Here is a 71,471-nt window from a genome sequence, read left to right as displayed (position 1 = left end):
CTTTTTATCGTCAAACTTACCAGATAACCAAGTAGTAGCCAAAAAAAGATTTATGTTTATGTCTGTAAGATAAATTGTGACCCTTTCAAATATTTGACCATATGCCTTTACTTCCTAGCAAACCTTATGTCAAATTGTGTCTCCATTTTCAGTCTGTAATGGCATTTTGTAACATTTCATATCATATTTGAAACATGGGCTATTTCAACAACTGAAAGGGCTTCATAAACTGCCCTCTTGGCTCCACCTCTTAAATGTATTCTTGTTGTGTGTTCTTGTTATGTCTATAATGGCATTTTGTAACATTCCTTGTTTATGAAATAGGGCTTCCTTTCCACAGTTGAAGATTCTGCATTAATTTCCCCTCTTCTCCACATGTGGGTCCTATATGCATAGAAAATGATTTGTGTGAATGAGGGACTGGGGATGGTGCCTTTTTGGTTGTAATTATTTTCTCCCTAGTCAATAAAGTACTCTTTCTTTTAGAGAGCTTGTGGATAAGTTTTTTTATAAACTATGTATAAGCAAAATATGAAACCAACTCATTGCCATAACAAAAAAACAAAATTTAGATTTTAAAAAAAAAATTTGATTCACAGTAGAAGCCATCGAAACCATCACATACTGTCAAAGACACACACTCACACACAACATCACATAACATCACAGATTCTTGGGCAAACACACACACACATATCTACTATTGTCAAATTTTAGTTCCAAAACTGAATCTAAATTCATCGGGCAGACTGCGACCTTTTACCTCATGTATTTCGAACCTTCTTGCCGGCGACAGCGGGGTAGGGCATCGGCGGGGCGGTTCAACGATGCCCTCTTCTTTCTTTCTTCTCACTGAATCGAAGAAGGTATGGGTCTATTGCAAAACAAAGGCCTAAAATGGGAAAAGGGGGATGAAGGAGCGGGAGATGAAGGGAGGAAGACAGGAATAGAGGGTTCGGGTTTGGGTCTTCGGTGAGGGAGATGAGAGGTGGTCGGTGGTCATCACAAGAGAAGAGAGAGTAGCGTATGAAAAAGATAGGAAGGAGGAAGAAAGAAAAGTTTTGAGGAGAGAGAGATGTATCTGTGAAAGAAAGATGTATTCAAGAAGAAGAACAGAGAGAGAGAGAGAGAGAGATAGAGAGGGAAGGTGGGGAGATAGGCGTGGGTAGGTGGGAAAGCGACAACGATGCTTAGGGAGAGAAGTCTTTGGGCGGGAGATCTATTGATCTGAACCATTGATATAAACTTGGGATTAATCTCAGCTATTAAATTAAAATGTATCTCTCATACATTTTATACATTTTTAAAAACCCTCATCCCTTATTATATAGATATATGTATATTTGTTTATAATTTATAAAGGATATTATGGAAAATGAAGAGAACTATAGTAAAGGGATGCGTGAGTGCATGTTACCCTGATGATGGGAGTAGGGAAATAATAAGCCGAGAGCCGCTTGATCTGCGAGGCTCGTGAAGATGTCCTATTGCTGAGGTTCAACAGATTGCTGCCCATTTCAATACCTCCTCTTTGAATCCGAAATGATCGCCGGAGAGGTAAAGTTGTTAATGAAGACTCAAAAGAACATAACAGAACAAAGAGAATGCAGAAACAAAGGAAGACCACCTCTTCTTTCTATTATCCATTATGAACTGGAACTAGGACAATGTCATGACCCAAACCTGCCCCTATAGGTTTAGCATCGTAACCGACCAGTAATCCTTGGACTATCGATGGCCTCTGAACAGATTAACAAGATTAAGGGGCTAGCGGAAGCAAATACATAAATATAGTTGTCCAACGAGCTGTGCTGACTTATATGAAATAGAATATTTAAAACTTTATATATATAACTGGTAGTCAACCATACATTATACCCACACACGTTACAGTATTTTAAGTACAGCTAACGACATCAAATCAAGTCTTAAATAAATAGAAACCACAAAACTTAAACACAGGACGCTTCGGGAACCTCCACGTAAGGCACAATGGTTGGCTGACAACGGAACACAGATCCAGAGAAAAAGCCTTCAGGCTCGGGCTCCAAAATGCTTACCTATACATATATATACACACAATGAGCTAAAACCCAATGAATAACATTAAGGTAAAGGGGTTAGTGAACGAAATCCGAATATATCATAAGCAGAAAACAGACCAGAGCATAATCATTTTCGTATCAGAACATAATAATGGTACATCCCATAGAACACATCACAGAACATCTTCTGACTAGAGTAATCGGTTCTGCATACCGATTAAACACATATCACCACAATGAAGTGGCTAACGAGATCTCGTAATTACTTATATATCATGGACCCGCATTTTCATGTCGTCCTCCATGACTTGGGACTATCTATGGATGCCATAATAGATTTCAAACTTGGAATATTCGTTCACGAAAACAGATATCATTTCAGAAAGCAGAACTTATCATATTTCATTTGGAACGTAATTCATATGAACGTATCTTTACAATAACGTTACTCACAGTGGTTCCAAGAAGCGGTCAATCAATCCTTGAGTTTTGACCTACAATCACAAAATACATAACACAAGCATATCTTATCATTACACATGTACACGGCCAACACGATTTAGCTTACATTATATTGATTCTTATTCTTCCTTAACACATGCCTAAAACACGCACACTTGCAGTCTCGGAACTTAGTATATTCTTTCCTTAGTGTGTTTCTAATCCATAACCTCATTACTATGGCTTAATTAAGGCTTAAGAATGCTTAAGATGCAATGAGGATGCTAAAACATGCCTTGGAATACTTAGGCAAAATTTCTGAAAATAAGGTCTCCGCTCGAGCGTAGATTTCTGCGCTCGAGCGGACATGCAAATATGAGAGGGGTCGCTCGAGCGTGACTCCTTTCGCTCGAGCGGCCTGCAAACTTGAAAAAGTACTAGTTGGTCACAATCTACGCTTGAGCTACAACTCCCACGCTCGAGCGGATCAACTACATGCAAAAGGGTTCGCTCGAGCGTCTAAGTGGTCGCTCGAGCGGGCTGTAATGGCCTGCAAAACTACTGGATGCACGAAATGTTCGCTCGAGCGGCAAATACCTCGCTCGAGCAACCTTCAAAATCTGGGTTTTCCAGAACAGGGTTCTTGAGCTTCCAATTGCAATTTGAATGGAAAAATCGTGCATGACTCGTTCAAAACACTTGGAAAACTTTTCTAAATCACAAATATATGATCATTTACAAACCCTTAGCTCCAAACTTGTGGATTTAGCCAAAATTGAGTTCAAACTTCTATGTATGTATGTTTCAAAAACTCTTTTTCTCAAACACCATAGTTTTAACAAAATCAAGCTCAAAGGCTCCATGCATGAGGGAAATCCTTTTCAAAACATGAATTTAAGCTTTAAAACATGATGAATTATACATACATGTGCCAAATAACTCATGGTAACAACATAGATGCCCAAAATCAAACTCAAATGACAAACCTCTATATATATATACATGCAAGTGAAATTATAATCAAATCCTCCATCTTCTTGACAAATATATGTGAAATACATGCAAATGATCATAACAACTCCATGAATGCATCTCTACAACACACAATTTTCATGAATTAATAGTTAAGGGCTTACCTAAAGTCTTCAAACACACAAGATCCTTGCCAAACTTGAGCTACTCTAGCAAAATCCCCAACTTCAACTTTAGATCAACACTTTCTCTCTCTAAAATGGAGTCTCTCTCACTCTAGGATGAAATCTCAGATTTTTGCACTAAGGGAAATGAAGAAGATGTGAGCTCACATGAGCTTAAGTCTCATATTTATAGCTATGATGCTCAAATACCTTAACTAGAACATAAGGCTTGCCAAACGCAACTTAACGAATCATACTGAATCAATTTTTAATAAAATTTGCCATATGGCTCTAAAAATTCCAAATAACACATCGGTGTAGTCAATTTCGGTTTCGGGTGCCGATAAGGCTTTCGATTTACATATTAAAGTGGAATTCCAAACAGATATTTCTATAAATAACAGATAGAAAGCCAAAATCATACAAGGTGCAGAATAAACACATAATTTATTTTAATCCTCTCGTTAACATCATTAAATACGGATTAGTGGCTAATTACGGATAGGGGTTATTACAGACAAATAGGTATGGTAACGAGGGTTTATAATTTTAGTACATGCGTCTTGTTATTTCAATGCCATGGCATTGTGACTTGCCGCCTCATCCTTATTTATGCACCAATTCTCCACTCTTTAAATTCATCATTCATCTTATATTTTGTGGTATGTTTTTCCAATCAATTATATCACATAAATCAAACATACGATGAGATATAGTTTTTTCAAAAAAAGTGAATCACACTCATACATGTGAGCCTTACTCATTGTAAGAAGATTGTGTCTCATTCTATTTGGTTTCTATTCACATAGATTTACTCATTTTCAATTATATAAAATATGTATGTATCTATTAGAATTGTGCTATTTAGGCACAAAAAAAAAAAATAGTAACTATTCAAACTTAATTATATCATAATTTATTAGGTCTTATTTGTTTACTGAATATAAAGACCGGATATGAGTGTGGGACCAGATAAAATATAAGGTAGGTCCTACATGTTTTTTGTCTCCCTATATTCCGTGTTTGGTTACTCCGGATATAGGGAGTCCGGATAGTATATGATGTAAGGGGATATGCAATATCACCTCCATGGTATTGTATATTTCCCACTGTCGGATATAGCTCATCTTTCATCGAAAGGTAAAAAATAATCACTGTCCTCTTATTCCATCCTATATCTTATCTTAACTAAACATAGTATAGGTGACCCCACAGTATATATAATCTATCTCATATCTTACGACATATTATATTTTATCTTTATCCTTATATATTACATATCCTCCTAAAACCTTTATACCCAATCCGAACAATCAAACGGGACCTTAGAATATTTAACTCAACTTTCTTTCTCATGTTTTCTTTAATTATTAAGCAATTATATCTTTTACCCATCATTAAATTTAGATAGTAGAAATCTAGAAAATAAATTAATGTATTATTTTCTTTTCTTTTATTTATTCTCTTCTATTTTATACATATAATAATTTCTCATCTTAATAAAAATTGGGCCACCAAGTGGTCCTTTTTATGTCCGTCATTCATAAATAAAATAAAATATAAAACAAATTAATCTGATAACTATATTTATAGAGCTTTTATATTTTTTGTAAAATATTTTTAAATAATATTTATTGTTTATTTTTTAAAAATAAATCAAGTACTTAAGATAATTAAATATTTTATTTATTTTTAAATGATTAATTCTCATAAACTTAAAAAATAAAATAAAATATTTTACCAAATATTTTACATGGATGTGAGGTCCACATGAGACCTACATGGTGTGGGTCTTACATTTATATGAGATATTTGGTAAAATATTTAAGATCTCTAATATGTTTTTAAAAAATAGCTAAAATAAAATATTAAGATAAAACATGTAATGGGCTAAGATTGGACCGTCCAGTTTATTATTATTATTTTTTGAACTCGACCGTCTAGTCTATTTGAGGGCCGAATTAAGATGTCTAGTCCCCTGATAAAAATGGGCCTTATATCGTGATCGTGACATGGGCATTATTAAGGAGTTTGGATCATCAGCCGTACTTTCCTGCGGCCCTTCCTGCCTTCCTTGCCAAAATGACGTTGTTTTGGTGACAACGACGTCGTTTTACTTAGTTTTTTTTTCCCATTCTCTTCAAAATCTGAGTTTCCCCTCTTTTTTCACATTCATCTCCTTCTGTATCATTTGTGTTTAACCTTAATAGATGATCTAGACGCGAGACAAAGAGAGACGGAGAGGCGAGAGACGACGACTCTGTAATGGTGAGGTCCTTTCAATCTTCATTTTCACCTAATCTCTACTAATTCAAACCCAAACTGTGACAAATATTTAGGTAGCTCGTGTTATTAAAGAACTTCAAACACAGAGTGTTGTTTATCGCTCTAGATAGTGATGCATAGAGAGAGTCAGAAAGCTATAACAAAGATGAGTGACATTAGTAATTGAAAATAAACAACAAATATACCACAATCAAGTTGCAAAAGTATTTGGACGAATATACCTTTTTTGCATTTTAAGAAATTTACTACTATTAAAAAAAATGTTCCAGAAGAAGCAGGAAAAACAGAGAAAGAAGTGGAGAGAGAGAGAAGGGGCTTATTGCCTCACTGCCTTCAACAAAACGATGCTATCTTTGTAATCCCAAGAGGAAAAGCAATTGTTGGAGTCTAATCCTCTTCTGGATTCATCTTCAATGCTTGAAATTCTAGAGAGGAGGATTTTGTTGACACTGTTGTTATTGTAGATACAATTATTGTTGTTGTTGTAGATGTAGATGCAATCGTTTCTCTCCGTCGTGTTCGCCTCTACGTCTCTTTCAGTTCGTGTCTCTTCGTCGCTCTCTCTCTGTCTGTCTCGTGTCTAGATCATCTGTTAGGGCTAAACACAATGATACAGAAAGAGATGAAAGTGAAAAACGAGAGGAAACTCAAATTTTGGTAAAAAAAAAAAAAAAAAAACCAAGTAAAACGACGTCGTTTTGGAGAGGACGGTAGGGAGGGCCGCAGGAAAGTGCGGCCGATGATCCGAATTCATTATGAAGGTGCTCGCTGGCTCACTGGTGTTCTCGATGAAAAATTATTGGTTAGTCTTTGATGTCCTATGGTGTTTCAATGTTACTGTGATTGATCAAAATCGACATGTGACATCTTAATATTATTGTAATTGATTAAAAAAAATGAAATTTATAAATTTGTATTAAGTGAGTAGTTTACGAATTTGTGTTGAGATTACGAAACATGAGCGATAGGATGAATTGTGATTAATGTAAGATAGGACACGTGACGGAACTAATGAAAAACTAATTTTTCATTGACCAACCCATATACCTTTATTCTCAGTTAGGGTTTATTGCGAGCTTCGTTCTCACTAACTTCAAAACCCTGGGAAACTACTCGCACTGTCTGAGCAGAGAGAAGAGAGCAATAATGGAGGCCAACGGAGGTGAGTCGTCTCGAATTCTCCGCGAAATTGAGAATTTGAAGTCTGCGAAGAGTGAAATCGAGCGCCGAATATCAGATCTCGAAGCTCAACTTCGTGATATCGATGAAAAGGACGAGACCAAGACGAATTCGACTCGATCGTGCCCTCCACTGTCAAACGGTGACTCAGGTTTTGGCCATGGATTGTCGCCCGATATGATCTACAGATATAGTCGTCAGCTCTTGCTTCCTTCCTTTGGTGTTCAAGGTTTGATTACTACTTACTTACTTATCCATATATATAGAGAGAGATGCATAGATCTGCAATTGCAAATGAACACACTCGAAAGATGTAGGTGCATCGAATCCATGTTTTGGTTTTGTTCTTATTATACTGTTTTACTTTTTGAACCTAAATAATTATAGTGAGTGGCCAGGAATTTACATTTCATGAAACGTAAAATTTAGGGGAGTAGTACATCAATTTTTCTATATATATTTTTTAAAATTTTTATCTGTTAGATTGGATATATGCAGCAATTGTTGTGAAAATTATAGTGTTGTTTTTCTTATAAATCAGTGGTGATAAACAAACTAAATTTATTGCAAAATGGTTTGGATTGCATATTATATAAGATAAAACCCAGGCTTTTTAGAAAACAACAATCTAGCTTCGTGGTTCATCTATAAGGTCATTGTAATATTGATTTGGTATCACCTTATCTTTTGTTTATCCTTCCTGGTTGATTACAGCACAGTCAAGTCTCTTGAAGGCTTCAATTTTAGTTGTTGGAGCTGGAGGGTTGGGATCACCTGCTCTTTTGTACCTTGCTGCCTGTGGTGTTGGTAAGATGTCTACTCTCAATTATGCCTGATGTAATACCATCAAGAAAAGAAAGCACAAAAGCTGATGCTCTTGTGCTACATCAAGTGTTTCCTATTCTAGGTTCTGTTAGTTGATAGAGATTTGTCGTTGATAGCTTGTCTTCATCTGTACCAGACCAAAAGACAAAAAGAAAAAAAAGGTTGCTTTGTAATAATCAAAAGTGGTTTGAACATCACTCTATAAATGGATGGGTGCTTCAATGGAATCATAATATATAATCTTACATTAGGACTTTTTGTTTTGGAAACTAACTATTTTGTTGTTTTTAAATCTTTCTAGGTCGCTTAGGTATTGTCGATCATGATGTAGTTGAGCTTAACAATCTGCACAGGCAGGTAGGATTCTCAATTGTATTCTGATATTTGTAAATCTTCTTTGATGGAGATGATGATGATGTTGCTATAAGTGCTTCCAGGGAGAGAATCAAATTTGTAATTCTTCATCAGCTAACTTGTATTACTATACTGCAGATTATCCATACTGAAGCATATATTGGTCAGTCAAAAGTGGAATCTGCTGCTGCTGCTTGTCACTCGTATGTAACGCTGAATTGACTGACTACTTTGAAAACCTGGTCATGAGTTCCAGTATTTGTGCAGTTATTTTGATACGATAGATCTTACATTGTCATGTCACAAATTATCCCTTTGAATATCTACAACCGTGATATTATCTTTTTGCCTGTATCTAACTCGACAATTTAAATTAGGATTAACTCTACTATTCAGATTGTGGAACACAAAGAAGCTTTACGTACATCCAATGCCTTGGAAATTTTGAGCAAGTATCCTTGATAAAATTAATTTGATATGCTATGATTTCCTCTTCATATTATAGTATATTTGGTATTTTGGGTCAATAAAGCTGGAATATGTTGATTTCCATGACTGTGATGCTTCCTAGATATGACATAGTAATAGATGCAACAGACAATGCTCCTAGCCGTTATCTAATCAGTGATTGTTGTGTGGTATTGGGTAAGGTAAGCTGGCTGCTATCCTCATTTTCTTTTTATAAAAAAGAAGAAAACTTGTGCAAAGACATTGTGAAGTTGACTTATAAATGTTGACTTGTATCTGATTCTGCTTAAAATGATTAAGGTGGCAGACCTTCAGTTCTTCTACTCCTAGTTATTCACTGAATTCTCTTTTAGCTCCATTGTCATATATGTTCGTTTATTTATTAGAATCCTAGATTTAAGGACATATTTGATCAAGCTTGTATGTATTATCCAATGAAATAGTTTAGTGTGCATATGTTAATCTTCTGATCATTAACCTCAATGCTTGTGCATGCAGCCTCTTGTATCAGGTGCTGCTATAGGATTGGAAGGGCAGGTAAAAAAACAGTAGTAGCAATTTTCTCACTGATTCCTATATGAACATGTGGAAAACTCTTTATATGGATTTGGGACTACAGAATGTAATTAGCTCTTTTTTATATTGTTCAAATTCTTACTGCAACTGCATCCTCAAATCATTTGTGTAGCTTACAGTTTACAATTACAATGGGGGTCCATGTTATCGGTGCCTATTTCCAACTCCACCTCCTACGACAGCATGTCAAAGATGCTCTGATAGTGGTGTTCTGGGAATCGGTAAGCCATTAATATGTTGTGTCTTAGTCCATTCAATTAGAAATATTGCCTACAATCTTGAATTTAGAGAGAGAAAAATCTGAGTTTGCTTGGGAGTTGTCCTTTAGCTGTCTGTCGTTGTATGCATTTCTCGAGCCCCTTGCATATTTCTAGTTTATCTCGTTACTAGAATTTTATATATTAGCAAGAAGAATGGGTAATCACAAAAGGGGAATGTAAGAGTGATGGACCTGATGGTCAATAACACCCAACTCTACATTTGAAGGCTTTGTCCCAATTGCGTAAGTTTTGAGACGTGAAGTTTAAAGTTTTATGTTGTTGTATTCCTGGCCATATTGCTAATTTATCTCATTGTGAAATTTTTGATATATTATAAATGGGTATCACAAAAGGGAATGTAAGTAAGAGTGATGGTCAAGAACTCTAATTCGACTCGATTTTTTTGATGCTATAATTGGTTAGGCAAGTTTTGTTTCCTTCTATTGGTTGTTTTGTTTTAGTTGCATCATCTTGATGCTTTCTCAATAAAATTTATTATTTATCAAAAAAAAGAACTCTAATTCAACTCTACTTTCAAAGCCATAATCTCAACCTCAAAAGTTCTTCCAGTGTTTGCAAGTCTTACCTAATCAATATATAAAAGTGCATCCTGGATGAGCCCAAACTTACGAAAGCTCACTGAAAGGTGAAGGCATAGCAAAGGATTGCGGGGTTCCTTTAGAGATTGGGACAAGATCTCAGAAAACCTCAGAGCACAGTGAATAACTGAGAAGATGATCTGCAGATTCTCAGTGCCTTGCAGGATTTGCTGACAACATTGCATATTGTGGTCATTTCATGATTTGTGTTCTTTTTCCTCAGCTATCAGTTTTTTAGTTGCCTAACACGGTACTTTGTCTTTATGTGGTGGACCTTGAACTTGCTATGGGAAGGACTAAGAAAGATGCTTTAATGTGCAAGCCATTGTGTACATATTTGGAGTCTCCAGTCCAGTCCTTATTTCCTTGCAAATTCACCTGGCTTGCAAGTGATGTAGTTCTTTTATTTATTAGCTCTACTTTTATATAATTTTACAGTTCCTGGTATTATCGGCTGCCACCAAGCCCTTGAAGCTATAAAGATTGCAAGTGATGTTGGTGAACCACTCTCAAGAAGGATGCTTCTTTTTGATGCATTGACTGCACGGATTCGTATTGTATGTTTTTAAAAATTTCAGTTTTCCATTAATAAATTCTCTACTCTCTATTTATTTTTTATTTTTTTTCCAGCATAAACATCCTCTATATTTGTTGAACTTAGTGGACATGCCCAGTCAATTCCCCCTTTTTTTCAATTAGCCTTGTACCATGATTTTGCTTAGGTCAAGATCAGAGGGAGGTCATCACAATGTGAAGTTTGTGGAGAAAATGCAACATTCACTGCAAAGCAATTTCAAGAGTTTGACTACGAGAAATTCACACAATCTCCCCTGTCCATGGTATGTTTATGTTCTTTTATTTCCATTTTAGGCAGCACATTGTGTTTTGATTAGCTTGCTTGAGATTTATTTGGTCTTAAAAAGTGAAATTTGTTATGTTTTCCTCTGCCACAAATTGTTGTTTCATAAATAGATCCAAAGATTATTGTCTGTGAACTATTGAACTGGCTTAAGATAAAATTCATCTCTTCGGTGTTACCCAAGTTGTCATACACTCTAAATATCAAAATGGAATTTACAATTTACAAGCGCAAGGCTCTCTCAATCTCTCTCTGAAGTGCTTCTTTTTATAAACCCAGGATCCGTATTTCATTGTGGAGTTCTATATTGATTCTCTTTCCTTGTTTTAACTTTTAATACTTGCTAGTGTAGAATTTATTCAAGTCTGAAGCCTAGAGAAACAACCAAATCTCATGAGAATGTGGACATAACAAATTACATATTGCAACATAATGCACCGTATTGTTCTGTGTGTGAGATACTAACCATATTTTATGACCTGAATGCATTTATTAGCATTTGTTGTAATACTAATGCCATCAAACTTGCTAGCTGTTAGATCAGTCTGTTGGGTGCATAAATTTCCTCTTATCTTCCTCACCCTCGTGTGACCATCTTCCGTTTGATTGCAGACTCCATTGAAGCTAGACCTGCTTCCTACAGAAGCTAGAATAAGCAGCAAGGAATACAAGGAGAGAGTTGTTAGAGGAGAACCACATGCATTAGTTGATGTACGACCAGCACACCACTTTAAAATCTCGTCTCTTCCCAACTCCATGAACGTCCCACTGTCAAGTTTGGAGGCGAGATTGCCTGAAATATCTTCAGCCTTGAAGAGAGAGGAGGAGCATGCTTCTCTATATGTAGTATGTAGAAGAGGTAATGATTCACAGAGGGCCGTTGATTACCTTCACAAGATGGGTTTCACTTCGGCAAAGGATATCATTGGAGGACTTGAGTCATGGGCCCATGACGTTGATCCGAATTTCCCCACCTACTAGTAAGCATTTGTAATCCATTTTTGGGGTTTTATATACTTTTTATTGTAATCCTTAAAAGGTTAATTATTTATTACATGCTTGTTGACTTTGATGTGTAATTTATTTCATAATCTACTTCCAAGAAGATCAAAGCTTCGTAACTTGGTTTGGCTGTCTTCCCTTCTTTTGTTCTTTTTTCCTTTCTATACGAGTAACAAAAATAAACTTTGACAAAAAAAAAATATTTTTTATTCATTAAATTCAACAAAAAATAATATTTTAAATATTTTATGCATATTTATATTAGCTTTAAGGAATTTTTTTTTAAGATCCCTCATATTAAGATTTTATAATATAAATGACATCTAATATTTTCATAATAAGGTTCTTCAAATTGGTCCAGAGAAAATTCACAGAGAAAATTGGTCCAGACAACGTAGTAACCCTTTCTTCAAGCAACCTTTGCTCTTGCTAGAAATCCAGAGAAAGTTGGAAAAGAAAAGGTTGCACTCGTTGGAGGAAGAGACGGTGGAGGAGTGGTTGATGGAGGACAGAAAGTGCATACAACATCGAGCTGATTACCAAAAAAAAAAAAAAGAAGCAATAACATCAATGGAATTTGCATATTAAGAAGCACAACCATTGAAGGATTGAAATTAAACGTACACACATGGATACAGGTATGTGAGTGAAATCTATGAAAAAATACATAATATATATAAACAATTCCCATGTTTGATAGTTCTTCTGTGAGTTTGTGATAGGTTTTCTTTGAACTTAATGCTATGAATTTCTCTGGTCCAAAATTTCTCTGGATAAAAATTTTTTCCAGAGAAAATGAATGAAGAATTTCTCTGGATCACTTTAAGCCAGAGAAATTCTCTCAAAATCAATGAAATTCCTAAAGAAACATTTCCAGAGAAATTCTCTTTAACTCAGAGAAAATTCAGGAATCCACATTTGGATCATCTGCAAAGAACGAATATATGTTGTCTTCACAATCTTCAGATTTCCTGATGTATTCAGAAACTAACTTGCAGAGAAATTCTCTGATTTTCAAAAATTAAATACAATCAAGCTGTTATACATCATAAAAGTTCATATCAAGTAAATTTACACAATTATAATAAAGAACAGATCTACGAAATTGGATTTAAAAAATAAACAAATGAGATGTGAAAAACAGAGAAGAATATAATTTATACCAAATTGCATAGACGCGTCGGCCTGAGCGACATTACGAGCCATGGAAGCAAACAGAGCAATGGCGTGCTCAGCAGCAACGATAGTATTCGCAGTCGACGCATTCACAACAAGGCATCCAAGCTTAGTAGCAACCTGGAGATAGACATTGTCGATCCTAACACTAGCCCTTCCCACCACCTTCAATTGGCCATTCACAAGCCTTGTTTGTCATCTACTATATAATCCATCTTTTTATCTTTTTATCTTTTTTCCATCACATCACCTCTCTACTTTTCTGCACATATTTTCGTAAAAAGACAAAAAGTGCACTTTTTTAGTACACCCCAAACCAAAATCTCAAAAACCTACCTCGTCATTTTCGTCTCACTCCTCACAATCAACGCATCGAACTGCGAGATCTTCGCGCACAAATCTTCGGGAGAGAGATCATAGAGACACTTTTAATGTTGCCAAAGCTTCGAAGGAGCTCGAGGCCGACCTCTTCAAAGAGATCAGATGTTTCATGCTTTTTAATTCAGCTCCACCACCATTGAAGCTATATATATATATATATATTTGTGTATGTATTCTAGAGAGAGAGAGAGAGAGAAAGAGAAGTGAGAAGTTGAGGTTCTAGGATTGAGAAAAGAGAGAGAGAGAGAGAGAGAGAGAGAGAAAGTGCTGCTCTGTAGTAGAGGAGGAGAGACAAAGAGTCAAATTTTTTTGATATATGTTTAGGGATCTTAGACATCAAAAAATAATTTTGTAGATCTCTTCCATTACGAAAAGTGGGACAGAGACCCTAGACTAATTTTTCCTAGCTTTAATGGTTAAAATGTCCCTTTTTTTTTTAATCGATTTAACTTGATGAAACTAAATAAATAATTTAACTTAAAATAAATTAAAAAATTAAGATTTAAATTAATGATTAAAAATTAAAAAATTATTTCATTATAAGGGTTAAATTTTGATTTTTTTACTTTTTCATCTATTTTTTGGTCCCAAGCAATGATTCTTTGTTTGGTAAAGTTTAGAAATTAGTTAATTTCCATGTCGGCCCTAAAAATTGAGAGAGCAGCAACAGGCATATTTTGGCAGGATCAGTAGGTTAAAAATTAATTTTTTTTTTGACTTTTTATAAAAAAAATATGTAAAAAATATAGAGATGATGTGATCAAAAATTAAAAAGTTAATTTTTAACCTAGTTATCAAAATAGGTCATAGTTTCTTCCCTGGTAGATTGAAGTGTGGAAATTTTTTTTGCAAAACACTAGAATGAGCTGTCATTTTTTTGTTGAGTAATAATATACAAACGAAAAATGAATAAAAAAAAAACCATTAAAATGTTTCTTAATATTAAAAATACTACTAATGGATGATTTTGCATAAAAATTTTGGAATGATAGCATTTTCTATAGAAGTTTCCGCTGAGGTCTCGAATCAAGAGACTTCTTATCACCAAATAAAATCAAACATGTACTACCAAAAACCAAATCATGTCGGTCAATTTTTGGAGGTCATCGATCAAGGCTTTCATATGACAGCAGAGTATATTTTCAGTCCAAGTTTTGCAATTCTTGTAATGACTTAAAAAAGTCAATCAATCGAAATCAGTCTTCAAAGAGAACCAGAAATAAAATTAGTCATTTGCAGTCCAAATACCCTTCAAAACCAGACTATTCCCGCTGTTTGCCCCCAACATCTCAAACATCCACAACTAATGTGAGTACTGAGAGCATTATGCATCAAAATCTGACGACAGAGATCATATATTATTCACCAACCAACAAGTAGAAGCTTCAAGAGAGCCATCCGAATGTAAAGACCATTCTTCGCTTGTCTAAAGTAGGCAGCCCTTGGATCCTCATCAACGTCCACAGTTATCTGCTTTAGCATCATGAATCATGAAAAATAACAAATGACTAGTCATTGCATTGGAAACATATTGTCCTTATAAAGCTCATCATGCCAGAATCAAGAGCAAAGCGGAAAAGCTAGCTAACCTCATCAAGCCTTGGGAGAGGATGCATCACCACAGCATGCTTTTGCATCGCAGCCAAGACAGCCCGATCTACAATGTACTTGCCTCGAGCTTCTTCATAAAGATCGATTCTCTCTCCAAACCTCTCTCTCTGAATGCGGGTTTGATACACCACATCACATTTAGAAGCAACTTCCATTAGATCATTGCTTTCTTCCCACTCTACTCCCTTTGATGTCAGATACTCTTTTATGTCATCCTGAAAAGAGAGGGCAAAAAAATATGCAACTTATAATATCGATGTTGCTATTAAAGGTTGACAGATTTTTAAGTTTGGATAGTTAATTCACACCCCACCCCCCCCCCCCCCCCCCCCCCCCCCCAAAAAAAAAAAAAGAGATTGGATTGTTAAAAAGAATGCTGGTTAGAGAAATAGAAACTTGTTTTCTTTTCATACCTTCATTTTTACCACTTCGGGTGACACAAAGTAGATCTTCACATCCTGATACTTAGAGAGCAAATATGCAAGCGATCGGCCTGTCCTTCCATTAGCTAGATCTCCAACAAGTCCAACTTTAATGCCATCTAGCTTTCCTATCTCTCTTTCAATTGTGTATACATCTAGGAGAGCCTGTCTCAAGGCCACAAACATAAGTAGTGCTTCAAAATTAGGGTCCTATGAAATTTATTATTATCAAATAAATAAACATAGGAGAGAAGATATTAGAAACAAAAACTAAGAAAATAAATTCACCACTCACATGGATCTTCACATAACTATTCCATACACATTTAAAAAACCTCATAACCAAGTAGGCTCTGGACATGGCAAGAAGAAGATATTACATTGAAGCTCAGCAGAAGTACCAATAAGTACACACAGCCCCACAGGCACACACTCACAGAGGGAGAAAATCAATGCTAAACGTAGCCTAAAAATAAAATTTTGGGAGGTACTATATTTTTTACTGTAATCATATTTATTGTAAGGGGCTTTTTACAATACAAAACCTGAATATATCAAATCAGATTCTCCAAATGAATTACAGAAAAATACAAAACACAGACATCATATAACTTGAAGAAAATATATGATGCAATAAGGTGTTTTATCTAACATTTTTTGATTTTTTTTTTTTAATGAAAAAGGTAGCTCTTCGATTACTAGCCATGCCTTTAGGACTTCACACACAAAATGAAACATCTACACTGTTTTAACTACATTAGCAGAACCCAAAAAAAAAAAAAAAAAAAAAAACGAAGAACTACAGTTGCGATTCAAATGCATCTGAATATACATAGTACCGATTTAGAAATTCAGGAAATGGAGATATATGATAATGCATGAAAGGAAAATCTGACTACAAAAACTGAAAATGCAGTCTGATCAAAAGAACAACAATGTGCTTCTCAAAAAAAGATTATAATGGGGTCTTTAGTTACTGTTTATCCCTTTTGCTAGGTCGTAAAATTATAGTGCAAGAATTTACATAGCAGGCTTGAAACCGCTGCCTGCCTGCTGCCCACACAGAAAACTACTAAAGTATTGATTCCATACACAATCAAGCCAGTCCGTAAAAGAGAGAATAGGTACACCTCAAAACAGAAAAGAACTTAATGTACTATATGCATCCCTTAACAAACAGTAAGAGGATAAATCATGATCAATCATGATTTGTGACAGGTGATTCAAGAAAATTTGTTATGGATGCTTGACGATGTAACACAAATATTGAACAGTGCTTAGATCAATTGAAAGTTAACTCAAGGTTTGGATGTTACATTTGTACAAACAGATACTGAACATACAGAAATGCACGCAAAACAGACATCAATTTTTTAAGCCCAAAACTCCTACATCAAGCAAACAACTTCAATATCATGTCAGTATTCAACTTCAATATGTAGAAGAATCTAACTAAAGATAGTCTGAAGGGTTTTCATGAACAAATTCAAGCAAACAACTTCAATTATTTACCAGAGGATTGCGTTTAAAACAAAAATCATGCTTACTTGAGTTGGATGCTGTCCTGGACCATCCCCTGCATTAATAACAGGAATACTGGCAGTGGCTGCTGCTCTTTGAGCAGCACCACTTTCAAAGTGCCTCATCACAATTATATCCGAGTACCCTTCAACTGTTCTTATACTATCTGCAAATCAAGCTTCAAAATTAGAACCACAAGGCAACAAAATTAAGCATTTGAAAAACTACCTTCAAGTGTCTCTCCTATTGCAGCGGACGAAAACTCCCTAGCATTTTCTGTTGTCAAAACTTCCCCGCCCAACCGTTTCATAGCAGACTCAAAAGAAAGCCTAGTTCTAGTTGAGGGCTCGTAAAAGAGGGTAGCCATTAAAAACCCCTTCAGAATTTGGCTGCCAGCTGAGTTCTTCTTGACCTTCTCCATCTCACGCGCCACTTCAAAAATAGCACTAAGAATATCTCTATCGAATTGCTGAGCTTCGATCACATCATTGAGTTGAAATTTATTCCCAACCGAAAATGAAATCTTATTTTCAACCTTCAGTGCTTGACATTGGACTCTATTTATTGGTAAGTGCCTCCCACTTTGTTCCCAATTTATTGATTTCACATTAGACAAAAACCTTGAATGTGTTAGGTCAGCACATAGAGCAATTAACCTAGGGTTAGACGATTGTTTGAAGAGACTCGAACAATTGAAAATGAACTCTCTGTAACACTTCATTGATTTAGGGCCGGACACGGAGCCGTGTAATGTACAAGTAGAAAATGAAGACGAAGAAGCCATTGCAAGAAAGAGAACAACAATCTATGTTCGTTCAAGAGATTTTCAGCCCCTAGAATATAAGAAAAACAATAATAATTAAGAAATGTACTACTGCATGATCAAACTAACCAAAAAACTTCCTATTTTAACCAATGAAACTTCTAGTTTAATTTTGGTGAATGACTAGAAGTTAGGGCTATGTTAATTGAAGCTGTACTGTTTGGTTGCTGAGAACATTTTAGAAAGGAGGTAAGAAAAAATATGTATTCAGATGTTGAATCGGTACAATTGCAGGACAGAAAAAACTAACCGCTATCAGGAAAATCGATTGAGATTTCTAATTTTTATTTTTATTTTTTTTTCCATTTCGTTTTCTCGACAACCAAACAGAAGGTTACGAAACGTCGAAATAGAGAAAATCGAATCCAGTTCTTATGTGAATACAAAATCGATGATAGAACCGGAAATAATAATCGAATTTCGGTATTTGTAAACTTTATTTCAATCGACTCACAAAGATAAGCAGATTGATAGAACTAGAATGAATGTATATAAGCATATACAGAGAGAGTGAGAGAAAGGAAGAAAGAAGAGAGCGGCACCATGAAAAAGATCTTCTTCCACGACTGCGCGCTGTGCTTGTTTGCCGCCGAAAGTATGAAGTGAAAAAAAAGGAAAAGGAAAAGAAAAAAAAAAAAAAAAAAAAAGAGGGACCGTGCTTGCTTGCAAAAAACGATAGATAAATGAAATCCAATGGAAGGAAATAATTAAAGAGGGAGAGCCGCGAAAATGCGAGAGGAAAAATCTTCCGGATTTAGTCAACAGTGTTTTTTTTTTCCCAAAAATTACACTTATATCAAGTCTCATTTTTATTTTTCTTATAAAAGATCCTACAAAATTAATTGTTTAGTCTTCGTTTGAGATGTGAGTTGAATTTTTGACTTTTTAATTATTTTAACTTGAGATTAAAAAATCTCATTTGTGATAGATTTTTTAAATTTTATGAGAAAAAAATAAATTAATTATGTGTTAGATGTGACAGTTTGTATTTGATTAAAATTGCTAGTTTTATCTTATATGATTATTTTAACCCAAAGTAATATTCCAAACAAACAAAATCCTAAATTGTTAAAACAAAACTTTTTATGAACCTTACATATGCGAACAACACTCTCTAGCATAATCATATATTAAAATTATAGTACACACTTTTCAAAGGTGTATTACATGCACTTTATAATTATAAAAGAAAATAATATAATTTTATACTTTTTAAGGCATAATTATATATATAAAAAAATTATAAATAAACACAAAAAAGTCATAACTAAATACCTCAAAATAATATTATAATTAAATAAAAAAAAATTGATCATAATTAAAAAAAATTGACCTAACTGAAAGTACGTATAGAGTGTGTACAATAAAATTCTCCAATAACAAATTGTGATAAACTATCTCAACCTAACCATCTGGTGTTGACATTACCAATAATGTAATTTTAAATGGTCATTTTACTTTCATACGCATTCACCGAAACCCCATTGACCCTTCTTCATTGCTTCACCAAGCCAAACCAAACCAAACCCAAACCCAAACCCAAACCCATATCCAAACCCAAACCCTCTCCTCCGCTAGTTCTCGCCACTCTCCGCCACCAACTCCCACCACCCTCAACTAGTCTCTCTCCACCCCATCACTCTCCTCAGCTACTCTCTACCTCTTCTACCCATACCATACTCTCCACCAACTCCCTATCACAAAAAAAAAATATAATAAAAAAAAATATGTAGACAACCGTGATACCAATAACATAATATCACCATCTAATAGTTGTTATATTACTATTATATTGAATTTTTATTTACGTATCACCCTTTAACCACCCTCACCATTCATGCATGTTACGAATACATAATGATACAAAAATATGAAAACAATTACTAAGCATTAAAATAACATATTTGTGAAAAATTCCAAGAAAATAAACTTTAAACCACAAGATGGTTACAAAAATACGGAATTACAACAACCCCAATTTTATGTCATCTCCGAATAAAAAAAAAAAAACAATATATAAATTTAAATTGACGCGTACATGTACTCACACTCCCACACATGCATGCAAAATTTAAAGAAAAATAATATATAATAATCATATCGGCCAGGATTTACATCTTTTTTTTGATACCATTATTATTGATAGATCGATTGATATATCAAATATCAAATGATATATAATTATATTGGAATACTGTTATTTAAAATCATGACTTCAACTTGACAGCTTTGGCCGGCCACTACCACCACCACCACCCTCCACAGTCTGACCGGGAGGAAGGTAAGGAGGGTGAGGTGGCTCTGGCTTCGGTGGAAAAGGGTGGTGAGGCGGTTCAGGCTTCGGCGGAAAAGGAAAAGGGTGTTGAGGCGGTTCAGGCTTCGGGGGGAAAGGAAAAGGGTGTTGAGGCGGTTCAGGCTTCGGCGGAAACGGGAAGGGAGGCAGCGGGGCCGCATACCCACACATGCCGTAGAAGCAGAGGCTGCGAAATGGGCATCGGTGGTCGCACCTACCGCAGTGAAAAGGGTTGATATTGGTGTTGATGCACAATCCTTGACAGCATTGCCAAGTGAATGGGCATCGAAGCCCACACAATCCACAGTTATTGATATCGGAGGTGACATTGATGCAGCGATTTTGACAACACCTCATTATGAATTTTGGTGGTGGGTGCTCTTCCTGGTCGCAAATCCATGGTCGTTTCCAACACCCTGGCGCTCTTGGATCGGTCACTCGATTGAGCCATGGAGAAGAAGGAGACATTGATGGTGGTTTGTTTGTGGCATTTTGTTGGAGACTGGTAGGTGGTGGTGGTGGTGATGGTTTGGCTTGCACTAATAATAGGAATGGAAGTAGAACGAGGAATGGGTGAGCTGGGGATTTTGGTAATGGCATGGTTTGAAATGAGATTAAACTTAGCTTTTGATAGATATATATAGGTGGTGAAGAAGTGCTTTACTTTTTAATTTTTCTTTTTTTAAGGGGTATTAGAGTGTGGAGGAGCTCAAGGGGATGATCATGTTTTTCTTACAATAGGGGGGTTACTTATAAGGACTCGTGTTGAGGAGGGTGGTGAAAGTGTGGAGTAATTGCAATCTACGTGATGTATGGGAGAGTTTTTTCATTGCTTTGTGCTTTGAGGGCCTCTTAGATGGGAAATTTTTGGGTGTAGAAAGAGTATATGTTCCATGATATTTTTTTTTTCTTATGTCGCGGTGGGTTTGATAATGAAATTTATTACATTTATATTGGGTATTTTGAAAATATTATGTATTTGTAAATGATAAAAGACATCATGTGATAGTGTCACATGGTGTCCTTTCAGTATGTAATAATTTTTCCTTCTACAAATATTTTTTTGCATTATTTACTTAATTCACAAATACAATTTTTATACATAAAACACAATAAGAATGATATAATAGTAACATTCTTAAAATTATAAATATAATAACAGATGATTTAATTTGAAATGAAAGAATAAAAAAAGAGTAATGCTAGGTATCATGAAAATGATCATAAAAGATTTTTCGCTATTAGATTACACATACAGAAAAACATCACACACTAATCAAAGAAGGAGAAATCTTCGTAAAAGATTTCATAATATTTTTTTCATGATTCCTAGTATTATTCATAAAAGAAAGATTACATCATTTTCTATGCACAATAGACCTAAGGCCCATTATCCTTCAAATGGATATCTATATTTCACTGTTAGCAAAAATCTAGTTTGAGTTAAATCAACAGAGGTGATTCGACAAATAAATCAATTTTCACAAACAAACAACTGATCAAGAAACAGAACACAGTTAATTATTTTTCCAAAGCCACTTATTGTCTTGGCATGATATTCGACAGGATACAAATAAAGCCAATTTTCGGCCAATTTTCTTTCACAAAAAAATATATGTAAAATAATCGATATATTGTCTAAATTTTGTTTTTTTGATTGCCACTCCATCAAATTTATATTTTGGTGCGACCCACAAATTCAAAATAAATTTTGAATAACAAAAGCCATAGTATAAATTGACTTTAAAAACTCGTATATTTCATCATTTTGAATAATATAAAAAAATGTTGAATTTATAAACAATAGGCTGTTCATCAATTTTAGTCATTTTTGGTTCAAAACTTGTTTTTCTCCCAAATAATTGTTATCGTCTCTTGTCAAAAGGGATTGTTGTTCATCATTTTTTTTGGTCTTTTTTGTTTATAATTTTCAGCCATATTTGGCTTAAAATTATGCCGCTCACGCTCATTAATTTTACCTATCTTTGGCTTAAAATTATGCCTCTCAAGTAAACCTTCACTATCTTTTTGTGATAGATTTTTAACATCTTTTGAGAAAATGGGCAGTTTTTTAATTTTGGCCATTGATGACTTATGAAAACTCTCCAAAGTCATGTTATTTTCATGACTTGGTGTGTCACGCCCCGACCTTTCACACGTCATCGATATTGTCCGCTTTGGGCCACGCCCGCACGGATTTATTCTTCCCAGTTGGTCACCCATTCCAGAACTACTCCAGCCTAAGCACGCTTAATTGTGGAGTTCAGTTAGGGATTTTATCACCCGGGAAAAGGCCTCGATGCTATATACGGGTCTAGGTTTTTACTTTTATAGCCTAGGAACTCCTCCTCTATTGCCGATGTGAGAAACCGGGGCCTTACAATCCACCCCCCATAAGGCTGCACGTCCCCGTGCAGTAGCCTGCAGCTCGCAAGCCCGCTCATATGCACCGAGAGACGCTAGGGGCCCACACTCGATACTCCGGAGAGTCGACTCTGATACCATTTGTAACGCCCCGACCCTTCACACGTCATCGATATTGTCCGCTTTGGGCCACACCCGCACGGATTTATTCTTCCCAGTGGGTCACCCATCTCAGAACTACTCCAGCCTAAGCACACTTAACTGTGGAGTTTTGTTAGGGATTTCACCACCCGGGAAAAGGCCTTGATGCTATATAAGGGTCTAGGTTTTTACTTTTATAGCCCAAGAACTCCCCCTCTATTCCCGATGTGAGACACCGGGGCCTTACGTGGTGTGTTGATCCCTCGAGCCATATTATTTTCATACCTTGGCTCTTCATGAATAACAGTTTGCATTTTGTGAGCCAACTTGAAATTAAATATGACGTTGATGTAGGCTGAAAGGTACCACATTGAGGCCACTGAAGTTACATTTTTAGTCTTTAAATATTGTTTATTTAGTAGAGATGATGTGTTTTGTGCATTTGTATAGATTTGGTTGGTAACACGAAAATTTAATCAAAAAGTGCCCGAAAGCAGATTCTCCGAGCGAGAAGCCAAAAATCCGAGCCAGCTAGACCACCGCACGTGCGGGCAACCACCGCTCGAGCGGCCCACTTAGGGACGCATGCGTGAAATTTTCAGTCTATATTTGCTAAGAATAAAAGGAAGAAAATTAGACTAACTTAGGGTTCGAATTTTATTTGAAGGAAAGAGGAGGCTAGGGTTAGAGAAAGGGCGATTTTCCTCAAGCTTGCTATTCCATGGATGGTGCTTCTCCCTCTACCTCTTCCCACTCCTCCATGAGTGGCTAAGCTCATTTTTTCTAGGGTTTTGATGTAACCCTACCCATGTAATTAGGTTTTCTTTTTGATTTTTAATTATGTAGAGGTCTGAACAATTGTATGGTGTTTTAGAAGTTTCATATATATATACATATATATATTTTTCATTATTTCTTCAAGTATTCATCTTTCTATAATTGTTGAATATTTTTCATGCAATAGTTTTCTATTCTTTCATATTCAAGGTATGAGACGAACTATGCTACGAGGGACGAGTTGTGTCGCTACCCTAGTTTAGAGTGAATGATTTGTACTACTTGAGATGGTTCGTATCCGTACATTGAAGGTGATGATTTTTTTGTTAGATGCTTGGAACTTACAGTTGCGAAGCACTATTCCGTTCGAATCGTAACATAATTAATTTCAATTTGAAACACTATTTACGCAACTAGTGGTGAACTCATTTCCCTAGCTTTTTCCTCAAATCAGTAAATTCATCTTGAGTTATAATTGCTAGTTATTCGCTTTGTTTAATTTAATTATTATTAGTTTATGAATCCTTCAATTTTTTTTTTATCAAAATTAATTTAAGAATTTAGCATTTAAATTAGTTTAATTTCACAATTGTCCCTCTGGATCGATACCTGGACTTGCCATTATTCTGAAAGAATTTGGTATAGTTTAGTATTTATATTTGGTCTGTGTAACGACCCATCAAATTTTTCATTCAGTTCTTCAAACAATTTTTGTTTTTCATGTGGAAGCATGCTTTCCAATGAAGAAGAGCATTTTTTATTTTTATGAATGAGCCACTATCTTTCTATATAGAGCATTTTCTATATATATTTTTTTAAATTTTTATCTGTTAGACTGGATATATGCAGAAATTGTTGTGAAAATTATAGTGTTGTTTTTCTTATAAATCAGTGGTGATAAACAAACTAAATTTATTTCAAAATGGTTTGGATTGCATATTATATGGGATAAAATCCAGGCTTTTTAGAAAACAACAATCTAGCTTTGTGGTTCATCTATAAGGTCATTGTAATATTGATTTGGTATCACCTTATCTTTTGTTTATCCTTCCTGGTTGATTACAGCACAGTCAAGTCTCTTGAAGGCTTCAATTTTAGTTGTTGGAGCTGGAGGGTTGGGATCACCTGCTCTGTTGTACCTTGCTGCCTGTGGTGTTGGTAAGATGTCTACTCTGATTTATGCCTAATGTAATACCATCAAGAAAAGAAAGCACAAAAGCTGATGCTCTTGTGGTACATCAAGTGTTTCCTATTCTAGGTTCTGTTAGTTGATAGAGATTTGTTGTTGATAGCTTGGCTTCATTTGTACTAGACCAAAAGAAAAAAAGAAAAAAAGCTTGCTTTGTAATAATCAAAAGTGGTTTGAACATCACTCTAAAGGGATTGGTGCTTCAATGGAATCATAATATATAATCTTACATTAGGACTTTTTGTTTTGGAAACTAACTATTTTGTTGTTTTTAAATCTTTCTAGGTCGCTTAGGTATTGTCGATCATGATGTAGTTGAGCTTAACAATCTGCACAGGCAGGTAGGACTCTCAATTGTATTCTGATATTTGTAAATCTTCTTTGATGGAGGTGATGATGATGTTGCTATAAGTGCTTCCACGGAGAGAATCAAATTTGTAATTCTTCATCAGCTAACTTGTATTACTATACTGCAGATTATCCATACTGAAGCATTTATTGGTCAGTCAAAAGTGGAATCTGCTGCTGCTGCTTGTCACTCATATGTAACGCTGGATTGACTGACTACTTTGAAAACCTGGTCATTAATTCCAGTATCTGTGCAGTTATTTTGATACGATCGATCTTACATTGTCATGTCACAAATTATCTCTTTGAATATCTACTACTGTGATATTATCTTTTTGCCTGTATCTAACTCGACAATTTAAATTAGGATTAACTCTACTATTCAGATTGTGGAACACAAAGAAGCTTTACGTACATCCAATGCCTTGGAAATTTTGAGCAAGTATCCTTGATAAAATTAATTTGATATGCTATGATTTCCTCTTCATGTTATAGTATATTTGGTATTTTTGGGTCAATAAAGCTGGAATATGTTGATTTCCATGACTGCGATGCTTCCTAGATATGACATAGTAATAGATGCAACAGACAATGCTCCTAGCCTTTATCTAATCAGTGATTGTTGTGTGGTATTGGGTAAGGTAAGCTGGCTGCTATCCTCATTTTCTTTTTATAAAAAAGAAGAAAACTTGTGCAAAGACATTATGAAGTTGACTTATAAATGTTGACTTGTACCTGAATCTGCTTAAAATGATTAAGGTGGCAGACCTTCAGTTCTTCTACTCCTAGTTATTCACTGAATTCTCTTTTAGCTCCATTGTCATATATGTTCATTTATTTATTAGAATCCTAGATTTAAGGACAGATTTGATCAAGTTTGTATGTATTATCCAATGAAATAGTTTAGTCTTCATATGTTAATCTTCTGATTATTAACCTCAATGTTTATGCATGCAGCCTCTTGTATCAGGTGCTACTATAGGATTGGAAGGGCAGGTAAAAAACAGTATTAGCAATTTTCTCACTAATTCCTATATGAACATGTGGAAAACTCTTTATATGGATTTGGGACTACGGAATGTAATTAACTCTTTTTTATATTGTTCAAATTCTTACTGCAACTGTATCCTCAAATCATTTGTGTAGCTTAAAGTTTACAATTACAATGGAGGTCCATGTTATCGGTGCCTATTTCCAACTCCACCTCCTACGACAGCATGTCAAAGATGCTCTGATAGTGGTGTTCTGGGAATCGGTAAGCCATTAATATGTTGCGTCTTAGTCCATTCAACTAGAAATATTGCCTACAATCTTGAATATAAAGAGAGAAAAATCTGAGTTTGCCTGGGAGTTGTCCTTTAGTTGTCTGTCCTTGTTTGCATTTCTCGAGTCCCTTGCATATTTCTAGTTTATCTCGTTACTAGAATTTTGATATATTAGCAAGAAGAATGTGCATTCACAAAAGGGGAATGTAAGAGTGATGGACCTGATGGTCAATAATACCCAACTCTACATTTGAAGGCTTTGTCCCAATTGCATAAGTTTTGAAATGTGAAGTTTAAAGTTTTTTGTTGTTGCATTCCTGGCCATATTTCTAATTTATCTCATTGTGAAATTTTTGATATATTATAAATGGGTATCACAAAAGGGAGTGTAAGTAAGAGTGAAGGTCAAGAACTCTAATTCGACTCGATTTTTTGGATGATGTAATTGGTTAGGCAAGTTTTGTTTCCTTCTATTGGTTGTTTTGTTTTAGTTGCATCATCTTGATGCTTTCTCAATAAAATTTATTATTTATCAAAAAAAAGAACTCTAATTCGACTCTACTTTCAAAGCCATCATGTCAATTGCTTTAAGTTTTGAAAAATGAAGTCATAATTTTTTTTGTTTCATTCCATAATCTTGGATGTAATCACTTTAATACATTACTAATGTTGACTACCACAACATGGATGAGCCAAAATTTATGACAGCTCACTGAAAGGTGAAGGCATAGCAAAGGATTGTGGGGTTCCTTTAGAGATTGGGACAAGATCTCAGAAAACCTCAGAGCACAGTGAATAACTGAGAAGATGATCTGCAGATTCTCAGTGCCTTGCAGGATTTGCTGACAACATTGCATATGTGGAATATCATCACCCCATGTGAGGGGTGATCCTCCATGTGCTGCATGAGCTGGCCATGTGAAGCCAGCACACAAGATAGCTGGCCATATGCAAGGCCAGCCTCTCCATCTCCATTCTGTTAGTGTATAAATGGAGGCTAAGGGGAGGGTTTGAGAGAGAGAGCAGAGCAAGCCACAGAGAGTGAGATATGTGAGGCGAAGAGACCGTCTCCCTCGGTGTAAGCGAGGGAGACGGGTGAGTGAGTGAGTAAGGAGAGTGTGAGCTCCTCCTCTATTGTAATCTTTCTGTAATTTCTCCATTGTTATAGTGATAACCGGCTACTCTACCGTGAACGTAGGCATTGAGGCCGAACTACGTTAAATATTGTGTCTCCTTGAGTGTGGGTGTCTTTTTCTGCATAGAATGATTTCTATTAGGTCTTGGGCGGGATCCCAGATCCCAACAAGTGGTATCAGAGCCTCGTCGGCGGCGTTTCGAAACAAAAACAGTGCGATGTTTGAAACTGCCCAGAAATCGTATTGCTCGAAATCAGATTTTGAGCATACCAGGAGCAAGGGCTCGACGAGAGGAGTCCAGAAATATAAAGCAGACACCCAACGGATACCGGACGCGCCCTCACGCGCCTCTAGAAGTTGGCGTGTGAATCCCAGTCGCGGCACGCTCCCCCACGCGTCGTGAAGACAGTCGGCGCGTCGGCCCAGTCTCACGCACGCGCCCCACGCGCAGCTGAAGGAAGAAGGTAAGTGGGGAAAGGCGCGTGTAAGGCACGCGCAGGCCACGGGCGCCCCCGTCAGCAGCCGCGTCATCAGACACGTTAGCATAAGCATGCCAGCCGTACTGCCACGTGGCAGACAGGTCAGCGACACGTGGCAGTCCACGTCAGCGCCACGTGACAGTCTGTCATCGCCACGTCAGCAAGTGGTCGCCATGTGGCAGCACAGTCAGCTGCCACGTCAGCATCCAGAGGAGGGATCCAGTGCGACGCGGCAATGGTGCAGTCGCAGGAGGAAGGATCCAGTGCTTTGCGGCGAAGGTAGAGCCGCAGATCTGAGGCGTACAAAATGTTTTGGCTAGATCGAAGCCATTTGGAGTCCGTTTTTGGTGATCCAATAGTGGTTTCCGACTATTTGGAGTATTCCGGACACATCCGTACGGTCAGATTTTGAAGACGGAGTTTCTGTAAAAAGAAGGCAGATTAAAGTGGCAGACGGCGTCAGGGGTAGTGGACGGAATATTCTGTTGGTACACGGAATATTCCCTGAACTTTTGAAAATTGCAATTTGGCCCAGAATTTTCAGAAAATTGTAGTGTGGCCCAGCTTTCGGAGATTTTTTCAGTGAGGTCCCTGGAAGTGCAGCGAATGTTGGTCCTAGCTAAACGGACCGCTCCGGACGCAACCGCGAGGTCAGAATAGTGAAATTCTGAACGGTTTGGAAAGATTGTCAAAACATGGGAGTTTGTCATCTTCAATAGTCGAAGGAAGGTTGCCGGATATTATGGAATGCTGCGAATTCACTGAAGAGGTTAGAATGGGCAGATTCTGACCAGATTGGACAACCAGATACAGATTGAGATAGATCATTGAAGACCAGAGGAGATCAGGCTTGATCAAATGGCAGATCGAGGGAGATCAGGATTGGTCAGGGGCGATCAGAGGATTGCAGACATGATTATCTCAAAGGTCTAGGAAAGTTCTGTCAAAAAGACACTGTCTAAGGAGACTGGTTCTTAAGTGGGACCGGCTGTGACCCCACCAGTCTTTCCTGGGAACTTTCCTGGTTGTTGAGGTATTCGGAGGATCTGGTTCAATTAGAAGAGAAGACCATTCATCGACGGATAGATGATTTGGCAACAAGCCAAAGAGAAGGCTAAGGGACACGGAGGTCCCTCACCTACAGCAGTTGCAGTGAATTCCTCTGACGATGAAGAGGTGATAGAGAAATGTTGCAAGGCAAACTGTGCAACAAACTGTACAGACTGGAAGGAGAAGTTTTGACAAAGATGAGTGTTGTCAAATGCCAGTCGAAGGGTACAAAGAGAGAACATACGCAACCAAAGCGTATGATTGAGCAAGGCTTTCATCAGGAATGGCGAAAACGGTGCACGGGAACGCAATGAGGCAGTTCAAAGGTGCACAGATCTGAGACAGTGAAGCCAATCTTGAAGAAAGTTCAGAGCAAAGAAACCAAATCTGTAGAGACTATGCCAGTGAAGAAGAGAGTTTCTTTTGCTTCCGTTTTGGAGACATTTTGCAACCTCTCAAAAGATGCATGGAAGGGAGGGATGCAATCTCGAGTCGCAAAGTGAGCTTTGCAATGCACTCCAATAAGGGGGTGCGAGCACTATGCACGGAGTTGCATAGTGGTAACTTGTACAGACCAGTGGAAGTTGTCTTGGCAGAAGGGCTAACTGTCAAACATCAGTACGGACGTACAAGTGAGACAGAACCGAACATCAGGGATTGCAGCACAGACAACAAGCGTATGTGGAAACGCCAGAAGGTTGTTTAGAAGTGCAGAGGGCAAAGGCTGAAAGTTCAGAATTAAGCTCCGAGCAAGGAAAATTGAGGATATTGATGTGTCAAACTCTGAAGTTTTCTAGTTGCTCCCGTGTTCATCATGCAAGGAGTTGCACGGTAATGCATGACCGTCAAGGACATCCCAGCAGGGGGTGCAGGACATCCAATCAGGGGGTGTCAGATATCTTGGTTGCGCAAGTTCAAGCATAGCAGGTATAGACATCCGAGACAGAAGCGTAGAAGAGATCTGTGGGAGATAGGAGCAGAGGCTCTCTCCAAATCAGAGAGTGGTGTGAGTTGAGTTGAGGATGTAGGATTCCCTCCTCCTCTTATATCTCTGGTGTATTATCTCTAGCTTCAGGGGGTGCAAGCATCTCAGTGAGGAGATGCAGACTATGCTGAAGACATCCGAGATAGGAAGCGTGGAAGAGATCTGTAGGAGATAGGAGCAGCGGTTCTCTCCAAATCAGAGAGTGGTGTGAGTTGAGTTGAGGATGTAGGATTCCCTCCTCCTCTTGTATCTCTGGTGTATTATCTCTAGCTTTCAAGGGATGCAGCGTCTCAGTGAGGAGATGCAAACTATGTTGAATTTGGGCGTGACAAGATTAGCAGCAATGTGTGTTGTGGATCACCTCACATGGGTATGCAAACTATGTTGAATTTGGGCGTGACAAGATTAGCAGCAATGTGTGTTGTGGATCACCTCACATGGGTTGAGGGGGTGATTTGTGGAATATCATCACCCCATGTGAGGGGTGATCCTCTATGTGCTGCATGAGCTGGCCATGTGAAGCCAGCACACAAGATAGCTGGCCATATGCAAGGCCAGCCTCTCCATCTCCATTCTGTTAGTGTATAAATGGAGGCTAAGGGGAGGGTTTGAGAGAGAGAGCAGAGCAAGCCACAGAGAGTGAGATATGTGAGGCAGAGAGACCGTCTCCCTCAGTGTGAGCGAGGGAGACAGGTGAGTGAGTGAGTGAGGAGAGTGTGAGCTCCTCCTCTATTGTAATCTTTCTGTAATATCTCCATTGTTATAGTGATAACTGGCTACTCTCCCGTGGACGTAGGCATTGAGGCCGAACCACGTTAAATATTGTGTCTCCTTGAGTGTGGGTGTGTTTTTCTGCATGGAATGATTTCTATTAGGTCTTGGGCGGGATCCCAGATCCCAACAGCATATTGTGATCATCTCATGATTTGTGTTCTTTTTCCTCAGCTATCAGTTTTTTAGTTGCCTAACACGGTACTTTGTCTTTATGTGGTGGACCTTGAACTTGCTATGGGAAGGACTAAGAAAGATGCTTTAATGTGCAAGCTATTGTGTACATATTTGGAGTCTCCAGTCCAGTCCTTATTTCCTTGCAAATTCACTTGGCTTGCAAGTGATGTATTTCTTTTATTTAATTGCTCTACTTTTATATAATTTTACAGTTCCTGGTATTATTGGCTGCCACCAAGCCCTTGAAGCTATAAAAATTGCAAGTGATGTTGGTGAACCACTCTCAAGAAGGATGCTTCTTTTTGATGCATTGACTACACGGATTCGTATCGTATGTTTTTAAAATTTTCAGTTTTCCATTAATAAATTCTCTACTCTGTATTTATTTTTTATTTTTCTTCCAGCATAAACATCCTCTATATTTGTTGAACTTAGTGGACATCCCAGTCAATTCCCCCTTTTTTTCAATTAGCCTTGTACCATGATTTTGCTTAGGTCAAGATCAGAGGGACGTCATCACAATGTGAAGTTTGTGGAGAAAATGCGACATTCACCGAAAAGCAATTTCAAGAGTTTGACTACGAGAAATTCACACAATCTCCCCTGCCCATGGTATGTTTATGTTCTTTTATTTCCATTTTAGGCTGCACATTGTGTTTTGATTAGCTTGCTTGAGATTTATTTGGTCTTAAAAAGTGAAATTTTTTATGTTTTCCTCTGCCACAACTTCTTGTTTCATAAATAGATCCAAAGATTTTTGTCTGTGAACTATTGAACTGACTTAAGATAAAATTCATCTCTTGTGTGTTACCCAAGTTGTCATACACTCAAAATGTCAAAATGGAATTTACAATTTACAAGCCCAAGTCTCTCTCAATCTCTCTCTGAAGAGCTTCTTTTTATAAACCCAGGAATCCGTATTTCATTGTGGAGTTCTATATTGATTCTCTTTTCTTGTTTTAACTTTTGATACTCGCTAGTGTAGAATTTATACGAGACTGAAGCCTAGAGAAACAACCAAATCTCATGAGAACGTGGACATAACAAATTACATATTGCAACATAATGCACGTACCGTATGGTTCTATGTGTGAGATACTAAGCATATTTTATGACCTGAATGCATTTATTAGCATTTGTTGTAATACTAATGCCATCAAACTTGCTAGTTGGTTTATTGTCTATTTGGTTTTATAGATCAGTCTGTTGGGTGCATAAATTTCCTCTTATCTTCCTCACCCTCGTGTGACCATCTTCTGATTGATTGCAGACTCCATTGAAGCTAGACCTGCTTCCTACAGAAGCTAGAATAAGCAGCAAGGAATACAAGGAGAGAGTTGTTAGAGGAGAACCACATGCATTAGTTGATGTAAGCACACCACTTTAAAATCGCGTCTCTTCCCAACTCCATGAACGTCCCACTGTCTTAAGTTTGGAGGCGAGATTGCCTGAAATATCTTCAGCCTTGAAGAGAGAGGAAGAGCATGCTTCAGCTGCTTCTCTATATGTAGTATGTAGAAGAGGTAATGATTCACAGAGGGCCGTTGATTACCTTCACAAGATGGGTTTCACTTCCGCAAAGGATATCATTGGAGGACTTGAGTCATGGGCTCATGACGTTGATCCGAATTTCCCCACCTACTAGTAAGCATTTGTAATCCATTTTTGGGGTTTTATATACTTTTTATTGTAATCCTTAAAAGGTTAATTATTTATTACATGCTTGTTGACTTTGATGTGTAATTTATTTCATAATCTACTGCCAAGAAGATCAAAGCTTCGTAACTTGGTTTGGCTGTCTTCCCTTCTTTTGTTCTTTTTTCCTTTCTATACTCGTAACAAAAATAAACTCTGACAAAATATATATATATATATATATATTATTCATTAAATTCAACAAAAAAATAATATTTTAAATATTTTATGTATATTTATATTAGGTTTAATGGTTAAAATGTTTTTTTTATTGATTTTACTTGATGAAAATAAATAAATAATTTAAATTAAAAAATTAAGATTTAAATTAATAATTAAAAATTAAAAATTTACTTTATTATAAGAGTCAAATTTTATTATTTTATTATTTTTTATAAATTCTTCTTATTTTTTTTGGTCCCAGAGACATGATTCTTTGTTTGGTGGAGTTTAGAAATTAGTTAATTTCCATGCCGGCCCTAAAAATTGAGAGATCAGCAGCTGACATATTTTGGGAGGAGCAATAGGTTAAAAATCAATTTTTTTTTTTGATTTTTTTTCTTAAAAACATGCAAAATATATAGAGGTGATGTGATTCAAAAAGATTAAAAAATTAATTTTTAACCTAGTTGCCAAAATAAGCTATAGTTTCTTCCCCGGTAGATTGAAGTGTGGAATTTTTCATTTAGCAAAACACCAGAATGAGTTGTCATTTCCCTGTTGTATATACAAACAAAAAGTTAATAAAAAAATAAAATAAAAAAACCATTAAAATGTTTCTTAATATTAAAAATATTACTAATGGATGATTTTGCATAAAAATTTTGGAATGATAGCATTTGGTATAAAAGTTTCCGCTGAGGTCTTGAATCAAGACTAAGACTTCTTATCACCAAATTAGATCAAATATGTACTACTAAAAACCAAATCATGTAGGTCAATTTTTGGAGGTCATCGATCCAGGCTTTCATATGATAGCAGGGTATATTTTCAGTCCAAGTTTTGCAATTCTTGTAATGACTTAAAAAAGTCAATCAATCGAAATCAGTCTTCAAAGAGAACCAGAAATAAAATTAGTCATTTGCAGTCCAAATACCCTTCAAAACCAGACTATTCCCGTGGTTTGCCCCCAAACATCTCAAACACCCACAACTAATGTGAGTAACGAGAGCATTATGCATCAAAATCTGACGACAGAGAATATATATTATTCACCAACCAACAAGTAGAAGCTTCAAGAGAGCCATCCGAATGTAAAGACCATTCTTTGCTTGTCTAAAGTAAGCAGCCCTTGGATCCACATCAACATCCACAGTTATCTGCATTAGCATCATGAATCATTAAAAATAACAAATGATTAGTCATTGCATTGAAACATATTATCCTCATAAAGCTCATGCCAGAATCAAAAGCAAAGCGGAAAAGCTAGCTAACCTCGTCAAGCCTTGGGAGAGGATGCATCACCACAGCATGCTTTTGCATTGCAGCCAAGACAGCCCGATCTACAATGTACTTGCCTCGGGCTTCTTCATAAAGATTGATTCTCTCTCCAAACCTCTCTCTCTGAATGCGGGTTTGATACACCACATCACATTTAGAAGCAACTTCCATTAGATCATTACTTTCTTCCCACTCTACTCCCTTTGATGTCAAATACTCTTTTATGTCATCCTGAAATGAGAGGGCAAAAAAATATGCAACTTATAACATCGATGTTGCTATTACAGGTTGACAGATTTTTAAATTCGGATAATTAATTCACCCCCCCAAAATAAGAGTTCGGATTGTTAAAAAGAATGCTGGTTAGAGAAATAGAAACTTGTTTTCTTTTCATACCTTCATTTTTACCACTTCAGGTGACACAAAGTAGATCTTCACATCCTGATACTTAGAGAGCAAATATGCAAGTGATCGGACTGTCCTTCCATTAGCTAGATCTCCAACAAGCCCAACTTTAATGCCATCTAGCTTTCCTATCTCTCTTTCAATTGTGTATACATCTAGAAGAGCCTGTCTCAAGGCCACAAACATAAGTAGTGCTTCAAAATTAGGGTCCTATGAAATTTATTATTATCAAATAAATAAACATAGGAGAGAAGATATTAGAAACAAAAACTACGAAAATAAATTCACCACTCACATGGATCTTCACATAACTATTCTATACACATTTAAAAAACCTCATAACTGAGTAGACTCTGGACATGGCATGAAGAAGATATTACATTGAAGCTCAGCAGAAGTACCAATAAGCACACACAGCCCCATAGGCACACACTCAGAGGGAGAAAATCAATACAAAACGTAGCCTAAAAATAAATTTTTGTGAGGTGTATTATATTTTTTACTGTAATCATATTTATTGTAAGGGGCTTTTTACAATTCATTCAAACCTGAATATATCAAATCTGATTCTCCAGATGAATTACAGAAAAATACAAAACACAGACATCATATAACTTGAAGAAAATATTGATGCATTAAAGTGTTTTATCTAACATTTTTTGATTTTTTTTTTTTAATGAAAAAGGTAGCTCTTCGATTACTAGCCATGCCTTTAGGACTTCACACCCAAAATGAAACATCTACACTGTTTTAACTACATTAGCGGAATCCAAAAAAAAAATACTACAGTTGCGATTCAAACGCGTCTGAATATACATAGCACCAATTTAGAAATTCAGGAAATGGAGATATATGATAATGAATGAAAGGAAAATCTGACTACAAAAACTGAAATCCAGTCTGATCAAAAGAACTACAATGTGCTTATCAAAAAAAGATTATAATGGGGTCATTAGTTACTGTTTATCCCTTTTGCTAGGTTGTAAAATTATAGTGCAAGAATTTACATAGCAGACTTGGAACTGCTGCCTGCCTGCTGCCCACACAGAAAACTACTAAAGTGTTGCTTCCATACACAATCAAGCCAGTCTGTAAAAGAGAGAATACGTACACCTCAAAACAAAAAAGAACTTAATGTACTATATGCATCACTTAACAAATAGTAAGAGAATGAATCATGATCGATCATGATTTGTGACAGGTGATTCAAGAAAATTTGTTATGGATGATGACGATGAAACACAAATATTGAACAGTGCTTAGATCAATTGAAAGTTAACTCAAGGTTTGGATGTTACATTTGTACAAACAGATACTGAACATACAGAAATGCACGCAAAACAGACATCAATTTTTTAAGCCCAAAACTCCTACATCAAGCAAACAACTTCAATATCATGTCAGTATTCAACTTCAATATGTAGAAGAATCTAACTAAAGATAGTCTGAAGGGTTTTCATGAACAAATTCAAGCAAACAACTTCAATTATCTACCAGAGGATTGCGTTTAAAACAAAAATCATGCTTACTTGAGTTGGATGCTGTCCTGGACCATCCCCTGCATTAATAACAGGAATACTGGCAGTGGCTGTTGCTCTTTGAGCAGCACCACTTTCAAAGTGCCTCATCACAATTATATCCGAGTACCCTTCAACTGTTCTTATACTATCTGCAAATCAAGCTTCAAAATTAGAACCACAAGGCAACAAATTAAGCACCTAAAATTAAGCATTTGAAAAACTACCTTCAAGTGTCTCTCCTTTTGCAGCGGACGAAAACTCCCTAGCATTTTCTGTTGTCAAAACTTCCCCGCCCAACCGTTTCATAGCAGACTCGAAAGAAAGCCTAGTTCTAGTTGAGGGCTCGTAAAAGAGGGTAGCCATTAAAAACCCATTCAGAATTTGGCTGCCAGCTGAGTTCTTCTCGACCTTCTCCATCTCACGCGCCACTTCAAAAATAGCACTAAGAATATCTCTATCGAATTGCTGAGCTTCAATCACATCATTGAGTTGAAATTTATTCCCAACTGAAAATGAAATCTTATTTTCAACTTTCAGTGCTTGACATTGGACTCTATTTATTGGAAAGAGCCTCCCACTTTGTTCCCAATTTATTGATTTCACATTAGACAAAAACCTTGATTGTGTTAGGTCAGCACATAGAGCAATTAACCTAGGGTTAGACGATTGTTTGAAGAGACTCGAACAATTGAAAATGAACTCTCTGTAGCACTTCATTGATTTAGGGCCGGACACGGAGCCGTGTAATGTACATGTAGAAAATGAAGACGAAGAAGTCATTGCAAGAAAGAGAACAACAATCTATGTTCGTTCAAGAGATTTTCAGCCCCTATAATATAAGAAAAACAATAATAATTAAGAAATGTACTACTGCATGATCAAACTAACCACAAAACTTCCTATTTTAACCAATGAAACTTCTAGTTTAATTTTGGTGAATGACTAGAAGTTAGGGCTATGTTAATTGAAGCTGTACTGTTTGGTTGCTGAGAACATTTTAGAAAGGAGGTAAGAAAAAATATGTATTCAGATGTTGAATCGGTACAATTGCAGGACAGAAAAAACTAACTGCTATCAGGAAAATCGATTGAGATTTCTAATTTTTTTTTTTTTTTTCCATTTCGTTTTCTCGACAACCAAACAGAAGGTTACGAAACGTCGAAATAGAGAAAATCGAATCCAGTTCTTATATAAATACAAAATCGATCATAGAATCGGAAATAATAATCGAATTTCTGTATCTGTAAACTTTATTTCAATCGACTCACAAAGATAAACAGATTGATAGAACTAGAATGAATGTATATAAGCATATACAGAGAGAGCGACAGAAAGGAAGAAGAGAGCGGTACCTTGAAAAAGATCTTCTTCCACGACTGTGCGCTGTGCTGGTTTGCCGCCGAAAGTATGAAGTGAAAAAAAGGAAAAGGAAAGAATTAAAATAAAATTAAAAAAAAAGGGTCCGTGCTTGCTTGCAAAAAGATGGATAAATGAAGTCCAATGGAAGGAAATAATCAAAGAGAGAGAGCCGCGAAAATGCGAGAGGAAAAATCTTCCGGATTTGGTCAGCATATTCTTTAATGAGTTTTTTATTTTATTTTTTTTTCAAAAATTATACTTATATCAAGTCTCATTTTTATTTTTCTTATAAAAGATCCTACAAAATTAATTGTTTAGCCTTCATTTAGAATGTGAGATGATTTTTTGACTTTTTAATTATTTTAATCTGAGATTAAAAAGTCTCTTTTGCTATATTTTTTTAACTTTTATGAGAGAGAAAATAAATTAATTATGTATTAGATGTGACATTTTATCTTATTTGACTAAAATTATTAATTTTGTCTTATATTATTATTTTAGTCCAAAGTAATATTCCAAACAAAACCCTAAATTGTTAAAACAAAACTTTTTATGGACCTTACATATGTGAACAACACTCTCTAGCATTACCTTATCACATACATTGAAGAAAAACTAACAAATAATTATTAGATGGTGATATTATGTCATTGGTACTACTCTTATCTAGATTTTTTTTTTATTATTATTTTTTTGTGATAGGGGGTTGGTGGAGAGTATGGTGTGGGTAGAAGAAGTAGAGAGTAGCTAATGAGGGATGGTGGCAGGTGGTTGTTGGAGAGTGGTGGGGTGGAGAGAGGCTAGTTGAGGGTGGTGGGAGTTGGTGGCGGAGAGTGGCGAGAACTAGCGGAGGAGAGGGTTTGGGTTTGGGTTTGGATTTGGGTTTGGTGAAGCAATGAAGAAGGGTCAATGGGGTTTGGGTGAATGAATATGAAAGTAAAATGACCATTTAAAATTACATTATTGGTGATGTCAACACAGATGGTTAGGTTGAGATAGATGATCGCATTTTGTTATTGGAGAATTTTATTATACACACTTTATGTTTTTAGTTAGGTCAATTTTTTTTTATTTAGTTATAATATTTTTTTGAGATATTTTAGTTATGATTTTTTTATATATATAATTATGATTCATAAAATATAGAATTATATTATTTTCTTTTATAATTATAAAGTGCATGTAATATACATTTGAGAAGTGTGTACTATAATTTTAACATATGATTCATCTCTCCCATATAAATTTATTATCAATTAGTAATATCATGTTATGATGCTATTATTATATTGAATTTTTATTTACGTATCACCCTTTAACTATTCTCACCATTCATACCTGTCACGAATACATAATGATACAAAAATATGAAAACAATTACCAAACATGAAAATAACATATTTGTGAAAAATTTCAAGAAAATAAACTTCTTTAAACCATAAGAACGTTACAAAAATATGAAATTACAACCCCAATTTTATGTCATCTCCGAATAAAAAAATAACAACAATATATAAATTTAAATTGACGCATACACGTACTCACACATCCACAGATGCATGCAAAATTTAAAGGATAATAATATATAATAATCATATCGGCCAGGATTCACATCTTCCCCTGATACCATTATTGCAAAATTTAAAGGATAATAATATATAATAATCATATCGGCCAGGATTCACATCTTCCTCTGATACCATTATTCATTGATAGATCGATTGATATATCAAATATCAAATGATATATAATTATGTTGGAATACTGTTATTTAAAATCATGACTTCAACTCGACAGCTTTGGCCCACCACCACCACCACCACCCTCCACAGTCTGACCGGGAGGAAGGTAAGGCGGGCGAGGTAGCTCAGGCTTCGGTGGAAAAGGGAGGTGAGGCGGTTCAGGCTTCTGCGGAAACGGGAAGGGAGGCAACGGGGCAGCATACCCACACATGCCGTAGAAGCAGAGGCTCCGAAATGGGCATCGGTGGTCGCACCTACCGCAGTGAAAAGGGTTGATATTGGTGTTGATGCACAATCCTCGACAGCATTGCCAAGTGAATGGGCATCGAAGCCCACACAATCCACAGTTATTGATATCGGAGGTGACATCGATGCAGCGATTTTGACAACACTTCATTCTGAATTTTGGTGGTGGGTTCTCTTCCTGGTCGCAAATCCATGGTCGTTTCCAACACCCTGGCGCTCTTGGATCGGTCACTCGATTGAGCCATGGAGAAGAAGCAGACATTGATGGTGGTTTGTTTGTGGCATTTTGTTGGAGACTTGTAGGTGGTGGTGGTTTGGCTTGCACTAATAATAGGAATGGAAGTAGAATGAGGAATGGGTGAGCTGGGGATTTTGGTAATGGCATGGTTTGAAATGAGATTAAACTTAGCTTTTGATAGATATATATAGGTGATGAAGAAGTGCTTTCCTTTTTTATTTTTCTTTTTTTTTAAAGGGGTATTAGAGTGTGGAGGAGCTCAAGGGGATGATCATGTTTTTCTTACAATAGGGGGGGGTTACTTATAAGGACTCGTGTTGAGGAGGGTGGTGAAAGTGTGGAGTAATTGCAATCTACGTGATGTAAAGGAGAGTTTTTTCATTGCTTTGTGCTTTGAGGGCCTCTTAGATGAGAAACTTTTGGCTGTAGGGAGAGTATATGTTCCATAATATTTTTTTTTTCTTTATGTCGTAGTAGGTTTGATAATGAAATTTATTACATTTATATTGGGTGTTTCGAAGATATCATAGCAACATATGTATTTGTAAATGATGAAAGATATCATGTGATAGTGTCACATGGTATCCTTTTAGTGTGTAATAATTTTTTCTCCTACAAATATTTTTTTTGCATTATTTACTTATTTCACAAATATAATTTTTATACATAAAACATAATAAGAATGATATAATAGTAATATTCTTAAAATTATAAATCATAATAATAGATGTTTTAATTTAAAATGAAAGAATAAAAAAAGATTACATCATTTTCTATGCACAATAGACCTGAGGCCCATCATCTTTCATATGGATATCTATGTTTCACTGTTAGCAAAAATCTGGTTTGGGTTAAATCGACAAAGGTGATTCGACAAATAAATCAATTTTTACAAACAAACAAATTGATTAAGCAATATGGTTGATGTCCTATGTGGTTGATGTCCTATCTCTTAATAGATTCAAAGATTTTTTTGGAGGTTGTAATATGAAGAAACAAGTGCAAACAAACTGAAATTCGATTGAATACCACTTAAACTTGTCACTTAATTACAAGTTCAAATAACATACAATTGACAGGGCCAAATTGGGTTACAAACACTGAATTACAGGTAAACTATTCCTAAGTATAAGAACTATTCCTAGATAAGTTATACTACTCCTAAACTTCACATGAGTTGTGAATTTGGTTGAAGGTCTTTTCTTCTTCAAATTTTCAACTTGTATAAGACTTCACTGGCCCTGCTATGCTACTACGTGTCCATTTGCTGGATTTCCACACTTGCCGATGATCTGCAACTATCGCAACTACCTCAAGTTTTCTTCCTTCCTAAAGCCGTCATGTGCCACATCCTCAATCTCCTTTCTTGGACCACTAACTTTATGCCCTTAATTCTTGGACCTCTTCTGCACAGGTTCATGCCTCTGTCAACAAAAGATTTCAAATTTATGGTGCCAACAATGCCTCCCTTATTTAAGGTAAAAGTAAATTTTGCCTCAAATGATATAATAGACAAAATCTGAACCAATCCATATTTACTAAAAGTTATATACTATTTTGGTCATAATCGACATGTCACAATCGATAAAAACTAATTTATAATGCAAACAATACCGTTCAACACTTCAAGAATGAGATCACTCGAATTGTTAAAGAGTTATATTAAAATAAGTGCTAATCACTCATCTTAGTCTAAGATGCAATATTAATGAAAAAGGCTTTTACGGTTGAATAACATTTTTTAAGCCATTGACTCTTTGACTAATCTTTAGCATCCTCTCATTTCTACACTTTTGAACACGGTATACCTTTAAACCAACTAACAGAACACAGCCATTCTTTCTTTCTTTCTTTTCTTTTCGTTTCTTTTCTTTTCTTTTCCTTTTTTTTTTTTTTTGGTTATTTCAAATTTAGCATGATAATCGACAGAATGCATATGGTGAGGGCCAATTCTCGGCCAATTTTCTTTCACTCAAACCAATGAATAATTCAAAAGAGAACACAATTAATTATTTTTCCAAAGCCACTTATTGTCTTGGCATGATATTCAACAGGATACAAATAAAGAGAGTCAATTTTCGGCCAATTTTCTTTCACTCAAAAATATATGTAAAACAATTGATATATTGTCTAAATTTTGTTTTTTTGATTGCCGCTCCATCAAATTTATATTTTGGCATGACCCACAAATTCAAAATAAATTTTGAATAACAAAAGCCATAGTATAAATTGGTTTTAAAAAATCGTGTATTTCATCATTTTGAATAATATCAAAATTGTTGAATTTATAAACAGTAGGTTGTTCATCAATTTTAGTCATGTTTGGTTCAAAAACTTGCTTTTCTCCCAAATAATTGTTAACATCTTTTGTCAAAAAAGATTGTTGTTTATCATTTTTATTTTGGTCTTTTTTGTTTATAATTTTCAGCCATATTTGGCTTAAAATTATGCCCCCCATGTTCATAATTTTTAGCTATTTTTGGCTTAAAATTATGCCCCTCAAGATGGATTTTTAACATCTTTCTGTGATGGATTTTTAACATCTTTCAATAGAATGGGTTGTTTTTTAATTTTAGCCATTGATGGATTATGAAAACTCTCCAAAGTCATGTTATTTTCATGACTTGGTGTGTTGATCTCTCGAGCCATATTATTTTCATACCTTGGCTCTTCATGAATAACAGTTTGCATTTTGTGAGCCAACTTGAAATTAAATATGATGTTTAGTTCTTCAAACAATTTTGATTTTTCATGTGGAAGCATACTTTCCAATAATTGCTTTGTTCGAAGAAGAAGATCATTTTTTATTTTTATGAATGAGCCACTAGTTTGGCTCAAGTCTGAATCTCCATGCATATCTGTTTGCTCTTTCTTTGCCATCACTCCAAATTAGACAAGTCCCACTAATCGTGTCAAAATATATTAACAAAAATTTGATTTTAGTCAAATCGACAGAGGTGATTCGACAGAAAAACTAATTTTCACAAACAAATAAACTAATCAAGTAATGTGGTTGGTGTCCTATGCCTTGATAAATTCAAGGACTTCTTTAGAGGTTGTAACGTGAAGAAACAAGTGCAAACAAACTGAAATTCGATTGAATAACACTTAAACTTGTCACTTAATTACAAGAATCAAATTACAAGTTCAAATAGCATTACAATTGACAGGGCCAAACTAGGTTATAAACACTAAATTACAAGTAAACTACTCCTAAGTACAAGAACTACTTCTAGATAAGTTACACTACTCTTGTGAATTTGGCTGAAAGTCTTTTCTTCTTCAAATTTTCAACTTTTATATGGTTTCACTGACCCTGTTATGTTGCCATGTGTCCATTTGCTGGATTTCCATACCTACCCATGATCTGCAACTGCCTTGAGCTTTCTTTCTTCCTGAAGCTGTCATGCGTCACATCCTCAATCTCCTTTCTTGGGCCACTAGCTTTATGCCCTTGATTCTTTAACCACTTCTGCACAGGTTCATACCTCTGTCAATAGAAGATTTCAAATTTATGATACCAACACTTACTGATTCAACTATATATTTACCATTATTACAACTTAAATTTTATCATCAGTTAATGTGATATTATCATTATACCTAATATCCTCTCAAGGATCATGGGTCTCCTTTTGTGTAGGCATTGTTGTTACTATACCCACTCAATTCTTATTTATGAACCTTCTGTTCTCATTTCTCAACCTGTAGGAGGATTAGCTCTCAAATTAGTCAAGGGTACCTTCTGACTTCATACTATTTTTAAATTTTTTAGTGCAATTATACCGTTCTAATTTGTCCCTTATACATCGCACCACTCCATCCAAAATATTTGGAGAATAAAAAGCTATTTCAAACCTATGAGCATCACCAGATGATATCTAGACAGATGGTGATTAGTAGAAATGGTACGCTGGGAATGGGGAGACAAGAAGGTGCCATAAGATTTGGTGATTGATTAGTGTCATGAACTGCATAATACATTAAATAATTTTCCTTAGAATTATGACCAACTTGATAATACTATGCACAACAATCAACTAAATACTTTTGAAGTAAAATGTTCAGAGTTATGGATCTTACTATTTTGTGATGAGATAGGAAGCTAAGCTACCTTATTCAACTTTCTGTCAGTAAAGAATACCATGAATTTTCTGTCAATCAAAAGTCTTCAATATGGTCCAACTTAGAATACAGTCAAAAATGGATCCTAACGTATAAGCGATTACCCACCCAATCCACCAAATCAAAAGGTCAAGATTGGCCAAAAAAAAATGGGGGCATGCTGGCTAAGAAACAAGCATTACTGCTAACACTGACTTGAAACATTCTCTGCCTAACATTACAAAGAAACAAGAAAACTAATTGGTAACATTATTAATCAAGTTGGTATGAAAAGAACAATATATATTGACAAAAAATAAAAAATAAACAGCAGACTACAGGATGGTATTTCAAACCCAAAATGTAATACATTTTCGTGTCATTAACTAAAAAGTAAACTTAAGAAAACTAGAAAGTCAACACAGGAAAGAGCATAGCAAAGCTTACATACATACAGCAAGCCTTGGTGGTAACCTCAAATTTGAAGTGAATAATTCATGCAATATTTGGAATAACCTTAGATTCTATTTAGTAATCAATAACAGGCAAGAGAAAAGAAAGAAAGCGAAAAAACATGTCTTGTCCGAACATGAGCAGCAAGAAATAATAATCAAGATTTGTTTGCGGAGAGAAATGAAGCAGAGTGACAGATCTATGGGAAAAACCAACATGCAGTAGGAGAGGATAGATCTAAATCTCAGAAAATCTCACTAAACAAAGCTAGATAACAGAAAATCATAGCAACTGAACATGGCAACACATAAGAACAGTACAGAGTGTCCCTGTCTTCCACCACATTTCCTTCCTTTTGCTTTCCTCATAACCAAAAAGAATAAAAATAAATTTAAGAAAATCCGCTGCCACTTGACTTAATTACTACCCCTGGGTTCCTATAAATTGTTAAGAATATGAAACTTCTCAAATTGAAAATCAATTGAGTAACAAGTCAAAATGATTTTGTTTATATTTAATTATGTAACAATGTTATCAATAATAATAATACAGGTATAAAAATGACCTGTGAAACTAAGAGAAAGGCAATGGGGCTACAACTAATGTAGCACCTATGAAGCACGGACACCTCTCCGAAGGCAGCGTATGGGTGTCCAACACATGTCAAACACGGACACGCGTCGGACACTCTACCTAACGTGTCTCTTTTTTTCTTTTTTGAATTTTTTTCCAACTGGACAAGCGTGGAACACACATGGACACGTTGTGGACATGTTAGAGACACAGAGAGAGAGACCTTAACTCGTTGAATACAGAGAGATAAAAACCCTATTGAATACGGAGAGAGAAAGAGAGAGGGGGTGAAGAAGAACCTGTTGAAGCCCTAAATCGAAGTATGTTCTTCGAATCTATCTTCGTTTCTTCAAATTTGTTATTCTTCTTCTTTTCTTCTTTGTTTTTCTTATTCTTCTTCTATTCGTCTCTCTCCGTGTGTCTGTGTGCGTCTCTCTCTCTCTCGCTTTCGACTTTGTCTCTCGCTTGTGCTGCACTCATCGACTCTCTCTCTTCTTTATGCGTGATTGTCTCTCTTTCTCCTCTCCTCTATTTTATTCTTTTTTTTCTTTTCCCCGTTGTCCCTGATATATTATATATATATATATAGTAACAAAAAACCCCCTTCTTTTTTTTCTTTTTTCTTTTTTCTTTTTCCTCTTTTTCTTTTTTTCTATTGTTTGAGTATTCTTATTTGCTCAACTTGAACATACATAAAATAAATTATTTTTATTTGTAGGAAAAAATTAATTTTTAAATGAAATTTGATATTAAAGTAAATAAATAAATAATATATATTTTTAATTTTACATATAATAAATAAATAAAATTATATATATTAAGCGTGCCCCAGTGTGTTGTATCCTTCATTTTTTGAAAATTTGCATATCTGCGTGTCCGTGTCATGTCCCGTGTCCTGTCCATGTCCATGTATCATAGTGTAGCACTGAATAATTTCATTTAGCTAACTACTAAACATAGCAAATCAAAGTGTAATCATCATTCAACTGCAAGTGTACCCTCTTGATTCATCAAAATGAAAAATATTTTTGAAAATACACCAGCAACCAGCTGATTAAACAGATAAACAGATGTGTTCCCAAGTACCCAGCAGGTTATCAAACATAGAAATAAGGAAAATTATTCATAATTGCAGTTCATGGCTAATCCCAAATATGAAAGTAAAGGAATCTAACAGTGCACCCCAACCATTTTAAAAGAAGTTATTTTCCTTCATTTTCCTCTTCCTTCTGTTCATAACGCCGCTTAAACTTGGCAATCTGCCCAACACTTTGAGCCATCTGCCGCCTTGCTCTGAAGTGATAAACTTTACCAACTTGGTGTATCTTGGTCATCATAACATGCATCAATCGGCCACTCTGGGTAACATAGGATATCCACTGCATCTGAGGGTGTACTCCTTTCTTCATTTTCTACTTACTGGCAATGCAAGAGAACTTTGTTAAACAGAGCTATAGGAACTTGTGAACAGGGCCGGCCCTGAATTATTTGGGGCCCTAGGTGAGCTCTTAATTCACACAAAAAAAGTTTGATTGCTACATTATAAATACCAATAAATTTTTTATTTACTAGTACCCACGCAACAAAATTTGCTTGAACTAAACTTATACACTAAAATTTACTTATAATATATGAAGAAATTCAATACAAGAACTGAAAAAAAATTAAAATTTTGATCAAAAAATCTAAATCTATAATACAAAAAACAGTACGAATTAAACAGAAATTAACTAGATGCTACAAAATACATAGAAGTAGGGCAAAACTTGAAGCTATGAAACTACACTTAAAAGTAGGACAATTCAAAGCAGGTAAATTAGAAATTAGAAACAGATTCATCAAATCACTATGCATGTTTAATAGATTTTCAATAATCCTTGGTTCAATTTTTTCACAAATGAATGAGTCTATATCTATGAAGCATATTTTAATTAAAAAATTCACTTCAAAACGGAGCCGAGAGTAGTCGTCCCTTCCTTTTCCCAAGGTTTGCAAAAACCTAACAAAACCTCATATGTGACATCAAACTTAATTGAGAGTATTAGAAATTCTGAGTCAAATACATCAAATAGCATTCCGGATCCATTAGAAAGAAATACACTCATATGTGACATCAAACTTAATTGAGAATATTGTGTGTTTCTCGGATAAAAAAAGTTAGAAACTCCCAAAAAAAACATATCATAATAATGTATATAAATATTGGTGTTGCATCAGTATTTTAGTATATAGTTAAACATCTAACTTTATTTACTCATTAAATTATAACCGATCAATTTTTCACATATATTATGAAGGGGTAGTAGGAATGAAGGTCAAACAAAAAGTCACCCCTCTCTATCTAGAACGAATCACATGTAAATATATATATATATAAATTAAAAAAAAAAAACTTTAACCAATCATACAGATCATATTGAATAGCTTAAGACCATGAAGCATTATAAAAGCTCCTATAAAAACTTATCAAAATACATATATATATATATATATATATTATTGTCTTAATTTCAATTCTTTCCTACTCCTATTCAACAATAGTACAGTGGGAGATATGATACTACTATTGAACTTCCCATTTCATTGAGCAAACTTCACCACGATATGCACATTCCCAACCATATAAAGAAGCCTAACCTTGCACTGCAAATTAGTCTATAACATAAAAAATCTCCATAAAGCAAAAAAAATAAAAAAAAATAAAAAACTCCTAGAAAGATGCAATCCTTTGCGTTTATATTTTTTGCCTTTTTCCCGGGAGGCTAACTGAAGAAGTATGGACACTGAAGATTAAAACAGAACACAGAGACCACTAAATCAGTCTATGCCATTCTATCCAGAAGGAAGATCGCAAAAATCATCTACAATTTCAACCGATAATATTAAAGGGTGGTTTGGGAATTAGCATTAGCTGCTTCTTTTTTCTAGAACCGAAATGGCACTAAAATTTTAGATTCAACAAAATAGTTTCTTTTATATACAATCAAAACCTAAAAATAATTTTTAAGATCGTCAATCAAATAATCTTTCAATTGAAATCCCCAAATCAAAAACTTTTCTCTTTTTTTTTTCAAATCCCCAAATCTTAACCCTAGTTAGAATCTCCAAACCTAGTTGATTGGAGAGAGCTTTCTTCTTCGCTGAGTCTCTCCGCCTTGAGTTCGTTTCTTTCGTCTCTCTCCGTCGTTCTCCTTCCGGCCGTCTTCTTCTGTCCCTCCGTCGTTTTTTCTCTTTGGTTCTCTCTCTTTCTCCAGAGTCTTAGGTACCCTGTTCACCCTTTTTTTAATTGACGGACGACGTCGTTTTCATTTACTGTGTTTCTGGAGTAATTTAGTCCCAGAGCAAAGGGCATAAAAGGCATTCACAATGGACGAAAAAACTTCCACATTCGCACTTTATAAACGCCATTTCTAAACTTTACTCAAATCTGTCATTAAATTAAAATTTAATAAAAACAGTTTCAAATGTGAGCTCTATTCCTATCATTAAAGTAATATAGGGAACTTACTGATAAGTCCCATGTAACAAGTTCAAAACTCAATTAATCCCAAAATAAAATATTTACACCAATTAGTCCAACACATTTTTAATTGTTACCAAAAAAATCCTTTTTTTTTTTTAATTTATAGACACTATTCACATCTTACTACCGTCGGACTTCCGTTTAACGGTCGCCGGAGACTCACCGGAATGTCTAGAATATTGCCGGAAAAAAAAAATTAAAAAACATGTTATGAAACTATAAAATTTTACAGTTCTAAAGAATGTTATAAAACTGCAAAATTTTACAGTTTTAAACCATGATTCATTCCAGTACCAAAAAAAAAATTTGAAACTGCAAAATTTTACAGTTTTCACCGCCTGTAACTAAAACTCGAAAACTGCTTGTTCAGAATTCAAAAATTTTCTCCATTAGAACAGAAAAACAGAAGTGTATAGCAGAGAGAGAAAAAAAAAAAAAAAAGAGATCGAAGGGGAAAGACGGATGTCTAACCAAATCTGTGTAGATCTACTCAGATCTGAGTAGATCTATATCAGATCTAAGTAGATCCATTCATCTTCTTCATCGAAAAATATATCATCTTCTTCGTCGGAGTTGATTTCAATGCTTGGTGGTTATCAATGAACCCCGATCAATGGAGAAAGATATGATCACCGGTGGTCCTCTTCCATGACAAACACGGTGACAGAAAAATGTAGAAAAAAAAACGAGAGGAAGGGAAGCAAAAAGCAGAGAGAGAGAGGAAATGACTTTTGGGTGTAGTGAAAAAGTTATGGGATTAAATGGAGATCACATGTTTCCCATGGGACCTATGGGTAATTTCCCCAAGTAATATTAAATGAAAGAAGCGGCAGATTTTTCATTAAACCAATAGGGTAACTTTTTATCAAATTTTACGAGTGACTATTGGTAGACAACCTCTCTGACAACTAATTTTGGGTGAAAATTTACTCTTTGCTGGACAATTGACAGGACAACGGGTAGAATTGATGAAATCCATTAAAGTGCATCATATTAAATCAAAATTTTTATTAAATTTTTATTTAAATTTGATGAACGATTTGAGATGCGACAGAGATGTAAATCAACATTTCAGATAAAAGATTAAAAAGTTGTCTAAATCCTTAGAAAGAGTCAAAAGACCGAGAATCACAAAATTCCAATGCACCACCAAGCATCGAACTAACGTAAGTGAAATGAAAGACAACCTCCCTAGCAAAGACAAAAACAAGGAACACAAAAAACAATACAACTTGAGAATGGAGAGTCTTACATTGAGGGACTTTGAAGATATGAGTTTATTGTAACTATCCTTGATAATACGTTCTCATTTATTTCTTTCAAACTTTGCATCATAGAATTTTGTGATCATAACCCTAAAGCTTGGGATATTTCGTACAAAAATTTAAAATTATCCTCAAATCCTCTATCTCGAAAGGTTTCTTTTAGATGCTACATTTATCGGCCTCTTATCATTAACCCTAAAAATATATTTGGTTTGTAGCTGACAATGAGATAGAACTGAACAAACTAATAACTATCCCCGTATCCAATGCATACACACAATTGGATTGAGGCAATAGATCATGTTTCGTTTTAGTTGGGATAAGAAAAATGCTAACGTGACAAATATTTGTCAGGCTTATATTCGTCTGAGTTTCAGTTGTATCAATATTCATGGTTATACCATCCAGTAGAACTGCTAACAATATACCCTGCATTTGGGACTTGAAGCTATCTATGAATTCCAACATTCAACAATCTACCTCATAAAACATAGCATGCATCAAACATCATCATATCCCAAGAACTGATGTTATCAATTATAAGCCAAATGAACCTTACAAGAAATAATACTGTTAGTTGTATAATATGTAAAAGCAAATCACAATTCAACACGTGGCACGAAGAGGGCAATTTAGAGAGTTAATACGAGTTGCCAACCAAAGTCAGGCATGTGTCAATCCGTATTAGTAATAATGGATCTGCGTAGTACCGGAACAATCAAGGGATACAAGGTGATGTGACCTAACGATTACTCACAAAGTTTAAATTCAAAATTAGGAAGGAAGCCTAACTGCAAGAGTGGCGTAATGAGATTGACTATGTGAGAGCATGTTCAGCAATCATAGGAGGACATTTCAACAGTTAGAAGCCCACTTCAATGGTTATCATTGAAAAACATAAATAACAGAGAAGGCCCCAGACAAAAGGACCCAGACTCAGATCAAAAATTCAGTTTATTTACTTCTTCATTTTTTCCTTCCAGTTTTTACAGTTCTTTACATTTCTGTACTTCAATTCCTGTACTGCATTTCATTTCCTAGGAATAGTTTCAAATTGCTTGTCGCTGTAAATCTCTACGAGGCTGGGTCAGATCATTATAAGTTTTCTTTTACTTAATGAAATTTAGATTCTGAAATTGTTCTTCACTTGTTGTTATTTACTAAATTCTTCTAAACAAGCTACCAGTAAAAGTCCTCTTCATTGTGGCTGAGAGAACTAAAACACAATCGTCTGATAATTGGTTGGCAATTAATATTCTGTGAGGACTAATTGATCCATACTGGCACGCTTAAAATTACATTATTAACCTTCGAAAGCCAAAAAGCCAACATATATTTTTGGCACGCCCAGTGGAACTAATTGAAATGGGCCAGAACTCAAATCAAAGACAATTGATTTATATTTTTATTGTCATTTATATTTCCTGCATTTTATTTTACGCACTTTCTTTTCGAAACATTTATTTTCAGCATTTCCTTTTTGAAGCATTTTATGCACTTCCTTTTCAAAGCATAGGAGTAGAGATAAGTAATTGTTACTTTGATTGTTCATTCAATCATCTTTTTCCGTCTCCCTTATTCTTCTTTTAATTTTTCTTTTCTTTAACACTTGGCAATTTTGAAGTCCTCTTCATTGAGGCAAAAGAACTGTCAACGCAATAGCTTGATAATTGGCTTGAATTTAATCTGTAAGGATTTTTCAATCCTTGCTGGCACACTTGTATTTATGATATATTTCTTCGTAGGAAAAATAAGCCAACATATATTTTTGGCACGCCCAGTGGGACTAATTGAAATGGCTAAATGTAGGAGACAAGGAGAAAATGAACGCTTGGAAGAAGGTGTGGAGGGAGAGGTAGAAGTACCTGATCTAGAGGATAATGTGATAACACATCCTGTGGAAGCACCTATCTCATCAGAACCTATGGTCGAACAGACCAGCAATTCAGAACATGCACCACATGTTCAAAATATTGGACGAGGTCATGGAATTAGACCATCCACTGTTCCATCTACCCAGCCAATGAACCCATGGGAAGGCTTGGTAGTTGCCATGAGACAGCAGTTAATGTATACAATGGAAAGATGGGCAACATCCTTTTATGGATCGAATGAATTCCCATCAACTAACTAGCATAAGGCATATGGAGAAAAATTCAAATATTCCTCAGCAAAGATTGGCTAGAGATAAACAGCCTATGCAAAGTAATGGACAGACTAATGGTCAGACTAGTAATCAAAATTATGAAAGACCATCACCTATACCTCAATCATGGTATAAGCCTCTTTCGAGGCCTGTGGTAAATCAATATGTCTCATTAACTAATAGCAAAACCATACAAATTGGTGGATCTGGGCCAACACAAGAAAATGGCATGAAAATGTTTCCAAATCCCATGTTCGAAGCCATACCTGGCACAAAGGGATTCACTAATTCTCTATTCGAATTCATACCCGGGGGATTGGAAGGGTTTCCTGCGGCTGGGAGAGAAACAACACTTCTTCCTCCTATTGCAACACCTTTCGCAAGTCCTTTTGTAGAATAGGCTCAGAGAGGTCAGCCATACCCTCAACAGCAGCCAGTACCACAGGGACAGCCAGTCCCAAATATACCTCCCTATAGACTAAGAGGACATCAAGCACATGGGATTCCGCCAAACCCTATGTTTGTTCCTCCAATAGTAGTCCAACAAGTGCAGAATATGGTTCCTAGGGACCAAATTGCTGATATTGTCAGAGAAATGTGTGGACCTATGGCTCGGGGGGTTCAGACTCCTGTATATAAAAACCCATATCCAGAATGGGTAGATAGGGTGCATGAATATCCAAGGGGGTTTAGAATACCAGACTTTGCTCTCTTTTATGGAAATGGAAATCAGTCAACAGTAGAACACATTGCCAGGTTTGCTAGCTAATGTGGTGAATTTATCAATAATGATTATATGAAGTTAAGACTCTTTTCAAATTCTTTAACTAGAACAGTCTTTGTCTGGTATATTAACCTAACACCTGGCTCTATCCAAACTTGGCAGTAAATGGAGGAGGCATTTCATGCCCAATTCTTCCAAACAGAGCCAAAAGTTTCTATGGCAGATTTGGCAAGGTTGAGCTAAAAGCCTGATGAGAAGGCCACTCAATTTATTTCCAAATTCAAAAGAGCACGAAACAAGTGTAAGGTCATTCTACCAGAGCCTGAATTTATGAGATTGACTCAAAATGGTTTAGAGTTTAGGCTTTGAAAGAAGTTTGATTCAATTGAGTTTCGAGACTTAGTGGAATTAACCTATAAAGTGTTTAGATATGAATCTTTACTTGAGGAAGAACATGATCTGTAACAGCCGCTCCCTTAATTAATTGTTAAATTATGTAATTTGCCTTACTTATGGTTTATTATGCCTAATTGTATGTCATGTGTTATATGTACCATTTGTTATTTGTGATATGTGTTCATGGTAGTGAATTAGTGAGAAAGATAGATGGAAATAGATAATAAACCTGTCTGAATCAGTGAACCATAAGATTAAAATTAAATATTTGAAATAGGCAATTAGAGCCTGATTCATAGTAGTACATTTAATTTAGTGTTAATTAAGAGATTTATGATGGGAATTGAATTATTAACTTAGACTTGGGAAGAGAATTAGGAAAATCCAAACAAGACTTAACTCAAGTCAACAAAAGAGGTAAATAAAGAGAGATAGTGGTTGGTGTAGAGATAACTTGAGAGAGAGCCTTAGGAGTAGAAGGAAGATAGAGGAAGAAAAGGAGTAAAAGAGCTTAATCCAAATCTTCACTAATTCATCCATCTAAGGTAAGAAACTTTCCTCTAATTTCAAGAATTGAAGTTATTTGCCAATATAATCATAGAAAGTTGGGTAATGTAAAGTGATAATAGGAACCCTAAAGTGAAGAAGTGAAAATAGTCAACTCTTATCCTTATAATACATGGCATCATCACTTGCATCCTGCATGAAATTTGGGATTTGAAGAGTAAATTGTGGGAGCTTCTATTTACACACACAATATACACTCTCTACACATCTCCCTCACTACACTTTTTACACACTCCCTTCATTAAGTGTGTGTATAAAGAGGGCTTAGTGTGTGTAAATAGAAGCTCCCGTAAATTGTAAGCGTTTTCACTTTAACAGTCAAGTTTGCATACATTGAAAATTGTATACATCTAAGGTTCATGATTTTGTGGTCTTCTTGGTGGCTTGAGCCTTGCTTACTTGTTTGAAGTTGGAAGTAATCAATTCCTCTGGTTTTGAAGTGTTTTTGAGCCTCTTTTTATGTAAATGAGATTGGGTTTTGAAAGGGGAAAAAGCTCCATATTCAGCAGAAATTCGAACTGATTTTTCACCCAGACCGCTCGAGCCGTCAAGCTTGGTTTGGCCAAATTTGCACACTGAAGTTCGCCCGCACGTGCAGCCTAGGCCATCGCACGAGCGGCCAAACCAACACATGTACAGCTGGGGCCACCGCATGTGCAGCCAACAAGGCCAGCCCAAATTGATTTTTCTCCTGATTTCTTTGACTTTCGGGCCTCCAATTGTATGGTTTTCAATTGTTTTTCATGTGCATGAGCATGGAAAGAATTTAAAACGAAACGAAAGAATAAAAAGGATCGGGTTAAATGATTAGTAACAAGTAATGGAGAAGTTAGTGACTAATTGAATATTGAACCATTACGCTTTCATTTGCCTACGTAGGTCAGACGCTGCATCCTAGTCAAGTGCTACACGAGACTAACGGTGAGTGACAATGTAGTAAAAGTATGCTTAAATTATAATTCTTTTGGATTGTTATTGATATTGTTAAAGTCTATTCTATAATGATATGTTTACTGAATACGTGAACCCACTCCATATAATATGCTCACGTGGCCCATACTTGGAGATAATAGTACCGTGGTCTATATTCATGTGGCCTGTACTCGGGGGTAATAATACCGTGGTGTATCTCCACGTGGCCCTCACCCGGGGGTAATAATACCGTGGTTTGCCTTTGCCCGAGGGTAAGAATACCGTGGCCTATGATCACGTGGCCTTCGCCTAAGGGTAACAGTACCATGGCCAAATGTGTATGAGATATCGAGTTATATGAACTTGATTTGAAGAACTAGTATATGAACCCGTGGTTTCACATGATTGCTATGTTTAACGAACATGTTACTGCTATATGACTTGATTTTACTATTCAAATAGATATTATTTCTGACCTTCTTTTTACACATTGTTATTCACTAGGCTTTGGCTCACAGTTTATGTTGGTCAGGTAGGTGATCCAGCTCAAGAGAGAAGTTAACGGTGTAAACCTACTTTCTAGTTTGTCAAGCCAACTATAGTGCCTCCCTTCGGGGTTTCTTTTGGGTCTAACTCTAAGGCTTTTGGGTGAATATGAATTTACCCTTTTGTAAAGTGATCAAGTGACTTGTAGCAAAGTGTTTTTGGTCTTATGCTTGTTTGGGTAATGTGTTTGCTTTTAGTACATGTATATGATGTGATAAGGTACGGGATGATTGTACAGTGAATGATGGTTTGTGATTTTATTGGCTTCCACCAGTACCTTACTATTTATTATGCAGTAGGCCTTTAGTAATTGCGGATTACTAGCCGGTTACGTCTTTAATCCCGTGGGGCGGGGGTTGGGACGTGATAGGATCGAAGTAATGTATCACATAAGGCTTATTATAGGGACCCTAATTATGAAATTGATGCAACAGACATCATAGGGAAAGAGCCTATGACTTGTGAGGCATTAATTCATAAGGACACTACAATAGACTAGCAATTCAAAAAGAAAGACCTTCATAGGAAATATTCTTTTGATTTAAAGTAGATGATATTTTTGATCATTTGCTTGCAACAAATTTTCTAAAGTTACCAAAGGGAGTTAAGATCTCTACCCCAGAAGAACTTAAAGGGAAGATATATTGTAAATGGCACAATTCTTGGTTTCATTCAACTAAAAACTGTATTGTTTTTCGGGACAGGATCCAAAAGCGGATTCGAAAGGGAAGTTTAAAGTTCCCAGCCAAAGCAGAGAAAGCTATGGAGATTGACACTAACCCATTCCCAGAGATTGGGAAAGTTACAGCCAATGTTGGTGTGCCAGATTTCCAAAACTTATCCTTGAAGGAATTGGAGGAAGTTAATGTGCAGATGCATATTGCCAGCCAGATTGCTTTCAAGAAAGATACCAGAAGTTCACCAGCAAATGAACAGAGTTTTGCGGACCAAAAGGAGGACTCTAGTGAGGAAGCGCTGAATGATGACTCTCTAGAGGCAGCTGTCATGCAAAGGATGTGTCCCAGATACAGGCTAAGTTATAAATGTTTAAAGGTCTCCCAATTGATGGAAAACAGTATTACAAGGATGTGCAGTGATGCCCTAAACTAACCAGTACCTACAACAAGATGCCATACCTAACTGGTCCCAGACAGCAACCATTCTTGGTTGGACCACCAGCTGCTAGAGTGCATCCCAAGGGTAAGAGACCTTTGCATGAGTTCAGACCACACAACTACTATAAGATGGAAGGCAATTATCTTGAGAAGAGGCCTAAAGTGAGCTCAAGTTATAGAATTAAAGCCAAAGATTGGCCTCTAAGATCAGCCTCAAACAAGATGGAAGGTAACCACCCTGACAGAAGGCCTGAATTAGGCTCAAGACTGGGGATCAGGGCCAAGCAATGGCCTCCACAAGCAGCTTCGAATCTGGCTTCGAAGGCAAAAAAAGCTAGTTCAGCAACTGAACTAGTGAGTTCATAGGTACTTGGGGTTTCAGATTGGTTTGTCATACAGAACAAGCCTAAGGAAATGCTTGACCAAAGGAGTGTCTTTGGAGACCAGGGCAGAATGATTAAACCTTTCTTGATGGCTCAAAATAATTGGGTATCATTAAAGCATCCAAAAACAAAGGAACCAAATATGGTTCCAGTAATCTCCACGTCTCAAAGGAGGAAGATTCAGCGAAGGTACACTCAGTACCAAAAGGATCTGAAGGAAAGTGGAGAGAGTTCTTCATTGGCCCAATCAAAAGGCCAGATAGAGAGAAAAGAAAGTCCAAAATTGGATCCTAGTCCAAAATTGGCTCCTCAGAACAAAAGAAGTGTCAGCAAAAAGCAGTTGGCTAAAGTTCACACTGAACTGAAAGTCAGGGAAAGATCCAACTTAGCAAGTCTTGAAAAGGCCTTGATGGAAAGCGACAGTGAGACAGAAGGAGAAGTTGAACTAGGCCAAAAGAAAGAAATGGCTGAGGATGAGATGTTTGAAACCTTCATGGCTGAACAGATATTTTTGGTCGAAAAACTAGCAGGAGAAGACCATTTGAAGGAAGTCACTAGTACTGAAGTACCAGAATGCAGCGTGGAAGATGCTTCTGAAATAACTGAACAAGTTAGCCTGGAAAAGAAATAAGGGCAGCCAATAGTTCAGTTTGGCTCATTTCCTCTAATGTCAATGAATATGGTGTCTATATTGCCACAGGAGTTCTAGGCTGAAGATGGAAACCAAGAAGGTCAGGAAATTGACCCTATTCTAGTTTCTAGTAAAGATTCACAGGTTAGCATGGTTCATGACGAGTCTGAAGTGACCACACCAATGGAAACTGAAGATGAGAGTGAGTAAGTGAGTATTAATCTCTCATATCCCTTTGAGTATCCTACAACTTCCATGACACAGTACGTTAAGCCCTTGTATATCAAGGTTTTTTTCGATGGGATACAAATGAACAAGGTATTGGTGGATAATGGGGCAGCAGTGAACCTGCTTCCGAAGTCCTCTTTGAAGAAACTGGGAAAAAGAAACCTCAGATTAATCCTAACCAGCACAACCATTGCTGGCTTCGTTGGGGATAAGCAGATAGCTTAGGGTATCTTGCCGATCAACCTGAGTGTGGGAACTAGAGATTGCATGACGACATTCTTTGTTATGGATATTAATGCCAAGTATAATGCTTTACTTGGCAGGGATTGGATCCACACCAACAAATGTGTACCTTCCTCTTTATATCAGAAGATAATGATGGCCTTATGCAATGAAGAGACAAAGGAGATCAATGCAGACTCTCAACCCTTTATCGCTTGTGCTGACTTTGCAAAGGCCAAGTTATATACTAAAGGAGTAACACCACTTAGTATATTGAGAAAACCTGATGGTTCAGCCGAAGTGACAGCTGATGAGGAAGTAACACGCCTGAAGCACTTGGTGCAGGAAAGTGCTGATGAAAAATTTGTCATCAAGGAAGATAATGATGCCTGGTTATAGGCAAAAAGATGAAACCTAAGAAGCCAGACCATGGGCTTTAGTTAAGTTTTCAATATTGGGCATAAAATCGATACTCCAGAAGGTTCAAGAACAAAAGAAAGAAGCCATGGTAGTTGGTTGTAAGTAGGAACAACGACAGGTCAAGTCTTTGACCTTTGATAAATACTGTGCATTGGACATCGAAACAAAAGTCCAAGAAATACAAGAGGAAGAAGTCTTATGGACAGACTTTGTCTATGAGAAAGAAGGCAAAGATGTTGAACTAAAGAAAGCGGCAAGCAAGGTCGGAGCCCTATATTGCTAGTAAGTAGTTGAAGGAACTAGATCTTGATAAGGAGCGAAGTATTGACTCTCGAAGAGCGTGAGCCTCAATTCCTCAATTCAATTTGGATTGGAGGGCAGCAAATGAGTAGTGAGAGCCTCTCTAAATGAAGATGGGAATTCAGGTTTGTTCACACCTTCAAGCCAATCAGAGAAGCAAAGTTTTTCTTTTTTGGCCAGGAGTGCAGGACTGATTCCTAAGGCTTTATCAGGGTGTGGAGTCCTTCGCACCATTTGAGACGGCAAAGTAAAAGTGCACCATGCTGAAAGCAAGTTATCCTCAAGGCTGCATAGACGGTTGAAGGAAACGTATGGGTACACTACAAAACTACGCATGAAATGGTGGATTGCAAGAGGGTCATCGAATTCAAGAAATCGATGATGAATGCGTTCCCTCGTCTGAGGTTGAATAGGAGTAGGCCAAGCTCCCCAGCCAGAAGCTTTAGGAGAATAAGAAGAAACAGCAGCCTCATCCCATGCAGAAGGTTTTGTGGCAGAAGAAGAGCTTCCAATATCCATTGTTACAAAATCTTGGTCTAAAGAATTGTGACCAGTAGGTTCTTAGTCCAAAGGTCGAAGATTTGCAAAAACTTCTATGACTTGAGTAAATGGAGGTAGATTGGTGTGGCTAATAAATGCATGAAAGTTCTTTTGAGGATGAACATCATTATCTAATAACTCTTCGTATGCTTGATCTATGTAAGAAAAGGTTTGCTTGGCCATGAGAACTGTATCAGCCTTTTCGAATGCTCAGATAGTGGGAGATGTTCAAGGCATACAAAGAGAATTTAATGCAGTACAAATACTGCAATGATGGACGTCGGTTGCATTTTTAAAAAGATGCAAAGTCCATGCACGTCCTAGGACATGGATAAAGTGCCTTGATCCACTAATATCACCAAGTATTGGGTATATTAGTGCGGGAAACTGTATAATTTGTAAAAGCCAATCACAATTCAACATGTGGCACGAAGAGGGCAATTTAGGGAGTTAATACAAGTTGCCAACCAAAGTCAGGCACATGTCAGTCTGTATTAGTAATAATAAATTTGCATAGCACTGGAACAATCGAGGGATACAAGGTGATGTGGCCTAACGGTTACTCACAAAGTTTAAATTCAAAATTAGGAGAGCAGCCTAATTGCAAGAGTGGCATAGTGGGATTGACTATGAGAGAACATGTTCAGCAATCATAGAAGGACATTTCGACGGTTAGAAACCCACTTCAACGGTTATCATTGGAAAGTATAAATAGCAAAGAAGGTCCCAGACTGAAAGACACAGATTCAGATAAAAAAACTAGTTTATTTACTTCTACATTTTTTCCTTCTAGTTTTTACAGTTCTTTACATTTTTACACTTCAATTCTTGTACTGCACTTCATTTCCTAGGAGTAGTTTCAAATAGCTTGTTGCTGTAAACCTCTACGAAGTTAGGTCATATCATTGTAAGTTTTCATGTACTTGATGAAATTCATATTCTAAAATTGCTCTTTACTTGTTATTTACTAAATTCTCCTAAACAAGCCAATAATAAAAGTCCTCTTCATTGAGGCTGAGAGAATTAAAACACAATCGTCTAATAATTAATTATCAATTAATATTCTATAAGGACTAATTGATCCTTACTGATATGCTTAAAATTACATTATTAACTTTCAAAAGCCATAAAGCCAACAAATACTAAGAAATTTAATAAATTTTACGAACACAAAACCAATCACAAAAAATATAGGCAAGACAATCTGAATGAAACTTCAAACATGCATTCAATAGCTTATGAGAGCAAAATCCACATGGTATTCTACACATGCCCACAAGGGAAATAAACATAATACCATCGCTGATCGGCTGACCAGAAGCAACTTCAACAACAATGCAAACCTAGTTTGCCTTATTTAGGGATATTTCACATGAACAGACAAACTCCAGTAGCATACTACCATATTTAATTAAGTAATACACACAGACCACTGACAAGTTCATAGAAATGCCCAATTGTCACTGCAGAACTAGGCATTCTTGCTTCCCAGGCACCATAGCATGGCGGGAGCTTTTGTTAAGGGCATCTGCTTTTTCAAGAGATTGAGGTGTGTCATCGGGCTCCTCAAGCAAGCTCTGAGCAACACTTCCACTTCCTTCATCACCACAAGAGATAGCTTCAAAGATCAAAGCCTTTACTTCTTCAAACCTCTCCTTAGAAAGGGAGACCTCGGCAAGGAGTCTCCAAGCATTTTCTTCAGACGCCTCCTCATAGTCCTTCTTCCTCTTCAAAACCATGTGTCCACTAATTTCCCACACTGCCGGGTTTACTTGGGTGTCCAGAAGCTCAGAACTCACTTCTCCAAGAGCCTGCTTCTCAGCGTAACACTATTTGTTCATTCAACAAACATTTAAAACACGAGGTTAGGCAACTAAAATTGAAGGAACATGAAAAAAGAGCTCATAAGCAAATTAAAAAGCAAGAAAATCACACAAAAGTGATATGGGTTTTAATGCTCTCACCTGTGGGAAGAGAAAGATCCGTTTTCCAGAATCAGAGATAAGCACATTGTAAGGTATGTTGTTATCTTGAAGGCAAATACACGAATTAGAGACAGCATTGGACAAATCTTCAAGAGTATTTCCACCCTCAAACACAAGACCTCTGATTGGATAATTCAACAGCTCAGAGGTTTTCACCCCTCCATTCAAATCAGTTATCTTCACAGTGGGAGCCTTCTCGATAGGAAAGGGCACAGCCAAGTAATAAGCCTGTAGCCATACAAATCATCGAACCATCTTTCACTAAAAACAGAAAGGCTAACTAATTTAAGAGATATGATCATAGAACTGTTTTAATGAATATGAGAATATGAAAAGGACGGATGTAGGAACCTGGAAATGAAGGTGGTTGATGGTAGCAAATGCACCCAAGCTGTTGTAACCTAATCGGAAGTACGGGTTTCCAGCTTCTACTGCCATGTAAAGAGCAAGCAAGAAGCTATCCTTGTCAATCCTCTGAGGAAGGCATTCAAGAATCCTAGGGATCAAAAGTACATGACCATACTCAATAGGACTAACCTGTTGAGGCATGATTAACAGAAACCATCTTAGATTCTTAGCTAAAAATTCATCTATATACAATCTTAATATGAAAAGCAAGGAAGGAGGATATACATTGATGGCCACAACACTCGGAGAATTCTCAACATCAATGGGTGCATTCGGGAAGAACTGGACATCATTGTCTTCACTTGCTTCAAACTGGAAAAGCACCTCTTCCTGTCCAACTTTAGTGAAGTTGAATTTGTTCCCATCAAAGGGCTGCAAGACCTTATCAACTTGAAACTCAGTCGGCCTCTTCTTAAGGTGTCGACCCTCATTCAGCTGTGCAATGAAGCCATACCCTCCTGGAATTACCTATACCAAAATCATCATATAAATCAGGATGGACCACATAACAATTTGGCAGAGTACTCCATTCAGCAGATTCAATACTCAAATAATTAGCTTAAAACTATCCAATCGAAGAAAAAGGAAATGCCAAAGACCTTGGTTTCGCAAGCAGTGACGTCATAGCGAAAAAGCCCTTTCTGCATCCGATCCTCCCACTGTCATCAAGTGATAAACATTAGCTCATTATGATTGGAAAATATCCAAAAAAATAAAATGCATCTAAAAAATTGAAAATTTTACCTCCCCGAGAAGAAGGGAATCCAAGAAAGCAACGGGAGGCTCTTTGTTCTCGTGGGCACGAAGACCCTTTTCACCAACAATCTCATTCACCTTCTTGAAAGCATAAAGAGGTAGCTTCGCCTCTAATTTGAACCCAATTTAATTAAAACCCAGAACTTCTATTCCACACATCAATACATAAAAACTATAAATTAACTCAAATTTCGGTACACATGCAATTTATCAAATACCTGGAAGGCAACACTTCTGGAGGCAATTCCGGCCGCAACCGCCTCTAGGCTGAGCACCTTCCTCCGACTCATCCTTTTGGTAATTGGAAACAACAGTAGGAACCCTCTTGATCCTCAACATCATGAATTCAGATAAAAACAATACACACACACACCAAGTAGAAAAACAAACCGATCGAGCGACGATAGATATAGAAACCAAGGATATAAAGAATTTTAAGAATTATTGTTGGGTAAAACTACTATAGACCTAAATAAACTAGTAGTAGATGGAGGAGAGGGAGGAACCGCCGCCGGCAAGGAAAAGGAGGTCGGAGGGGCTGCCGCCTTCAGAAGGCAAAGCGCCACGTCCACCGTGCGGCGAAGGGTTGGTCTCGACTACACAACCCTTGCGACGTACAGCCCGGACATGTAAGAGGGGCCGAGAAACTCTGTGTATAGCCGTGATGATGTCTACAACTTGAACTTCTGGGTTTTACCCCCGATCGATTCTCTCTCTACTCTTTATCTCTCTATATATGTAATCCAGAGCTTTTCCGCTATATTTCGATTGCAGGGTCGATATGGGTTTTGAAGACTGATGTGGAAGATGATGATGGAGAAGAGGAAGGTGCTTGCTGCTATGGCTTCTATGGGTGAGGAGATTTGGGGCACAGATACGAGAATATATAGATGAAGTTGTGAATATGTGAGTACGTAGAGATGGTAGTGAATGTGGCTGTGGTTGTGTTGTGGTGTGTATGTTTGGTGGCCCTGTGAGATAGTGGACACGGAAACAAATTATTGAGAGAGAGAGAGAAAGAGAGAGAGAGGATAAAAAACAATTAAAATCACAATATGTTTAATAAGTGATAGGGAAATTTTATCTTACACACTTATTAAAAGTGCATTACATATATAACAAGTGATAGGGAAATTTTTTCATACACGCCTATTAAAAGTGCATTACATATATATTTTTAATTGTATTATTTTTTTTAGTTATGATATTATTTTAATTATGCTTGATGTTATATTTGGTTATGACATTTTTTTATTTTTTTTAATTATGACTCAAAAATTATAAGATTATGTCGTTTTTTTTTAATTATAAGATATATATGATATATATTTTTTGAGAGATGTATACTATAGTATTTTCAAAGTGATAAGAGTATTCTTATCTTAAATTCATAGTCATGGGTTCAAATCATGACCAGTTCTTTGTATAATTTTTTTTAAATTAAAATTTTTGAAATTTGTCACGTGATAAAAACAAAAAACAAATGTTTCATGACACCAATTAAGACCTTTGCCTAATATAATAATATAGATATTAAGCGAAAAAATAATTTTTTTCACAAGCAATATTGTGATAACTCTAAAGAATCAATTTAAATTTCTAAGTTTCGGCTTGACTAATTTCAAGCTAGCCAAGCTCAAATATTGCAAAATTCGACCGGATTAAAATTCTATAGGGCCATTTGGGAATATGAATTAAAAGTTAAATTAACTTTTAACTTATTTTGGATAGCATCATTTCTCACATAAAACAATTAAAAAAATTAAAAAATTAAAAAATTATTTTTTAACGACCTTCCCAAAACACCCCTATATACCATTTACCATACATCTTGATGATTGTTAATGGGACCATTCCAACATAATTATCTAGTAAATGGAATTTTTTAAAATTAGTTTATAACTTCATTAAATAATTTTTAATGAAAAGTGCTTTATACCTCCATTGGGGGTCGACCCCCGTGGAGGCTCATGATTGGGCGGAAAAAAACTATTTTTTTTTTTTTTCCAGTTGGCAGCCAGTGGGGGCGCGCCACCTCACTGGGGGTGCGACCTCCACTAGGGGTATAAGGCACGGCTCATTTTTAATATAATTGGCCAATTGTTAATTTTACAAACCTTTTTAGTGAGCCTTGTGAAATTGTATGGATTGTTAAAAATTAAAATATATATATATACAAATCATCCATTTAAAAAAAAAAAAAAACTTAGATCAAATACATTTAAAATTTTTTTAAAAAATTAACTAAAATATTTTTTTAAACAGGAAAAAAAATTATATTTGAAATTGAAAACTAAACAGAGTTGTTCAACATTTTGTGACTTTTAAAGTTGGGGAAACAACCCATCATTGTTCAAGAAAAAAATTATAATAATTATAATTATAATTTTTTTTTATTAATGTGTATTAATTTTTAAACATTACAATGATAATTTTTCCTTTAAAACTTAGAACGTGCATTAATTTTTTTAGAAGTCCAAAAAGTAAGCTTATAGCCCAAGAAAAGTATCCAAGAAATATATTTACGAACACAAAATATATATATATATATATATATGAGAGTAATGTTAGGAATTATAGAAAAAACAACATGAAATGCATCATGAAATTTTTTTATCATTTGATTAGTGTGTGATATTTTATTATATGTGTAATCAAAAGGTAGAGAATCTTTCATGATTATTTTCATGACAATTTTTTCATGATTCCTAACATTATTCATATATATATATAAGAAATTTTTTGGTGCAGACAGAAAGGGTATCATGTGGTACATTTCTGTTCTCTCATTGATTGAGAGAGTGGGGACTACATTTATGTGTTAGATGATAGAGAGACAATACAAGATGCCATGATATTTATAATTAGTTGAATGTATCATGTAATATGCCACATTGTATCCCTATTTGCACTCAAGAATTTTTTATATGTATATGTATGACGGGAGTGCCGCGGGGCCCCGACCCTACAAGGAAAGAGTCGCCATTGGGAAATTTCGTTGAAAGAAGCAGATGAGAGAGAAGCACGTTGTTATCATCTCTCTCAATATCACAATCAATATAGAGGGAGGTATTGACCAAAAAGTTCCATCATCTAGTACGTAGCTATGGATTGTTAGCTGAAGTTTCCCCACCCCCATTCTTGCCGTGGAACTTTCTATCGTCATGATGTGTGTATTGCGCTTCACACACCCATACCACCACAGAATTTATACAGCAACTTGCGCTCCACGTGGTTCATCAAATTTGCGCCAAGTTAATTTGAATGATCCTGATTTATTCATTTTATACTGCTACAATTCAGTGGCTCTCCGTGGGAAAGCAAACCGACTTTGCTTGAATTAGGTTGCAAGATTCCGATTCCCGATTCCTCTTTCGGATCATTTTAGGGCGAGATATTATTCGAAAATTTTATAAAATTAACAATTTAAATTATTAAAACAAAATTAATTAAAAAACATGAAACACTTTTAAAATAGAATTAAATGATTAGATCATCGATAAAATTCTTCGTGTGTAGTTGTCATTGAAGCTGCTATAAAATAAATTATTCGAATTATTAGAACGGACTCATGATAAACTTTACAATCTTTTAAATTCTCTTAAATTCAAACTTTCACCCTTTAAAAATATATTAATAGAGCGAAATATTCCTGATTTAATTTGAAATGTATTTTTATTCATTCCTTGCAATTTATTAACATGATTATGATGATTTAATGGCCTTGATGGTAAGTGTGCAATCTTTATAAACAAATTTACTGCCACCAAATGTTGTTTATTTTATTTATTTTGCTTATTAACCTCTAGAGCTTGATACAAAATGATTGAACGTTTATTTTATTTATTTTGCTTACTGACCTCTAGAGCTTGATACAAAATGATTGAACTTTTGTGATAATTGATGTTCCACTTTTGTGCCTGATCTATTATACAATTGGAGTGTGTTTGTTTTGAGGGATTATTTTATGGGATTGAACTATTAGTCTATTCAGACTAATAGTTTATTGTTTGGTTTAATTTTTTTGTTTCGAATTATTAGTCCCTCATATGAGGGATTATTGTATCCTAAGGGGAGAGATGAAATTATTTCCATAAGATTGGTATCCCATGGGACTAATATGTGAAATGTCTATTTTACCATCATACTATTACTTAATAAACAATTGAAAAAGGGTAAAATAGTCTTTTAAATATTTACAAATTATTTTTTTACTGTTGTTACTTTAAAATTATATATTAAATAAAAAATATAAATTATAAATATAATTTAATTAAAAATACTAAATTAAAAATTATGGCCTTATAATTTTTTTAGTGTTGTTAAAAAATTAAATTTATATATTAAAAAAATTATTTTTTCAGTGTTGTTAATTTAGAATTATATATTAAATAAAAAATATAAATTATAAATTATAAATTAATTAAAAATAATAAATTAAAAATTATGGCCTTATAAATTAAATTTTTTTAGTATTGTTAAAAATTAAATTTATATATTAAATAAAATTATTTTTTTAGTGTTGTTAATTTAAAATTATATATTAAATAAAAAATATAAATTATAAATTTAATTTAATTGAAAATAATAAATTAAAAATTATGGCCTTATAAATTAAAAAAATTTAGTGTTGTTAAATTATAAATAATAGATTACAAATTTAAAATTATATATTAAATAAAAATTATAATTACAAGGGTAAAATAGTCTTTTGAACATTTATCTTCATTCAGTCCGTCCAGCCAAACATTGAACTCACTAAACATAGGATACAAACATAAGATACAAATTCAGTCTAACCAAATAGTCTGAGGACAATGTATCCCAAGACTAACAGTGTAATGGATTACAATCCTCTCTTATCCAATCCGTCCAAACAAACACACCCTTGGGGGCTATAAAACGTGGTGGGCAATGAATGAGAATAGAGTCCTCTTGATGGCATGGTGTGGCGACTGAAAAATATTATTTTTTGAAATATTTATATAAAATTAAGGGAATTTTTTTTTAAGATTTTTGATATTAAAATTTTATAAAATAAAAGATATACAATATTCTCATAATATTTAAAGTTTCTCAACATTTTTATAGACAAAATTTAACTCAGAAAAATTTTGCTCGACTCAAAAATTTCAATTTTCATGACAAAATTTCTCTAAGGTGAATTTTCTCTGTGAAAATGTTGAAAGACTTTAACTAATGGAAAAAACATCTTGAATCTCTCTTACTACACAAAATTAGAGAGAGATGTTTTACTAATTTTTTCTAAAAACAATTTACCATGTATTAATTATAATTTTTTTTTATTACAAGAACATGTTAATGAGTTTTTTTACTTTTATTTTTATTTTAATTTTAAAGTGATAGATTTATTATATTGTATATTATATATATATATATATATATTTATTTATTTATTTATTTGTATTTCATTATTTTTTTGGCAACAAATTTTGATGTCAAGATGGCGAGATGAAGCAAACACCACGTGGAGGGGAAAAAAAGCGTGTACAAAATATGTAGACAGAAATCTATTTATTTATTTATTTAAATATTTAATTATGCATGAAAAACATACCCCTCTTTGAATGTTACGTCACTTAGTTAAAATATTTAATTATGCATGAAAAACATACCCCTCTTTGAATGTTACGTCACTTAGTTAAAATGTATAAACTGATAGTGTAAATAAAAATTGTTAAAATTGTTGGGCTATTTTATTTTCTAATTTTATAATCATAACCGTAGACCAAAGCATTTAAGATTGGAGGTAGGCTACTTTATCTAATTTATAATCATGGTCATAGACCAAAGCACTTTAAGGTTGGACTTTCTTTATACCGTATTTAGTTAGGAAATTTTAAAAAATAAATAAAAAAGAAGTAAACGTGATATATTTTATTTAATTATATATATTTATTTTTTTTAAATTTTCTTTTAAATTTCATAACTAAACACAACATTAAGATAATAATAATATAACATTCTTAATTTTTGTTTGAAATGTCTTAAATACGTGCATTTTTAGACTAAAAAGTTGAGAAAAAAGATAATTGTTCGGGATAATTTTTTGACTTTTTACGAAAAAATATGTATTAAAAAATTATATAAATTAATATATAGGAGAAGATTGTGATGGAATAGGTTGTACAGTGAGGGACAGCGTGTCCAGAGTAGAGGGGAGATGGTTTCCTACTTTTCGAGCAGTGAATTGAAGGTGTTGTTCGACCTGTGGAGGCCTACCATAGGTCCCGTTTTGCTAATCAAAACCGTTCGATGTGTAGAACTCGTCGAGTACTATATGTTTGTAAAAAATCACATTGATCGGATATCGATAGATATTTGATCGGATTAATTTTTTTTAACCGTTAACTATAACACCATCCATTTTATAAATTTTAACTGATTTGATCATATAGTTACCGATATCCGATCAACGTGATTTTTTACAAACGTATAGTATTCGATGAGTTCTACACATTGAACGGTACAGATTATTAAAACGGGACCCGTGATGACCCCCACGAGTCAAACAACACAGTATTATTTGTGCACCTAAATCAGTGTAATTTTTCTATAAACTCAGCTGCGTCTGTGGGACGTCATAGCTGTTTGAAAATTAATTTTGCATAAAATTAATTTTTTAATATTTTTTAATAAATAATGATAATTTTTAACTTTTTAACTAATTTTTTAATTTTTTTTTAATTACTAGGCCTTAATGTCACGATCAAATTATAAAAAATAAATTTGTAATCTAGCAAGATGAGATTGGAACCTTGGAATCTTTCCTCGTGAAAACTCTATAGCAGTGGATAAAAATATTAAAAGAGACCACGTGTTCAAGATTGTCGTCGGCCGCCCATACTTGGTTTTGATTTTGGTTTGGAGAATTTATTTTTTAGAAATTTTTAATTTTTTATATATTCTTTTATTTTTATTAAATTTTTTTTAATATTTTAAGTAATTTTTTAATTTTTAAAGACACTTGACATAAATATATTTAAAACAAATATTAATTTTTGTGAATTTTTTTTTAAAAATTCTCTAAATATCAAAAATATAATAAAAAAACTATGAAAATTTAGTATATTTTTCATAATTTTGTGTATTTATTAATTTTTTAAAATATTTTTTCACAAATACTTTACTTTTTAAATACATCTAAGTAAAAAATTGTTTAAAATTTTAAAAATATTTACTAAAAATAAAAAAATGCAAAAAATAAAAACTTTAGGCGGTGTTTGGTGTGAGTTTCTAATCAATTTTTCACCTTTATATTTGAATGCTATGTTTGGTTTAAATTTTCAAATCTTGATTCCAAATCAATTTTAAAATACATTTTGAAGACATGTTTGGTAAATCAGATAGTTTTTGAATTTATGGTCTATTCGGTTGTCCGCTCGAACATCTTCATAGATGTCTGGCTGGTTGACCGAAACAGTACATTTTTTTTTTGCAATTGCCAATCGCCACCTGTTATTTGGAAAAAAAAACATATATATTTGTTTTTGATAATTTTTAAATATAGAAATTATTTTTTTAAACCAAAATGAAAAATTATCTTTTTGAATTGAATTTTAAAAAGAGTTTGGTTAAGAGTTTTGAATAGATTTTCAATAGAGTTTTGAGTTATATGTTTGGTTATGCATTATAAGTTTTTCAATTAAGTTTTGAAAATTCTTTTCAAAACTTATAATCAAACAATTTTTTTTATTTCATATGTCACATTAAAAATTCAAAATTCTTTTGAAAACTCATAACCAAACAAATTTTTTCTTTTTAAATCATAATTTCAAAATATACAAACTTAAAATATAACTCTATTATCAAATTATAATTCTAAAACTCTATTAAACGTTACCTTAATTTTCAAAACCAAATATACTGAGCCTCCGTTTGGGAAGTGGGTTGGCTTTTTGGCTTTTTGGCTTTTTTAGCCTGGGCTAAAAAGCTTGGTTTGGGAAGGGCTTTTTGGCTTTTTGGCTTTTTTGACTTTTTTGTGAAAGAAGAGTGTAATGATTATGGGTTGGATGTGATGTTTTGTTTGTTATGGCTAAAATAGCCTATTTTGTTTTTTTGGCTAAAATAGCCAAAAAAGCCCAACCAACTTCTTCCCAAACGGTGCCTGAATAATGTTTTAAAGCTTGATATATTTTTATTGTTTGGTATGGCATGTGTGACATTTGTATGTGCTCTATGTCAATTAACATTGCCAAAAATATAAGACAATAAAAATACTATAGATGTATTTGTTTTTTGAAGCATTAGTGCATGGTATTTTATAATTACGTATAAGTACTGTTATGAGAACTTGTTTAATGTAAAGTTTTGTAAAAAAATTTATAGATTCAAAAGTTCTATTTAGATAGAAATATGTTCCATGAGATTATATAATGTGTAAATCAATCTTAGTAATGGACTATTATACCCTTAATTTGTTCTCATTTGGCACATTATATTATCTTTTTGTATATATTGTGTTTGGCTTTGGTTTTGGAAAGGTGAATACCCATGCGACAGTTTGTGTGATTCAATTATCATTAGAATATTGTGTTGGAAAATTTGAATTTAAATTTACTCCAATGGTTGTATCTCTTGAGATGGAAGGGTGTGTCCTTTTGAAGGGTCACAACCGTTCTGAAGAGTCACATAGAAGTTTATATATTCCATCTCCCTCACTTCAATTAAAAAAGCAGAATTGCTATTTTTCCTTTTCACTTTGCATCTATTCTACATGTTTTCTGAGTCTAATTTTCCTATAAAGAGAGTACATATATGGCAAAGTTCATTAGGCTTGCAATAGTAGTGCTGCTAGTGCAGGACATTGATCGTTGTATCCTGGGAGATAGACGTCCATTGAATCCTAAGCACCGGTGGAAGGACGAATTTGTCTTAAGGACAGAGTGTCACACACTCGACTTGGTCTTTTAATTTTAATTTGGTTCAATAAATAAATTCGGTACGTTATTTATTTATTTTGTTTGAATTATTTCAAGTTATTTTATTTTACACAGAAGATTGTTCCAACAATGGCAACAGAAAATGTTGTTCTATCTTACAACTCTGAACCTGGCTCGTTTCCTCCGTGAAGATGCTCCTATCCTGAAAGAGGATGAGACCGACAGGCAAGTGGTTGCTGCGGTTGATGCTTGGAAACATACCGATTTCCTTTGCCGGAACTACATCTTGAACGGACTTGACAACACATTATACAACGTCTACAGTCCAATCAAGATAGCAAAGGAACTTTGGGAATCGTTGGAGAAAAAGTACAAAACGGAAGATGCCGGCTCAAAGAAATTTGTGGTGGGCAGATTCTTGGATTTTGTAATGGTTGATTCAAAAACTGTGATTAGCCAAGCTTGAGATTTCAAACTCATTCTGCATGACATTCACGCAGAAGGCATGTCACTCAATGAATCCTTCCAAGTTGCGGCCTTAATTGAAAAATTACCAAAATGCTGGAAGGAATTCAAGAACTACCTCAAACACAAGCGCAACAAAATTTCTAAGGACGAATCTGTCTTAAGGAAAGAGTGTCACACACTCGACTCGATCAGGTTTTATCTATTTATGTACTGTAAGTTTTATCATGTTATTAGGTTGATTTATTTCAGTTTTTGGTTTTGCCCAAAAATCGTTTGCATAATTTTAAATTATATTTTCCATATAGTTTGGTACTAATTT

At 35.2% G+C, this 71,471-nt stretch overlaps 4 protein-coding genes, 2 long non-coding RNA genes and 1 pseudogene across 12 annotated transcripts; 2 read left to right on the top strand and 5 right to left on the bottom strand.

The window, feature by feature from the left end:
* The first annotated feature begins 6,847 nt into the window (after positions 1-6,847).
* LOC114295598 (adenylyltransferase and sulfurtransferase MOCS3) lies at positions 6,848-12,149 on the top strand. Its single transcript, XM_082884405.1, has 11 exons — positions 6,848-7,316; positions 7,802-7,894; positions 8,214-8,269; positions 8,405-8,469; positions 8,644-8,718; positions 8,838-8,916; positions 9,233-9,271; positions 9,423-9,531; positions 10,608-10,726; positions 10,892-11,008; positions 11,641-12,149. Exons 1-11 carry the CDS (start codon positions 7,055-7,057, stop codon positions 12,007-12,009), a joined length of 1,383 nt encoding a protein of 460 aa, XP_082740531.1. The 5' UTR covers positions 6,848-7,054; the 3' UTR covers positions 12,010-12,149.
* Positions 12,150-14,650: 2,501 nt separating this feature from the next.
* On the bottom strand, positions 14,651-18,727 carry LOC114295597 (aspartate carbamoyltransferase, chloroplastic). 3 transcript variants are annotated; one of them, XM_082884399.1, is made up of 6 exons: positions 18,507-18,727; positions 17,370-17,974; positions 17,168-17,307; positions 15,612-15,785; positions 15,177-15,413; positions 14,651-15,057 (listed from the first exon to the last, which is right to left on the bottom strand). In XM_082884399.1, the coding sequence occupies exons 2-6, from the start codon at positions 17,923-17,925 to the stop codon at positions 14,950-14,952; spliced, it is 1,215 nt and encodes a 404-aa protein (XP_082740525.1). In that variant the 5' UTR covers positions 17,926-17,974; positions 18,507-18,727; the 3' UTR covers positions 14,651-14,949. The 3 variants fall into 3 exon arrangements, with proteins under 3 accessions (XP_082740525.1, XP_082740526.1, XP_082740524.1); XM_082884400.1 differs by having other exon boundaries at positions 14,651-15,095; positions 18,507-18,629; XM_082884398.1 differs by having other exon boundaries at positions 14,681-15,060; positions 18,507-18,629.
* Positions 18,728-24,558: 5,831 nt separating this feature from the next.
* On the top strand, positions 24,559-32,724 carry LOC114295613 (adenylyltransferase and sulfurtransferase MOCS3-like; annotated as a pseudogene). Its single transcript, XR_014339241.1, has 10 exons — positions 24,559-24,697; positions 25,014-25,069; positions 25,205-25,278; positions 25,444-25,518; positions 25,639-25,717; positions 26,034-26,072; positions 26,223-26,331; positions 31,152-31,270; positions 31,435-31,551; positions 32,210-32,724. The product of XR_014339241.1 is annotated as an adenylyltransferase and sulfurtransferase MOCS3-like (transcript).
* Positions 32,725-33,575: 851 nt separating this feature from the next.
* Positions 33,576-37,581, bottom strand: LOC114308611 (aspartate carbamoyltransferase 1, chloroplastic). Of its 3 annotated transcripts, none has more exons than XM_082884401.1 (6): positions 37,352-37,581; positions 36,224-36,828; positions 36,009-36,148; positions 34,471-34,644; positions 34,069-34,305; positions 33,576-33,953 (listed from the first exon to the last, which is right to left on the bottom strand). In XM_082884401.1, the coding sequence occupies exons 2-6, from the start codon at positions 36,777-36,779 to the stop codon at positions 33,846-33,848; spliced, it is 1,215 nt and encodes a 404-aa protein (XP_082740527.1). In that variant the 5' UTR covers positions 36,780-36,828; positions 37,352-37,581; the 3' UTR covers positions 33,576-33,845. The 3 variants fall into 3 exon arrangements, with proteins under 3 accessions (XP_082740527.1, XP_082740528.1, XP_082740529.1); XM_082884402.1 differs by having other exon boundaries at positions 36,224-36,710; positions 37,352-37,491; XM_082884403.1 differs by having other exon boundaries at positions 36,224-36,505; positions 37,352-37,481.
* A 5,079-nt stretch (positions 37,582-42,660) lies between these two features.
* Positions 42,661-45,157, bottom strand: LOC145797386 (uncharacterized). Of its 2 annotated transcripts, none has more exons than XR_014338873.1 (4): positions 43,818-45,157; positions 43,668-43,711; positions 43,443-43,555; positions 42,661-43,056 (listed from the first exon to the last, which is right to left on the bottom strand). It is a non-coding gene; the product is annotated as an uncharacterized LOC145797386 (long non-coding RNA). The 2 variants fall into 2 exon arrangements; XR_014338874.1 differs by having other exon boundaries at positions 43,188-43,555; positions 43,818-43,955.
* A 535-nt stretch (positions 45,158-45,692) lies between these two features.
* Positions 45,693-48,098, bottom strand: LOC114308610 (uncharacterized). The gene is made up of 2 exons (XR_003645565.2): positions 47,825-48,098; positions 45,693-46,133 (listed from the first exon to the last, which is right to left on the bottom strand). It is a non-coding gene; the product is annotated as an uncharacterized LOC114308610 (long non-coding RNA).
* An 11,739-nt stretch (positions 48,099-59,837) lies between these two features.
* LOC114308609 (GDP-L-galactose phosphorylase 2) lies at positions 59,838-62,872 on the bottom strand. Its single transcript, XM_028254222.2, has 7 exons — positions 62,000-62,872; positions 61,770-61,891; positions 61,625-61,684; positions 61,251-61,493; positions 60,969-61,154; positions 60,597-60,845; positions 59,838-60,461 (listed from the first exon to the last, which is right to left on the bottom strand). Exons 1-7 carry the CDS (start codon positions 62,121-62,123, stop codon positions 60,093-60,095), a joined length of 1,353 nt encoding a protein of 450 aa, XP_028110023.2. The 5' UTR covers positions 62,124-62,872; the 3' UTR covers positions 59,838-60,092.
* Between the last annotated feature and the right edge of the window lie 8,599 nt (positions 62,873-71,471).

The sequence above is a fragment of the Camellia sinensis genome, chromosome 8, assembly GCF_055761805.1.
Source record: "Camellia sinensis isolate YWXY chromosome 8, ASM5576180v1, whole genome shotgun sequence".
Taxonomy (NCBI): Eukaryota; Viridiplantae; Streptophyta; class Magnoliopsida; order Ericales; family Theaceae; genus Camellia; species Camellia sinensis.
Note: the sequence above shows the minus strand (reverse complement) of the source record. Positions and strands in the feature narration are given on the sequence as shown.

Bases quoted from the DNA above. Each gene is read 5' to 3' on its own strand.
- LOC114295598 (XM_082884405.1), top strand. From the start codon at position 7,055: ATGGAGGCCAACGGAGGTGAGTCGTCTCGAATTCTCCGCGAAATTGAG. The intron at 7,317-7,801 runs GTTTGATTACTA...GGTTGATTACAG, and splicing joins TCCTTCCTTTGGTGTTCAAG to CACAGTCAAGTCTCTTGAAG. The intron at 11,009-11,640 runs GTATGTTTATGT...GTTTGATTGCAG, and splicing joins CACAATCTCCCCTGTCCATG to ACTCCATTGAAGCTAGACCT.
- LOC114295597 (XM_082884398.1), bottom strand. From the start codon at position 17,925: ATGGCTTCTTCGTCTTCATTTTCTACTTGTACATTACACGGCTCCGTG. The intron at 15,786-17,167 runs GTAAGCATGATT...GCCTTGAGACAG, and splicing joins CAGGACAGCATCCAACTCAA to GCTCTCCTAGATGTATACAC. The intron at 15,414-15,611 runs GTATGAAAAGAA...CTCTCTTTTCAG, and splicing joins CCGAAGTGGTAAAAATGAAG to GATGACATAAAAGAGTATCT.
- LOC114308611 (XM_082884401.1), bottom strand. From the start codon at position 36,779: ATGACTTCTTCGTCTTCATTTTCTACATGTACATTACACGGCTCCGTG. The intron at 36,149-36,223 runs GTAGTTTTTCAA...CTTGATTTGCAG, and splicing joins AAAAGGAGAGACACTTGAAG to ATAGTATAAGAACAGTTGAA. The intron at 34,645-36,008 runs GTAAGCATGATT...GCCTTGAGACAG, and splicing joins CAGGACAGCATCCAACTCAA to GCTCTTCTAGATGTATACAC.
- LOC114308609 (XM_028254222.2), bottom strand. From the start codon at position 62,123: ATGATGTTGAGGATCAAGAGGGTTCCTACTGTTGTTTCCAATTACCAA. The intron at 61,155-61,250 runs GTATATCCTCCT...ATGCCTCAACAG, and splicing joins CGAGTGTTGTGGCCATCAAT to GTTAGTCCTATTGAGTATGG. The intron at 60,462-60,596 runs GTGAGAGCATTA...ATGAACAAATAG, and splicing joins GGATCTTTCTCTTCCCACAG to TGTTACGCTGAGAAGCAGGC.